The sequence below is a fragment of the Myotis myotis genome, unplaced genomic scaffold, assembly GCF_014108235.1.
Source record: "Myotis myotis isolate mMyoMyo1 unplaced genomic scaffold, mMyoMyo1.p scaffold_m19_p_4, whole genome shotgun sequence".
Lineage (NCBI taxonomy): Eukaryota > Metazoa > Chordata > Mammalia > Chiroptera > Vespertilionidae > Myotis > Myotis myotis.
The window spans coordinates 88,858,303-88,930,391 of NW_023416346.1; the positions used below are offsets into that span (position 1 = coordinate 88,858,303).

The 72,089-nt window shown below is 42.6% G+C and overlaps 1 protein-coding gene across 3 annotated transcripts; it reads left to right on the forward strand.

Moving 5' to 3' along the window:
• The first annotated feature begins 24,072 nt into the window (after positions 1–24,072).
• EDA2R (ectodysplasin A2 receptor) lies at positions 24,073–42,501 on the forward strand. Of its 3 annotated transcripts, XM_036305975.1 has the most exons (6): positions 24,073–24,163; positions 36,179–36,357; positions 36,895–36,980; positions 38,870–39,035; positions 41,911–41,967; positions 42,116–42,501. In XM_036305975.1, exons 1-6 carry the CDS (start codon positions 24,077–24,079, stop codon positions 42,459–42,461), a joined length of 921 nt encoding a protein of 306 aa, XP_036161868.1. In that variant the 5' UTR covers positions 24,073–24,076; the 3' UTR covers positions 42,462–42,501. The 3 variants fall into 3 exon arrangements, with proteins under 3 accessions (XP_036161868.1, XP_036161869.1, XP_036161870.1); XM_036305976.1 differs by lacking the exon at positions 41,911–41,967; XM_036305977.1 differs by lacking the exon at positions 41,911–41,967 and having other exon boundaries at positions 38,870–39,031; positions 42,139–42,501.
• The last annotated feature ends 29,588 nt before the right edge of the window (positions 42,502–72,089 follow it).

Consider the following 72,089-nt stretch of genomic DNA (forward strand, 5'->3'; position numbering starts at 1 on the left):
TTCTGTTGTCTGCACTAATAATATAGCCACCCATCTTTTGTCCTCATTTCTACTATTGCCCCCTAAAGTCTGTTTTTCACAGAGAAACCGAAATTATCCTTTTAACCTGGAATTCACATCATGCCTCTTCTCACACAAATACCCCCCAGTGGCTTCTCATCACACAATAAAATCCAAACTCCTTACTATGACCCATACAAGGCCCTAAATCAGGGGTCCTCAAACTATGGCCCGCTGGCCACATGCAAATACAAATATTGTATTTGTTCCCATTTTGTTTTTTTACTTCAAAATAAGATATGTGCAGTGTGCATAGGAATTTGTTCATAGTTTTTGTTTGTTTGTTTATGTTTTTTTTGTTTGTTTGTTTGTTTGTTTTTTTAACTATAGTCTGGCCCTCCAACGGTCTGAGGGACAGTGAATTGGCCCCCTGTTTAAATAGTTTGAGGACCGCTGCCCTAAATGATCTGTCACCAGCAAATCTCAATTATTTTTTTTTAACATCTTTATTCCTATACTCTCACTTTTCACTTATCCTGGAATACTCTTTCCCCAGACCTTTATGTTGTTTCATTTCCCACATCATTCAAGTCTCTGCTCAGATGGCACTGGCTCAGAGAGGCTTTCCCTGACAATCTTATGTGAAATAGCCCCTCCCCATTATGTATTCCCCTTTTCTATTTTTTTTTTTATTCCTGGTGCTTATCAACACTTGAAATTATGTTATATATTTCTCATTTGTTTATTTTTATACCTATTCACAATAATAATAGGTATCCTTAGATCTACCAGAGATATATGATAGATCTCAAGTTGAGATTAGGCTCCACTATCTTCTCTCCTATCAGGGGAAATATTTGGGGACCCCAAAAACAACTATTTGAAGCCAGTGACGCACATTGAATGTGTCTGAAATAGAGCTCTTTATGATTCTTATAAGCTAGACTCAGAGGAAATAAAGTTACAGGATTACTATTTAACAAAAACTGAAGGGATAAACCCATGTTAACAAAGAATACATGTTTTCCTCATGTGGGACTAGATTCTGTCCTGGGAAAAAATTAATGCTCTGATTGGTAAAGTGCTTCTTAGGCAGCGGTTCTCAACCTATGGGTCGCGACCCTTTTGGCGGTTGAACTACCCTTTCACAGGGGTTGCCTAAGACCATCCTGCATATCAGATTTTTGCATTATGATTCATAACAGTAGCAACATTACAGATATGAAGTAGCAACGAAAATAATTTTATGATTGGGTCACAACATGAGGAACTGTATTTAAAGGGCCAGAAGGTTGAGAACCACTGTTCTTAGGAAACTGTTAATGACATTATCTGCGGCTTTAACTGATGGTGTGAATGAATTGGAATCATAATACCCATCACTCAGACACAGGACCAGAACCTACTCCTTTTCCTTTAGGGTAGTCACAGGGCAGAAAATCGTTTTCATTATAAACCAGTCAAAGCCTGAGGACCTAGAATTTTCAGAACAATTCAAGGGCAGGCGCTATGGAGTGGGTGGGGAACCAGAAAGAATATTGAACAAGAGGACTCTAAGAGCAGTAGGTGGAGAAAGATTAGAGAGGAAGTGAGATCAGAAGATAAGGAATGTCTGCTTGAAGCATGTGTTTGAAGACCTAAATTTAAGTGTTCTCCCCACTGAGTGTAGCAAGGAAACTTGGGCTACAGTGTGTTAAAAAAAACAACAACACACTGTACCTTCTGTGTTTTGTGGAATCCCGTTCATTTATCTTTTTCATTGTCAAATGTATATTTGGCCAAGGGAAAATGGTCAAGGTAGGAGATATTGGGGGTAAATGTTTTTTCTAGAAGAGAAATATTCAGGCCATACTCAGAAGTATTAGTATCTCAGTATCTCTAGCTAAGGAGGGACCTATGGACCTTGAAGCTTCCCTAGTATCATTACCTCAGGATTCCTCTTATTCTCCAGGAAACATCATGGAGTACAAGGGGCTCTTTCATGTGTAAGGTGCAGATAGTAAGTCCTATCTTATAAACTGTTGTAAACTATGAAGGGAAACATTTGACTGATTTATAAATGCTCCGTAAATATTGTTCCTTCCTACTTTCTCTTCAAATAAGAATTCTGATGGTTCTGTCCCTAGCCAATGCACTAGCAATGACCTTCAATTTAGTTTAGTCACAGAAGTGTTGCCAGTGTCATGGCATGGTTCTCTGTTCTTGCACTCTGTTTCCTGAGCAGGATCAAAAGAGGTAAAACAGTGTGTTTGAGAGCACAAAGGTTGGATGAACCCTTGAGGCTGGGTTTGTTGAAAGGCCCTTAATCTTGGCCTTGAAGGATGTTCCCAGCTCATTTGGAAATGAACTGTGTTTAAAAAATAAAAACCAGTGTGGTTGTTCCAGGTGGGAGAGTGTCCCTAGATTAAAGGATTCTTCTTGCCCCAGCTTACATTTCTTTCCCTGAAAGACATTTCAGCATAGGGGCTTTCTTGGCAACTCAAGTTCATCATATTTGAAGTTTTCCTGATATTTGCCATTTTGTTCTTTGCACCCTGGTATACTCATTAGTTTATTCCTTTGGCTGTATACCAGAGACTCCTTCTCAGCCCTGCCACTTGCTACCTGTTTGACATTGAACAATTCAGTCTGTGCCTCCATTTTCTCATCCCTCAATTGTGAATATTAGGGTAGTTACAAGGATTAAATAAGTTACTATATGGAAATGTTGAGAAAAGTGCCTGGCAGATAGCAAGTGCCTTATAAATGTTATCTATTAATTATTAGCTCATTATGTTTGCCAATTAGTACAAGGGAAAGTATAGACATTAATCAAGTAAGAAAATTAATTAAATGATTACAGATAGTAATTGAATGCTAGTAAGGAAATAAACAGGGTACAGTGAAAAGTGGGAGGACTAGATAAGTGAGGCTTATATAAGAAAGTGACTCTGCCACAAAGACTCAAATTCTCCCTTGACACCACATACTGTAACTTCACAATTTTAATTGCACAATCTCTCTTGCTTCCATTATCCCTTTTCATCATCTGTAAGTAATTCCTTTTGTTTATAAACAAATAAAGGGCTGATCATCAGAGATAGGACCTAGAGTATCCTTTGAGCATGTACTGTATTCTACTTGCTTTATTAACATTGTCTCATTCCACATTCACAACATCATGAAAAATATTATTAGCTTCTGTCTGCAGATGAGACATCTGAGTCTCAGAGAAGAGAAATCTTCTGCTGAAGAGCCAATGCATAGTAGATGTTACAGCCAGAGTTGGAATAGAGGCCTCTGGATTCTAGAGTCTATATTCCTTCCAACTGCCTCCATGAACATTTATTTTACTCATCATGTGATGACTATGGACCCAATAAATAATGATAGCAGATACTTATATAACACTTGTCATATGCCATATGTTACATGCATTAATTCATTCAATCCTCAGAGCAACTCTATGTAATAGGTACTACTTTAATCTCCATTTTAGACATGAGGAAGTCAAAGTAAAAAGTTAAAAAAAAATTCCCTAAGGTTCCACAAGGGGCTCAGGGAAGTGGCACAACCAGGATTTGAAATTAGACTCTCTGACTCCTGTGCGCTTAGAATTTATTTAAATTCAATAAACACTTATATGATAGCATCAGACACTGTTTTAAGCTCCTTATACATAGTAACACTATTTTATATACTAATTCATGTAGTCCTCAAAACAGCCTTATGAGTAAGGGATCATTATTGTTCTCATTTTACACATGAGATTACTGAATCACAGAGCAGTTAAGTAACTTGCCCAAGGTCACACAGCTAGTAGGGACAGAACCAGGATTCCAGCTTAGGCAGTTTCCCTCCTTCTAAGACTCAATTCACAGTAGCAGTATAAGAGGCCACAATCTTTCCCCAGATCTAACCATGGTCCATATGTCTAATTCACTTAGGACCTAGTCAAAGTCACCTCAGGGCCTATTCAGCCTGTTTGTCTACCAAAGACTTTGCTGCCCTTGTACTGAGACTCCACCTTAAATTCCTAGCATACAGCTTTTGCCCATGCCAGGTAGGAAGTCTGATCATGGCACATTGCTTGGTCTCCTCTCCTCCTCCTGTCCAAATCCTACCTACCCTTCTAAAAGGAAGAGTGGGTGGTTTTTGTTTTGTTTGTTTTTAAAATTCAGGGCCAGAGCTGGAAGTGTTTTTTTTTTTTTTCCAGGAGTCTGAGAACTTACTTTTCCAATGCTGATGTTCCATGTCAAACTCCAGGCCTGCTAACACTCATATACAGAACTTTAAGGAGTTGAGCTGCATACCACTATAAAATAGCCACAAGAAATGGAATCTGCAAGGTGCCTCCAACCACTTGACCTTCCCTCTGTTTCCACTAGGCTCTATAGACCTGACTCTATGCCCATCTTCCTTCTCACCCCTGCTTCAGTCCTGGAGCTTTTCAGTTTCTGCAATAGGAGTGGTTTGGTCACTATTTACTGCCCCCCCCCCTTTTTGCCCTCCCCACAGTTTCTCTGTCAGGGCTGGCACTTCTTTGTGTAGCCATGCCTACACACTCTAGTAGTCCAATAACTGCCTCCTGGGCCTCACAGAGTAGAGAAGTGGGCGTAAGATGAAAAGGAAAGAGGATGGATTTGGGCTGTTGTTCTCACACGTGGATGTGAACTGAACCAAAGAGGAGCTTTGACTGCAATGGATTTCATCTACTGTGAGTATGGTATGGAGACTGGGAGCTGAGTGGTTGGGGTTTGGTGGAATGTCTGGCCTGCACTGAGGTACAATTGTTCAGGAATTCTGTTGCTAGAGAAAAATCCATCTATCAATTCATTTACAGGGTAAATATGGGGTGTAAATGCATGGCAAGGCAGCTCAGATATGTGGGAAATAGGGGTGGAAATTCAGGATCAGATTAGGTTTACTTTTTTTAAGCACTACAAAATCAGAATGGCTGGGAAGGCATCCTGTGGCCATCTGTCAGTCCATCCATCTGTATCCAGAGAGTGCTGTTTCAGGTGACAGGGACCTGGGCTAGTGCTCTGATGGCCTTGGAAGCAAGTCCCTTCTTGTGTGGGCTTTTACTAGATTCCTATGGCCTCTGGGAAAATGCCTGGCTGTGCCCAACCACCCTACCTATCTGAAGTTGGGAGATAAGGAAGAGAGGGAGGTTGAAAGTTTAGGGGAGGGGGAGGGGTTGGATCAGATATGTGAAGCATCCAGAGGGAAGTTGAGCTGCCAGCCCACCCATGTGGTCCTTGGGCAAGTCAGGGCTTGTGTAAAGAACACACAGACTCTATTTGGTGGCTTTCAGTCTGCCCCTTCATGCAGCCAGCTAGGTTTCACTTGATCCCTCAGTCCTGGAATCTAAGCCCAGGGCAGTGATATTTTGATCCTGTCTTACCCCAAACACTGGCCAAGGCAGAGGCAGCTGTGAGAACTAAGGGACAAGAAGAGGCCTGCCAGAAACCAGGCTGGGAAAGTAAAGATACCAAAGTCTGGATTGAACAGGTGTTGCAATGTTGTGCAGGGTGGCTAAAGCAGGAGAGCGGGGGCCATCTTCTCCTACATAGTTCTCCTGATCCCTCATTCACCCCAACATAACTTTAATTCAACATAACAGATCCATTGAGTACCCACTCTATATCACCATTATGTGAGACAGAGAAATGTTTAAGACATAGGTTGTGCTAACTGAGATCTGACAGTTTCAACATGGGTATAAGAACAAATAAATATAACACAAAATAGGCTTTAAAGGTTCAGTCAAAATGTTTTGAGGTTGTCAAGTAAGGGTTATATCAAGTTGAGGCAGGGGAAATCAGAAATGGCTTTTTAATTGTGTGGGGTTTTCTGGTTTTTGGCTTTTGTTTTTGTTTGTTTGTTTTTGTTTTTTTAATTGTAACACCTCAGGACTCCAGAGCCTGGCTACTTGAACTCAAGTCCCACTGCCACCATTTATAAACTTGTGTGACATTGGGTGAGTAGAATTACTTCCCCCTCTCTGAACTCTGATTTACTGTAGGCTAAAATAGATATAATAATAGAGCTTACTTCATCACATTTTTTGAGGATTAAATTAGTAAGCCCAGTGAGAAATCCATGTAAAATACTTGTACACACTTAGCACAGTGGCTGAACCAAAATAAGCACTCAATAAGTGTTAACTATTATTATTATTTAAGATGAAGCATGAAGCACAGATAGGATTTCAACAGGTGGAGATAGGACAAAAAGCAGTCTAAGCAGATAAAACAGCTAGAACAACTGTTTGGAGGCAGGGAAGCTCGGAGCATGTGAAAAGAACACTGCCTGACTGGATTTTAAAGTACATTTAGGGGAAAAGTGGAAGTCCAAGTTGCCATGGTCCAATTGGGCAAACTGTGGAATATTTTGGGTGCTATACTTCCTGTTTGATTCGACAGACATTGGAAAGGCATTGTAAGTATCTGAGCTAAAGAAAAAATGTCAAATCTGTGTTTCAGGAAAAATAACGTGAGTTAACTGGATTGAAACCGGGAAATTGAGAAGTGGATAAATCAGATGCAGCAAGGGAATAAGTCTTTGCAACTGAAGTGGTGGCAGTGGGAATAGAAAGAAGAGAATGAATTTAACAAGGCATTATAAAACTTGAATCTACCAAACTTAGAAGTTGAGAAATTATATGTGAATAACATAATAGAAAGGATATATGCTTTCTGAACTAGACACAGCTCTGTATAAATCCTGGGTCTTCTGCTTACATGCTGTTTGTGATCCTAAACATATTATTTATCTGTCATTCATGACCGGCATTGCATTTCCATAGGGCATTTAGAAATATGTGTAAGGAGTGTGGTTTTTTGTGTGTTTTTTGTTTTTGTTTTTGTTTTGCAAATACTGAGGTACTACTGCATTTAGTGCCAACCAGTTTGATGCAACAAAGAACTGTTCTTTCCACACACTTATAATACCAGTAGTAAGCCCAGTGAGAAATGCTAAACTTCTCTGATCCTCAGTTTTCTATGCTGAAAGACATGGTTAGTAATACCCATGTTAGCTGTTTTTTTTTAAAATATATTTTTATTGTTTTCAGAGAGGAAAGGAGAGGGAGAGAGAGATAGAAACATCAATCATTGATTGGCTGCCTCCTGCACGCTCCCCACTGGGGATCGACCCCACAACCCGGGCATGTGCCCTTGACCAGAATTGAACCTGGTACCTTTCAGTTCACAGGTCGATGCTCTAGCCACTGAGTCAAACCGGCTAGGGCCCATGTTATAGTTTTGATGGGAGAATTAAAAGAGATAATCCCTGCAAAGTACCTAGAACAATATCTTACACCTAGGCTTTCAAAAATCATGCTTTTGCATCCGTTTTAAAACATCCATGATAGTCTTTGCTTTGTATATTTCCAAAGGGAGTGTACTTACTGATCTATGAAGTAATGCATTCCCTTCATGGAAAGCCTTGACTCTTCAAAAAGTATTCCTTTTGTTAAGTGGAACATAGTCTTCTTGTGGCTTTTACCCAGAAATCCTCATTCACCCTGGGGCCACTCATGACCAGAAATCAGATCTTTCTGCATCCTCTATTCCAAGGTCAAACAGCCCAGCTCTTCCACCATTTCTCAATATGGCATGATGTCAAGTCAAATAAGACTCTGATGTTTTGAGCTATATAAACTGGGGCAATGGTCATGATTTTGAAATGATGGGAAACATTGCAAAAGGAACAGGGTAGGTGAATATGACAAGTTGCTTTGTAATATACTATTTTTTTGTAATATGCTATTTCTTAAGTTACCGCTTATATGCCAGTTGACTTAAATCCATCATCCAAATGACACCTCACCCCAGCTGTTTTTGTCTTAATTTTACCAGTGGCCAAACAGGCCCAGAGAAAATGAAACTTGCTAGAAATTGTTTAGTTTAGTCAGGGTCTGAGCCAAACTGGAAGCCATATTTTTCTTACTCCCAGGCCTGTGTTTTTATGTATGTATGTATGTATTTTATTTCTTATGGCTCATTGGATTTAAGGTGCAGGCTGGGAAATTAGGCTAACTTTGGCAGTGCAGAAGGGATCCTCTAATTACCTAAATTAATTTTTCCTTCTTTGAAGGAACTGATTTAGAGAAGCTCTTTATGGGAGACAAAAGTCCCTGTTCCCTGAGAAGAGTCAAGCACTTCCTCTCTCCCTGAGAACACAAGCCAGGCAAAAAACAAAACAAAACAAAACAAATAAACCATACTTTAGATGTCTCCTTGAGATGCTCCACCTAAATTCCTCCTGCAGAGAAGGAAAGGTCTTTTGTAACCATTCCTCAGAACTGAAGCTTGGTATTAAAAGAGATGCAATTTTTCTCTGCTTTTTCTGGAAGCTAGCCCCATTCATCAGTTCTCCCTTCAGGTTCTTAATATGAGGGTTGTGAATCAGTTTTACCATCAGTCTGTAAAATGGAAGAAATATTATTCTGTGCTCATGTGAGATATTAGGATGGCTAAAGTTTATCTTGGATTAGAATTAGCTGTAATTGTTTTCTGACAAGACTATCATTTCCTAAAGGTAAAGAAGATGTTTTATCCAGCTTGGATTTTTCCTCTTGTCACCACATCCTAATAGAATGACTACAATAAAAGGTTCTTGCCAAGTATTTTTGACTGTCAGATAGCCATTCTTCCTATCCCTGGGTGACTACAATTATGTTATCTCTCAAATGCACCAAAAATACTTCATAATATTCTACAAAAAAAATGAATTGGTAGAATCAAAGAGCAAAACATTTTCATTTTTAGTAGGTTGTTAGTCACCATGTGGATAAGCCAAGGGGAGTGGGCAGCACCATTTCTTTCCATGGGCCACCTCTCTTGACCTAACCCTCCCTTTGGAATTGTTCCTGTTGAGGTTAAAATAAGCCAAGATTAGGCTTTGGAAGTACAGAAAAAAAGAGAGAGAAGCTAGAGCCTTGGTAATATATTCACTGAGTAAAAACCAATCAGTCCTGAATTTGGGCTTACCCTTCTCTTTAATTATGGGAAATAGACAAGCTTCTGGGCCCTGGTTTTGTAAATTTGGATTCTTGTCCCGGCTCTGCCACTAGCCAACTATGTTACCTTGGGAAATTTTTAGCCCTTCTCTAGGCCTCAGTTTTCCCATCTGGATCATCATGGAATATGATTAGATTATTTGTCTTGAAGAATCCTTTTGGGATTCCATGACAACATGTTTCCAATTATCTGATGGTTTGAAGTTTTAACTAGTTCCCGAAGAGAAGAAAAAATAAACCATAATGAAATGTGTTGTCTTGTAAGTCTGATGTGGCTGTTACTGAAAGAGTTCAAGTAGATCTGGGTGGTATTTTTATTTGGCAACAGGAAGTGGAACTAAGATGAGTTTAAACTCCCTTCTAACTCCAAGATTGTAAAATTTTGTATATGTGCGCTTACATATGAGATTGTAGCCTTCATATTATATCAGTTTCATCTTTCAGCCACTACTCTGCTAGGTCTTATACCTTTTTTTTTTTTTAACTTGGGCATCCTAAAAAAAATGCAAGGAATATTTTAGTATCAGTTTCCCATCATGTACAGGCAAGCTTCATGCTATGGACTGATTCTCCAATACAATTGGAAGAATAAATGGCAAATGCCCATCCATTTGTATGTCTGCTTCTTTAGCATATTTCATTTCCTGGCCTATGAGGAAGGGAGAGTGTACTTGATAGAATTTAGACTGCTATGGGAGGAAAAGCACTATTCTTATTGACATCTTCAAAAAGATGCAGCTATTCCAGATTGCTTGGTAAATTGAACAGGGTGGAGAGAAGGTGGGGCAGGACCAAAAAAAAAAATTAACAGAAGTCAGAAATTAGTGTACATGACTGAGTTTTATTCAGTCTTGTGCCCTGAAAAAGAAAAATCATACCATGAACTCAACTTCCAGCTGAGACAACTTAGCCAAAACCATTACTATCTTGGGAAGTCAATTAATATTCACTCCCAGTGCTAACTAATTTTTGATGATACCATAATTTCATAGTATCTTGTCATGATTGGTACATCAACAAGTTAATCAGTTTGGCTAGGGCCAAGCAAAGCAAAGCAAGGGATTCAGGTATTAGCTGAGTGTTCATCTGGCCTGTGTATTGTCTCCAATGTCCTTTGCTCACCAGGTCTGAGTGGGATACTACCAACAATCATAGCAACCTCTTCCATGTGTAGCACAACCCAGAGTTTCCAGAGCACTCTCACATACATTATCTCATTTTCTCTTGAACATCATCCAGGGGAGTTTCTGTTCCTTTGCTCCCACTTAGGAAGACCGTTTCAACAATCATTAAAATGATAGTTTCCCATCATATTCAGCCCAAAGGTTGCTTTCATTGTGATATCACTATAGTCTTGGCTACACAGTATTTTTTCTCCTCCCTTGCACAATTATTCCTCAACCATTGCCAGACATTTACCAAATATTTATATACTTTTTAGCTCTTTGTCCTCCTCAATTTAGAGTCTTTTAAGTTATGTTTATTATTTTAGGTTTGTACTTATTTGATAGGAATGTGTGTGCTCACACATGTTTTGAAGGAGAAAGAATTTAACTCATATGGTTAGCATTTATTTTTGGCTGAATGGAAATGGCCCAGTTCAATTGGTTATTAATTGCATTTGTACAGTGACAACTGCTTTTAATAATTTTTTTTTCTTTTTCTACCCCAATGTTTTTTATCATTATCTATTGCTCTGTATACTCAAATAAAGAACAAGGTAAATAGGTGAAGCTTCTTTAATTTTGCACAGCTTCCTTCATTCTCCTCTGTTGATATATTAATCCTGACATTCCTGGAGCAGATGTTGCTATCACTATCAGTTGAAATTATTTAGTCACTTTGGGACTGAAAAGAGAAGCTTGTTATAAACTCTAATAACCATCTGTGGTTTCTGAATTGTTTCTATTCCATCACATATAATATACTTGAACATCATATGCTTATAAAATAAAATAAAAATAATGCATCCCAAATCCTGATGCTCCTCCACTTCCATGTACCAACAACTGACAATATTGCTCACCCCTTAATTCTTTATTTTTAAATCCAGAACATTCTCTTATATAACCACAATGCAAATGTGACAAAATCAGGAAATTAACATTGATAAAACACTGTTATCCAACAGACAGAGATTATTCGGATTTCACTCATTGTCCTACTTGTCCTCTGTAGGAAGAATTTTTCAAGTTTAGGATCCAAACCAAGATCACCTATTGCATTTCAGCTGTCATGTCCCTTTAGCCTTTCTTCATCTGGATCAGTCTTAGTCTTTCTTTGTCTTTTCAACTTTGAAGAGTGGGGCCAGTTAGTTTGTAGAATGTCCTTCGAGTTGGGGTTGTCTGATACTTCATTAGATTCAGGTTATGCACTAGGTGGCAGGAATACCTCAGAAGTGACACTGTGTTATTCTCATTGATCCTATTGGGTGGCAGTCAATTGTGACATGTTCCCATATTGTTAACTTTGATTGGCCTGGGAATGTCCTCCAAGTCCTCCTCAATTTAGAGTCATTTAAGTTATGTTTATTTTGTCCTCTGTTAGAATGTCCTCTACTGTAAAGTTACTATTTCCCCTTTATAATAAACTAGAGGCCCGGTGCACAAAAATTTGTGCACTGGCGGGGGGCGAGGGGGGGATGTCCCTCAGCCCCACTTGTGCCCTCTCACAGTCTGGGACCACTCGGGAGATAACACCCTGCTGGCTTAGGCCCGCTCCCGGGTGGCAGAGGGCAGGCCCAATCCCTAGGTTCAGCACCTGGTCGGGCTCAGAGCAGGGCCAATTGGGGAGTTGGGGCACTGCCCCCTGTCATGCACAGAGCAGGGAGGATCAGGAGGTTTCCATGCCACCCCCAGTCATGCTCAGGGTAGGGCCGATTGGGGGGTTGGGGCACGACCCCCTGTCACACTCAAGGCAGGGTTGATGTGGAGGTTGCAGCACCACCCCCTGTCACACACAGAGCAGGGCCGATCAGGGGGTTGGGGCGTTGCCCCCTGTCACTCACAGAGCAGGGTCCATCAGGGGGGTTGGGGAGCTCCCCCCTGTCATGCACAGAGCAGGGCCCATCAGGGGGTTGGAGAGCTCCCCCCTGTCATGCACAGAGCAGGGCCAATCAGGGGGTTGGGGAGCTCCCCCGTCACGCACAGAGTAGGACCAATAGGGAAATTGGGGTACCACCCCCTGTCACATACAGAGTGGGGCGGATCAGGAGGTTGGGGCGCCGCCCCCTATCACCCACAGAGCAGGGCTGATCAGGGGTTTGGGGAACTCCCCCCTGTCACACTCAGGGCAGGGCTGATGGGGAGGTTGCGGCTCTACCCCGTCACACACAGAGCAGGGCCCATGGGGGGGTTGGGGTGCCGCACCCTGTCACACACAGAGCAGGGATGATCAGGGGGTTGGGGCGCCTTCCCCTGTCATGAACAGAGCAGGGAAGATAGGGAGGTTATGGCCCTGCCCCCTATCACACACAGAGCTGCAGGGTGATCAGGGGGTTTGGGCGCTGCCCCCTGTCACGCTGCTCCAGGGGCCAGGAGGCCTCGCAGCTCTGCTGATCCCAGTGCTGGGAGGCCTCGTGGCTCTGCTTGACACCGGGGCAGTGAGGCCTCGCGGCTCTGCTGATCCTGGGTTTGGGAGGCCTCACGGCTCTGCTGATCCCAGTGCTGGGAGGCATATTACCCTTTTACTATATAGGATAGAGGCCTGGTGCTCGGGTGGGGGCCGGCTGGTTTGCCTTGAAGGGTGTCCTGGATCAGGGTGGGGGTCCCACTTGGGTGCCTGGACAGCCTGGATGAGGGGATGATGGCTGTTTGCAGCTGGTCACACCCCTTTCAGGGTGGGGGTCACCACTGGGGTGCCTGGCCAGTCTGGGTGAGGGGCTGAGGGCCGTTTTCAGGCTGGCAGGTAACTGAAGCTCCCAACCGCTCCTTTTTTTCTTTTTTTTTTTTATTCTGGGATTTATTTTCCTTCTATGGCTGTCACTGGAGCTGAGAGCCAGTGTTAGCTCTGAGGCTCGGCTTCAGCTCTGAGACCTCGGCTGCTGAAAGCAGGTCTCTGGGTTTGTTTGGATTCTATAATTGAAACACTGTTTCAGCTCCAGCTCCGAGGCCGGTTGGCTGAAAGCAGGTATCTGGAGTTTGTTTAGCTTCTACATTTGCAACAATGTTTCTTAGACTGCAGCTCAGAGGCAGGCAGCGGCAGGCGGGAACCTTGGCTTCCTCCATCACTGGGGAAAGCAAGCCTCCTGTTCACTTCAGCTGCCTGGCTGCCGGCCGCCATCTTGGTTGGCAGTTAATTTGCATATCTTGCTGATTAGCCAATGGGAAGGGTAGCAAAGTTATGGTTAATTACCATGTTTCTCTTTTATTATATAGGATAACTAACCTGTGTGGGAGATTACTTGATGTTATGTGAATACCCTGTTCCATATAATAGTTGATGGCTCTTGTTTGAGTCAAATTACTATGGTGATTGCCAGATAGTGATTTTTAAACTCTATCATTCCTTCTGCATTTATTATTTAACATTTTATGTAAGGACCTTTCCTTCTCCCTTATTTTTTTTTTTACTTCTGTCAATATGGGTCCATGGATTATGATTTTATTCAATGGGTTATAAATTAATATCATTACTTATTTTGATGCTCAAATTGTCCCAGGTTTGGCCAGTGGGAGCTTTTTCAAGCTGGCTTCCATACCTGTCATTCTTTACGCATAATCTTACTTCTGGCACAAGATAGTCTAGGATCACTCTCCCATCCCTAGCCCTGGACTCAGCCATTTTGGTAAGGATCCCTGATTTCTTTTAGTGTGGACTGGTATTAGAACCCAAGATCTGGAAGCTATGTGTGCTCATCATTACTGAGGTGTCCTTGCTCATGTCCTTCAGTGGAAAGATGGGGAAAATAGCCATTTCATACCATTCTTGTCTTTCACAATTTTATATTTTTAGTTCCTTTCTCTCGCCATGAGAAGCCTGGCTTCCAACAAAAATCAATATATTTACTCCTTTGCTCAATTCTACAATACATGTAAGCTTGTTTCAGAATTACTACAACTATGCCATTATTAACAATAAACCTACTAACCTGCTTCTGATGGCAGAGTTGGGCCTGGGACCACACACCACACTGAAGAATACAAACTTTACAAATATGGGGACAGGAAGAATGTGAAATGTTTGATAGATTGGAAACAGGTTATGAGCAAGATAAATCTGGGATAGGAGTGGCCCTGGGCAAGGCCAGTAAAGCAAAGGCTGAGAATAAGTACCAAATGAAAAAGGAACATTTGGATTACAGGCCAAATATCTATAAATGATGATGATGCTATACAGATTAGAAGATTGATTTTCAAGGCCAGGCTGAGCAATTGCTTAATATTTGCCAGTCCTGTGCATGGGGTACTGAGTAGGCTCATAGAAGAAGAATGGGCAGGGTATGGACCAGCTGTTGTATTTCTACCTTCTTTAATCCCACACCTCTTTCACTGCCCAAACAACGCAAATATCTTCCCTTAAGTCCTAAATTCTTAATTTAGCCTTGTCATCCTGTCCAGCCCACCTGTCCTAGATAGAAAGAGCATGTTTCACCTCACAGGCATGTGCAAGTTGAGAAGAGCAGCAGCCTCAAGCTGTGGCAAGAGGCAGCTGCACCAAGAGCAGCTTGAGTACCTTATATCCAGCAAAAACTTGGCCAACAGCGATAATTCAGGGCACAGTGAGCTAATGTGGGGATTATTATTAACTAGAGGCCTGGTGCACAAAATTCATGCATGGAGGGGGCGGGTCCCTCAGCCTGGCCTGCAACCTCTCCAATCTGGGATCCCTCTGACAAACCACTGGCTCTTAACCGCTCACCTACCTGCCTGCCTGATGCCCCTAACTGCTCTCCCTTCCTGGCCTGGTCCCTCTAACTAACTAACTGCTCTCCCCTGTCAGCCTGATCCCCTCAACTGCTCTCCCCTACTGGCCTCATTGCCTTAACTGCCTATCTGCGCTCCCCTCATGACCTGATTCCCCTAACTGCCTATCTGCTCTCCCTTCCTCTCCATGCCCTTCAGACCCCAGCACAGGTGTGCGGAGAGCTCTCCGCCATGGCCCTGCCCCCATCCAGATTGGTTGTTACATGATGGCGTCCCAGCCAATTTGCATATTCCTCTATTATTAGTATAGATGTCAGCCACATTGCTTTTCCTCTTTCCTGTCTACTTACATTCTTACTCTTCTAAGTTATTTTTTGGGTCAATCAGGACAGGTGGATGGGCAGGAGAGCTGCCACATGACAGAGATAGATGAAATAAAGAGACACTAATAATTTTGCCATTTGTCAGCCTCTTTGGTAAATCCAATCAGAATACCCAAGTAACACTTAACTATCATCCATGTTGTAGCATGTATCAAATACTTCATTCCTTTTTCTGGCTGATTAACATTTCATTGTATGGAAAGACCAAATTTTGTTTATCTATTTATTAGTTCATAGACACTGGGTTGTTTCTACTTTTTGGCAATTATGAATAATGTTGCTAGGAATATTAATGTACATTTTTGTGTGGATGTAAATTTTCAATTCTTTTTGAATGTACACCTAAAAGTAAAATTTCTGGGTCACATGGTAACTCTGTTTAACATTTTGAGGAACAGCAAAACCATTTTCCAAACTGTAAACCACATTACATTCTCACCAGCAATATCAGGGTTTCAATTTCTTAGCATTCTTGTTAATACTTAATCACCTTCTGTTTTAATTATAGCCACTTTAGTGGGGTAAAGTGGGATTTTATTGTGATTTTTGTTTTTTGTTATTCTTATTGTTTACTAATGATGTTGAGCATCCTTTCACATGTATTGACAAATTATATATCTTCTTATATTAATGTATATTCAAATACTTTGGCCATTTTAAAATGGGTTATATGCATTTTTTATTGTTGAGTTGTAAAATTTCTCTATATATTCTAAATATAAGTCTGTTATCAAATGTCTATGGTTTACAATTTTTTTCTCCCATTATGTGGGTTTTCTTTTCATTTTCTTGTGAGTGTCCTTTGAAGCACAAAAGTTTTAAACTTGATTAAGTATAATTTATCTATTTTCTTCCTTTGTTTGTGCTTTTGATGTTTTATCTTTAAAAAAAAAAAGCATTGCCTAATCTATGGTCACAAAAATTTACACCTATAGGAAAAAATCTAAACAGTATAAAGATTTTTGTTTTGTTTTTTATTTTTATAAATATTTTAGCCAAGATTTTTGTTTTCTTATAAGAAAACTTATTGGAATTTTATAGTTTCATCTTTTACATTTACAGTTTTGTTCTATTTTGAGTTAATGCTGTGTATGGTGTGATATACGGGTCCAATTTGATTCTTGTGTTTACTTTATGTGGATAGTCAGTTGTCTCAATATCTTTTTTTAAAGCCTATTTTCTCCCATTGTATTGTATTGGCACACTTTTTGAAAATCAATTGAGTGTAATGTAGCAACTTTATTTATGGTAGCCACAAATTGGAAATAGACCAATGTTCATCAATCAAGAATATATATATATATATATATATATATATATATATACACACACATATATATATATACATATACATATATATGTGTATATATATATATATATCTCCTATCTAATAATAGACAAACATGGTAATTGACCATACCTTCACTATGTCTCCCATTGGCTAATCAGCATGATATGCAAATTAACCGTCAACAAATATGGTGGCTAATTTGCATACTGCAGGCAGAGCAGGCCAGCGTGAGCTGCCATTCAGGCCCCCATGTACCGTCTAAGCCCCGCCCCCAGCCGGGACCCCCCTGTGCGGCCCTGGGCGGGTTGGGGCTCAGGCAGGGCATGGAGCGATGGCGATCCATTGCTATGGCCCTGCTTGTGTGTGGCCCCGCCTGTGTGTGGCCCTGGTGCAGGGCTCAGGAAGCGTCATCAGCAAAACGGGACTGGGGATTGGTGAATGGGCGCAAGGCAGACTTCCTGGTCCTTCCCCTCAGCCAGCAGGCTCCTATCAATCTTCAGTTTCTACTGAAAGGAATGTGGTGCCTCCACTGCGCAGCCTCCCAGGACTTAGACTCGCAGGGTCCGGAGTAGAGACTTCAACAAGGACTTCAGAGCCTGCTCAGGGGAATAACTGCCACCTCCCTACTCCACAGCTGCTTCTGTGTCTGCAAGAAACTGCGCATGCTCCTCCCTGTGACATGGGCGGGGCCAGGGCCTGAGTTGAGCCATTCCACAATAGCGATAGCAGCTGGACCAGTGCAGGGATGGATGGAGGGAGGGCTGGGAAGGAGCAAGGGGGAAGCCCTGGTTCCCTGCTCCTCCTCCCACTGGCATGGCCCTTGCTGCTGTTATGATAAAAGGAGTTCTGTTTTTCTAACTCTGTCTGGGTAAAGGAAACAAGTGTCTGTTGACTTCTGGTCTTCTCTCAGAGCTGCCAGTTAATCTCTCTGGATGCATCATATCCAACCTCTAAAGGATCCGAGGAGCAGGATCAACCTTCGTTCCATAGTTGAGGAAACTGACCAATAAACACATGCGACTCATGCCTCAGTGTCAACTCCCGCAGAGCTCTCCGGGTAATGACTCAGATTCTATATCTAAGGGTATATTTTCTTCTGTTTTCATGTTTAATTCAGTCCCAGGAATCAAATAATGCAATAAAGAATAAAATGAGTTCAGAGGGCTCAGCATTGTATTCCCAGGGCCTTTGGTCCCACACAAACTGCAGAACTCAGTTATCCTGAGATGAAAGGAAAGGAAAGAGAAATGTGAAAGGTTTCTCAGCTCAGTCACAGAGACATCCCATAACCACATATTAAGGACATGACATTAACTTAGGTGTGGAAAGGACACAAATGGAATAGAAGATGGAGCCATCTGGAGTGAGCAGGCCAGCAGGGGGGCAGTTGGGGGCAAGCAGGCCAGCAGGGGGGGCAGTTGGGGCGAGCAGACTGGCAGGGGGGATAGTTGGGGTGAGCACAGTGGTACAGGGGGAAGTTGGGGTGATCAGGCTGGCAGGGGGGCATTTGGGGGCGAGTAGGCTGGCGAAGGGGGGAAGTTGGGGGCAAACAGGCTGGCAGGCAGGTGAGTGGTTAGGAGCAAGCAGTCCCAGATTGTGAGAGGGATATCTGACTGCCAGTTTAGGCCCGATCCCTATAAACCGGCAGTAAGACATCCTTCCAAGGGTACCAGATTGGAGAGGGTGCAGGCTGGGCTGAGGGACACTCTCCCCACCCCGAGTGCACAAATTTTTGTGCACTGGGCCACTAGTATATATGTAAAAGGCTAATATGCAAAGTGTCCCTTCAGGAGTTTGACCAGGAGACCGGGAGTTCGATCACTCACTATGATGTGTGCTGACCACCAGGGGGAGGCATGAAATGAAGGAAGACCCCAGCTGGTAGCTGGAAGGAAGGCCCTAATTGACCCTGATTGCTAGCCAGGCCTAGCGACCCTATCCATGAATGAATTTCATGCACTGGGCCTCTAGTATAAATATATTATGAAATATCCATATAATAGGTTACCACACAGCAAAAGTAAGGAACAAATGTTGCTACACATTCAGTGTATAAATATCATAGGCATTACTTTGAGCAAAGAAAGCCAGAAACAAAAGAGTGCTCTTGTACGAATCCAATTTATATGAAGTTTAAGGATAGGTAAAACTAATAATGGTGATAGAAGCCAGAATATAAATTACTGGGGAGAATGTGATGGTATTGATTGGGAAGGGCCATGAGAAGTCCTGCTGAGGTAATGGAAAGGTTCTATATCTTTATCTGGATAATGTTTATATGAGTGTAAAGATATGTTAAAATTTTATACCTCTGTTTATATTGCTGAGTTATCCAGCAGTTTGGAGGATTCAGCCACATCCTCTATGATACTGCAGAAGATTACCTAGCTGCAGTTATGGGGCAGCCCAGAGTAGCTCTTACTTTCTCAAAACATAATTATTCTCTTAAAATAAAAGACAGTATATCTGCCAGAGCACACTGCTGACCACAGGGAAGAATTTGACATAAGGTGTGAGAGATTGTTCCTGGATAATGACATTTAACCATTATTAGACAATTCTACCCATATGCTCAGATTTCTCCAGAACAACCAGCATCTATATGATTTTTCTCTCTTTAATAAAGGTAATTTGTTAAGCTAATAATGACAAACAATTTAATTTTTTGCTTTTGATAAACTGTTTGACAAAAAGAGGGGGGCAGGTAAAGCCCTCTGTTCATTCACTAGGTCATGATATGGGGATTTTGCAATAAGCCTACCTTGCCTATACATGGGTCTTGAAGCCAGGCTTAGAGTGAGTGTGTTAAGATTCATGCCACATGATGTATTAGATGGGTGGGGCTCTGAAAACCAAACAAAAGAGGGTGTCTCAGACACCCAAAGGCCAGAAGCAGCTGCTATGGAGATTTCAGTCGGCTATGTCAGGAGCTTATTTCAAGGGCAGGATTGCTGTTTGGCTTCTGTCAATGTTTTTCTATATTTGTGAGCAAGAAAATACAAGGGAATTGTTTAGACCAGTATGCTGGATGTCTGCCCATGACATTTAATTCTCTTGTCATGAAGGCTAAGAAACCACTGATGATTTTGGTCCTTAATTTGAAAGGTGGTTAGGGAGGGGAGCATGTCTACTGAGGATTTAACTATAGGCCAGTAATCAGAATAACACAGGAGGGGGCACCTTCAGCTTGTGCAAAATAGATTGTGTAGTCCAGAATGGCCCAGTTGATGGTGGGAAAAGGTGCAGGCTTGCCAGACAGGATGACTTATTCCATTGCTATTAGTGACTTTTGAGGGAATGACTGATGAAATGCTCACTATCCTCTTGTCCAACTAGAAGTACACACTTAGGACATTCAGTTCTTTGAGAAACCACTTGAGGTTAACATTGGTATGAGGTTAAGGAGTAAGCAAAAAGACGCTCACCCCATCTTTCTCTTGAGTGGTGCAATCTCACTGTATCAATTACTTGATTCTCCCTCATTACAATTCTTCTTTGTACAGCATATCTCTCTGCATACTTAACTCATTCTTGTTTTGCACAGCTTTTCAAAGCCTTCAGAATGGTTTGATGCACCTTAGCTCTTATAATTCTCCCAAGAGCTATGTAAGTTATGTGAGAAACATTTTGTCCCCCTTTTTCAGATTAATTAACTGGGGCCAGAAAATATTAAGTGACTCATCCAAGGAAATAGCTTGAAAGAAGAAGAGCTAAGTAAGTTGACCAAACATCCAATGTTGCCAGATACTGTCCCAGTTTTAGCACTGAAAGTCCAATGCCACAGGGTAGCCTTTTATGCCTGAGCAAACCTGGATGATTGGGTACACCTATATCTAGGATCAGAACCCATATCTCACAACTGTCTCAGACCAATGCCAATGCTAATGCTACTGCTCTATGCCATCTGTATTCCAAGAATTATTATCTGAATGTTTTCCCTTCTCTACATCTTAGTGCACCAGGACATTTATTCATGCTGGGTCATTTTCCACTTCTACTCTACCTAAAACAGAAGCAATACCAGTTAGGTGTCCTCAAAGGTACTTCACACAATTTTGATAAAAAAGGTTGTCCTTCAGCTTTCTCAGCCACAGCTTTCTCATTGCTCACCTCACATGGATGGTGTGTAATTTGCATCTATCCGATGATTAGTTGCCTTGAGCAATTTCTCATATCTCTTGGCCATCAGTATGTCTTCTTTGGAGAAGTGTCTACATAGGTACTTTGCCCATTTTTAAAAAAATTTCATTGCTTCTTCCTTTTCTTAAGTTCTATGAATTCTTTATATATTTTGGACACTAACCCTTTATCAGATGTGTCATTGGCAAATATGTTCTCCCATACAGTGGGATTCCTTTTTATTTTGTTGATGGTTTCTCTTCCTGTGCAGCTGTTTATTTTGATGTATTCCCATGTTGGGGAGCACACAAGACTTGGTTGGAAAGTTTGTAAGGAGGACATTCTGAGAAAAGGGACTTGTGGGAAGGCCGCCTGCCCTATTTATCAGAATTCTGATGTAAGGGAGACTTAGGGGAGTATCGAAGGCAGCTCCCCTAATTATTCTTTGACCTTTCCAAACAAGTCTGTGTACATGCAGATCCCTGGGTGTTTACTGGAATCCTTATGCTTAATCCCTGGATGCCCTTGCCTAGAGGACAATGTAAACACATGTGTCCTCCCAAGATTACTCACCCTACTGATTGTATCTAAAGATAAAAATTCCAATAAAAGCCTAATGAGGCAGGCAGTCGAGGCTGCTTGGACCTTTGAGCCAGGCAAACCCCTTAGCCCTCTCTTTTACAGTGAAACTGTGTCAGAGTAACCTGTTCATCCGTGGTTCAGGGGCTGCTGGTCAGCCCCAGCATTCCCATTTGTTTATTTTTCCCTTTGTTTCCCTTGCCCTAGGACAGTGATGGCGAACCTTTTGAGCTCGGCGTGTCAGCATTTTGAAAAACCCTAGCTTAACTCTGGTGCGGTGTCGCATATAGAAATTTTTTGATATTTGCAACCATAGTAAACAAAGACTTATATTTTTGATATTTATTTTATATATTTAAATGGCATTTAACAAAGAAAAATCAACCAAAAAAATGAGTTCGCGTGTCACCTCTGACACGCGTGTCATAGGTTCGCCATCACTGCCCTAGGAGATGTATCAGCAAACATATTGCTAGGAGATACGTCTGAGATTTTGCTGCTGAAGGTTTCTTCTAGGATTTTTATGGTTTCACAACCTACATTTAAGTCTTTTATTCATTTTGAGTTTATTCTCTTGTATGGTGTAACTTGATGGTCTAGTTTCATTTTCTTGCATTTACTTGTCCAATTTTCCCAAAACCATTTATTGAAGAGACTGTCTTTTTTTATGTTTTTATTGATTTCAGAGAGGAAGGGAGAGGGAGAGAGAGATAGAAACATCAATGATGAGAGGGAATGAAGAGACTGTCTTTACCCTATTGTATGCTCTTACGTCTTTTGTCAAGTATTAATTGAGCATAATGGCTTGGGTCAATTTCTGGGTGCTCTGTTCTGTTCCATTGATCGTTATGCCTCTTCTTGTGCCAGTATCAGATTGTTCTGATTGTAATGGCTTTGTAGTATAATTTGATATCAGGTATTGTGATCCCTCCAAATTTGCATTCTTTTCTCAAGATTGGTGTGACTTTTGGGGGTCTCTTTTGGTTCCAAATAATTTTTTGGATTATTTGTTCTATATCTGTGAAAGATGCCATTGCCATTTCAAGAGGGATTGAGTTGAATCTATAGATTGCTTTGGGTATTATGGGCATTTTAATTATGTTAATTATTCCAATCCATGAACACAGTGTATTCTTCCATTTGTTTGTATATTTCTCTGTTGCTTTTCTCAGTATCCTGTAGCTTTCTGAGTATAGGCTTTTTACCTCCTTGGTTAAGTTTATTCCAAGATATCCTTTCTGTTGTTGTTGTTGTTGTTGTTGTTGTTGTTGTTGTTGCAATGACAAATGGGTTTTTTGTTTTTTCAGTTTCTCTTTCTGAAAGTTCATTACTGGTGTATAAAAATGCCGTAGATTCCTGGATGTTAATTTTGTATCTTGCTACTTTTCCAAATTCATTTATTAAATCTAGTAATTTTTGGTGGAGTCTTTAGAGTTTTCTATGTACAATATCATGACAAACTGTGAATAATGAGTTTCATTTCCTCCTTTCCAATTTGAATGGATTTTATTTTTTCTTCTTATCTGATTGCTGTGGCTAAGATTTCTAGTACTATGATGAATAAGAGTGGTGAAAGAGGGCATCCCTGTCTTGTTTCTGTTCTTAAGGGAAATGCCTTTAGGTTTTGCCAATTGAGTAATATTAGCTGTAGTTTTGTGGTATATGTCCTTTATTTGTGTGATTGCTCTATATCCACTTTGCTGAGAGTTGTTATAAAAAATGTGTGCTGGATTCTGTCAAATGCTTTTTCTGCTTCTATTGATATGATCATATTATGACTTTTATCTTTCAGTTTGTTTATGTGATGTACCATATTTATTGGTTGGCGAATATTGCGCAGGCTTGCGTCACCAAAATAAATTTTGTTTGGTCATAATGGATAATCTTTTTAATATATTTCGGGTCTGATTTGCTGATAATTTGTTTTAGATTTTGGCATGTATGTTCATCTGGGAAATTTTGCCAGTAATTTTCTTTCATTGTAGTTTTTCTGGTTTTGGAATTAGGATAAAGCTGGCCTCATAAAAAGAACTTGGAAGTCTTACTTTCTCTTGAATTTTTTGCAATATTTTGAAGAGGATAGGTGTTACTACTTCTTTGAATGTTTGTTAAAAAAACCCTTGTTAACCTGTCAGGTCCAAGACTTTTGTATCCTGGGAGGTTTTTTGTTATTGTTGTTTGTTTGTTTGTTGTTGTTTGTTTGGTTTTTTATCACTGCTTCAATTTCATTAGTTGTTATTGATTCATTCAGATGTTCTGATTCTTCCTGAGTCAGTTTTGGAAGATTGTATGCTTCTAGGAATTTATCCTTTTGTACAGTTTGTTCAATTTGTTGGGATATAGTTGTTTGTAATATTTTCTTACAATCCTTTGTATTTATGTGGTGTCAGTTGCTGCTTCACTTCTCTCTTCCCTAATTTTATTTATTTAGGTTCCCTCTCTTTACTTCTTGATGAGTCAATCTCTATGTGGTCTACTCTTTATGTCATTGTTTATAAGGATTCTCCTCAGCTAGTCTTCAGTTGGTTATTCAGGATGGTTTTACTATATTTTAGTTGTAACTACAGTTTGGTCCTCAGAAAATGTCAGTGTAGCTTCCACTTAATCAGCCATCATCTTGGAATCCTGCATTAGCTGTTTTAGTCAGGCTTCCCCCAACTCTATCTCCAAGTCTGAGACAAGTTTAAGAGTACACAGAAATTTTAAAAATAAATAAATAAATAAGATTAAGAGGGCACATGAATCAAGTGACATAGAAGCTACTACTTAACTTACAATCTATTTCTACTAGTTCCCTAGTTTTTTTATGTTCTATTCCCACAGCCCTCCCACCATGGATTGCCAAGAAAATGAATATTGGGACCAATGGGGACGGTGTGTCACTTGCCAACTGTGTGGCCCTGGACAAGAGCTCTCCAAGGTAAGTCCTAGTGGTCAGAATATTTCTTCTGTTACATCTTAGAAACAGTCTGGCAATTGAGAGGGTCCAAAATTGGGAGAGCCCCACACGTGCTTAATACAGTTCAATGGGCAAAATACGGAATCCAAAGATTATAACAATAGCTGTTATAGCTCCAACAAGAAGTCAACCTGCCAAGGTGAGGGTCAGAAGGGGTTGTTTTCTGCTACCTTGTCTTCCAAATCACTGGCTTGATCCTTGGCTCCATCTAACTTACTATTGATTCATTCTAGTGTATCCTTCATCTCAGATCTTGTATTCATTTATGACTGGTTCTTTTTTGTTTTTATGTCTTCTTTTATACTTAGTATCTCTTTGTTTAAGTCCAAGTTTCCTGAGCATCCTTATAACCATTGCTTTGAACTCTGTATCTGGTAAATTGCTAGCCTCTATCTCATTTAATTATTTTTATCTGGGGATTTCTCCTGTTTGTTTATTTGGGACATGTTTCTTTGTTTCCTTTTTTGGCTACCTTTTTCTATTTGTTTCTGTGTATTATGTATATATGCTATGTCTACCAGTCTTCGTGTGGTGGCTTTATGCAAGGTGTCCTGTGGGTACCAGTAGCACAAGCTCCCTTATCACCCAAGCAAGATTATCTAGGAATGTCTCAAGTGTGGGTTATTGTTGGGGTCCAGCCCCAGTAGGTCCAGGGGTTCCCAAAAGTGTGGACGGAGTCAGCAAAGAAGGAATGACATGGAAACAGAGTTCAGTTGATCAGCAGCCTAGCCAGGATCTCTAGCCAGGATCTCCAGCCAAGTTCTGTGTTTTATTGTCTTATTACATCTGTATTTATACCAGTTGATTTTAATCCTATCAATTTCTATTCCAAAGGTTAGGGCATTTCTTATCTCCATTCCAGGGAGTAAAGATTATGTAGCTTAAGCATGATTGTTTGTAGTTAAAGTGATTAACTACCTGTTGAGGAGAAACCAAGATGGCATCATAGGTAAACACTGGAGATTGCTGCCTCGCACAACCACTTCAAAAATACAACTAAAAGACAGAACAGACATCATCCAGAACCACAGGAAGGCTGGATGAGTGGAAATTCTACAACTAGAAGGAAAGAGAAAAGCATACCAAGACTCAGAGGAGGTGCGGAGCGGAAGTAAAATACAAAGGTGCGGAGGTGCATGTGAAGAGGGCTGGCAGCTGAGGACACGATTGTCTTTTTCAATTGGGAGGGAGTCTCAGGCTCTGAGCACCAGTTCTGGGTGAGTCTCTGGGGATCCAGACTCATACGGGAGAAACAGGACTGTCTGGCATCAGTAGGAACTCGAGGGCAGCTTTCTCTCAGAGGCAATCACAGCGATTGCCGAGGCCTCTGAGGGCAGGACTGAGAGCAGTCATACTGCTCGCCCTGCCTGCCCTGTTAATCCCCTGGGACCCCGCCCCGCCCACACCATGCATGGAGGCTTTTGCATATGAAAGGTCCGGCCCTTTGTAATCTGAAAATTACTTAACAACCTGCAGCTGCCCCAAGGCCCCAGGGCAACTTGCATTGCTTTACAGCTGGCTTCTGCTGGGTATCCTCAGGCAGAGGCTAGATTAGCACCTCCTTAGATCCAAGAGCCAGTGTACCCAGTGGTCAGAGTGGGACCATCTAATTACAACTCAGATCCATAAGGGACACACTCAGGGGGCAGACTCAGTGAGCACCAAAGCCACACTGAAGCAAGTCTAGCCTCATAAGGGTGTCTTCAGCACAGAAGTTCTCCCACCGTAGACACAGCTGACTCTCACAGCCAATTGGCCTGGAGGTCAATTCCTCCCAGTGTTACCTACAACAATCAAAGCTTAACTACAACAAGACTGTGCACAAAGCCCACAAGGGGGTGCACTAAGAATGTCCACCTCAGGTAATTGGAGAGGCTGAGCCACTGGGCCCAATAGGACACTTAGCACAGAAAGCCACTCTATCAACACAGCGAAGCATAAAAAATGCCGAGACAAAGGAACGGGACACAAATGACAGAAATGGAGGAAAGCAAACTACAGGATATAGAGTTCAAAACCACATTTATAAGCTTTTTCAAGAATTTTCTAGAAACCACCAATAAACTCAATGAGTCCCTCAAGAAATCTAGTGAGACCCTCGACGTGGTGATAAAGGACCAACTAGAAATTAAGCATACACTGACTGAAATAAAGAATATTATACAGACTCCCAACAGCAGACCAGAGGATCGCAAGAATCAAGTCAAAGATTTGAAATACGAAGAAGCAAAAAACACCCAACCGGAAAAGCAAAATGAAAAAAGAATCCAAAAATATGAAAATAATGTAAGGAGACGTTGGGACAACTTCAAGCATACCAACATCTGAATTATAGGGGTGCCAGAAGAAGAGAGAGAGCAAGATATTCAAAACCTATTTGAAGAAATAATGACAGAAAACTTCCCCTACCTGGTGAAAGAAATAGACTTACAAGTCCAGGAAGCACAGAGAACCCCAAACAAAAGGAATCCAAAGAGGACCACACCAAGACGCATCATAATTAAAATGCCAAGAGCAAAAGACAAAGAGAGAATCTTAAAAGCAGCAAGAGAAAGAAAGTCAGTTACCTACAAGTGAGTACCCATACGACTATCAGCTGATTTCTCAACAGAAACTTTGCAGGCCAGAAGGGAGTTCCAAGAAATCTTCAAAGTGATGAATACCAAGAACCTACAACCAAGATTACTTTATCCAGCAAAGCTATCATTCAGAATTGAAGGTCAGATAAAGAGCTTCACAGATAAGAAAAAGCTAAAGGAGTTCACCACCAAACCAGTATTATATGAAATGCTGAAAGGTATCCTTTAAGAAGAGGAAGAAGAAGAAAAAGGTACAGATACAAATTATGAACAACAAATATGCATCTATCAACAAGTGAATCTAAGAATCAAGTGAATAAATAATCTGATAAACAGAATGAACTGGTGATTATAATAGAATCAGGGACATAGAAAGGGAATAGACTGACTATTCTTGGGGGGAAAAGGGGTGTGGAGGATGCAGGAAGAAACTGGACAAAAATCGTACACCTATGGATGAGGACAGTGGGTGGGGAGTGAGGGCAGAGGGTGGGGTGGGAACTGGGTGGAGGGGAGTTATGGGGGGAAAAAGAGGAACAAATGTAATGATCTGAACAATAAAGAATTAATTAAAAAAATAAAGTGATTAACTACCTGCCTGGCACTTAGTTAAGGGGTTTTATTCCCTCCCTAACTTCAGGGAAAAATCCCTACCTGGGGAAACATTTCTCGGAGAGGTGACCTTGCTTAAAACACATAGCGCCAAGAAAGGGAGCAAACATATTAAGAACAGTATGCCATATACTCCAGGTCCCTTGAAACATATGCTGTGCAGATGTTTTTTCCCTGCAGCAAGGATGGACCGGCTTCCGGCAGGTTATATGATCCCTATTATTGTAGTTGAGTCTTGATTGTTGTTGGCTCCTCTGTGAGTGGAGTCAACCCTCAGGCTGCCTGTCTGTGAGAACTATCCTTGGCCAGAGCATATGAGCTATTGTGCATGTGGTGACCACATGAAGTGCAATTGGCACTAGCAGGGTCTGGTTCCTGCTTAGATCTCCCCTTGGAGGTGCTACTTGTGGAGCTAATTGGGTCCTGCTCTTATGTGATCTGAAACCTGTCACTGGGTGTGTTGTTTCTGGGGCCTCTTAGGAGAGACTGTAATATAGACCAGTGTCAGACACTACTTGTGACTGGCCTTGAGATGTTTGGTGCTACAAAGTGATCCACAGTTTGTTGCAGCCTCTACTGGGCCTGTTTGTACATAGGAGAGGCCAAGGTGCACACCAAGGATGGATTTCACCATCACCAAACCTAGTGGTAAGTTTTAAAAATGTTCAAGGCACCCTCTGTTCCACCTTCACTTGCCTTTGCCTGCCAGCTGCCTTTTAAGTCAGTCAATGAAAAAAATCTCTGGAATTGTGTGAAATTGGTTCTCAGTGACTCACCAGGTAAAAGTGAGTGGTGTTCACCAGACTGATACAGATTCAAACTCAGTTCCAGTTATAGGTTTGAGTCCAACCAGCAAAAGTTCCAGGGTACACCAAGGCCTGCCACCACCCACCAGATGCCTGCGGACCTTTGTGGTGGGCTAGTGTCTCAGGGAGTTGTTAGGGTGAGGCCAGCAGCATTCATCAAGCCTAAACAGAACAATATTTGTATGAAGGGATGGTTCTGCACAGGTGGGGAACACGAGTGGGAAAATGCCCCCATTTTAGAGCCACACAATTCAGTCTGCCTCTGGACCTCCTTGACAACCCTACCTCTCCAGGGTAGGGATGCTGCAGTCAGGAGAGTGGGGCTAGTGGATCTCCCATGGGGAGACTGTTCTGGGAAGGCTTACGGGAAGGGGAGGCAAATGATCTCCATCCCAGTGCCACACAAATCTGTCTCTGATATCCACTGAGTCCTTCTGAACTCTACATCTTGGATCCAAACAGCTAACTGTTTTACAGAGTGTAAGCTCTAGGAGTCCAGAGGGTGGGGCTATTGCATTCCCTGAGGGTGATGCCCAATGTAGGGGAGTGTTCCACCAAAGAAATATGGTGTCTTTGGAATGTGAAAAGAAAGCACAGAGACCCTGGTGGCTGTCCCTTCAGCTCTTCCCAGAGCCATACAACTCAGTCTTTCCTCAGAGGACTCTATTCTGCTCCAAGCCACCCTCTTTCTGCTGAAGCCCAGGGTGAGTGGCTGTGAATGAGATTTTGTGCTGTGGACCTTTAAGAGGATGCCTGGTTTTCTAGCAGACTCCTGTCTCCCTGGTTGACAAAATTTTTGCTGATTTTCACAGCCAGATGTTATGTGGGCTAGTCTTCCTTGTTCTGGTGCTCTGGGCAAGGGAGCCTGTTGCAGAGTTGAGATCCCATGCTCCTAAGGGGGAGCCTTTGCAGCTGAGATATCCCTCCAGAATCTCACCCCCCCCCCCATGAGTGTGGGGCCAACCATTTTCACATCTCCACGCTTCCTACTAGTCTCTATGTGGCTTCTGTAAATCCTTAGTTATAAAACTTCTGTCTGGCTACTCTTCAGTTGGTTTTTCATGTGGCTTTTTCTATATTTTAGTTGTAATTCCACTTTGGTTCTGGGAGGAGATGAATGTAACTTCCACCTTTTTCTCAGCCATCTTTAATCTCCTACAAAATCTATTTAAAATATCACATTGATCTCTTTTTTAACATAGTTTTATTGATTTCAGAGAGGAAGGGAGAGGGAGAGGGAGAGAGAGATAGAAACATCAATGATGAGAGAGAATCATTGATCAGCTGCATCCTGAACGCCCCCTACTGGAAGATCAAGCCCACAATCCGGGCATGTGCCCTTGACTGGAATCGAACCAGTGACCCTTCAGTCCACAGGCCGATGCTCTATCCACCGAGCCCAACAGGCTAGGGCTCACATTGATCTTTATGATAAAAATTATGTCACTCCCCAAAAAATATCTCTTACAAATGTTTCTGTCATGTACATGGCTTTTACCTGTAAAGCTATCTGAACTTCCCCAAGGGAGAAAAATAAGTGTTTCTGTCAAACTGCTTATCAAACTCAAAAAATTGCCCATGATTAAATGTACATTTGTCTAAGCAACGTTCTGGTACCATTCTTTTTTCTTCACCACTAGAAAGCTCAGAGAAAGTGAATGAATTGCAATATTGTGCTCTGGAAAAAGCTTTATATATAAACTAGAGGCCCGGTGCACAAAATTTGTACATGAGGGGAGGGTCCCCTCAGCCCAGCCTGCACCCTCTCCAATCTGGGACCCCTCGGGGGATGTCTGACTTCCAGTTTAGGCCTGATCACAGGGATTGGGCTTAAACCAGCAGTTGGACATCCCTCTCACAATCCTGGACCGCTGGCTCCTAACCGCTCACCTGCCTGTTCGCTCCTAACTGCCCCCCTTCCAGCCTGATTACCCCTAACTGCCTCTGCCTGCCGGCCCGATCGCACCAACTCCCCCCATTCCCGCCGGCCTGGTTGCCCCCAACTGCCTCCCCTGCCAGCCTGGTCACCCCACACAGCCTGCTGCTTGGTCATTTGGTCATCCCTCACTAACCCCCCTGCCAGCCTGGTCACCCCACTCAGACTGTTCAGTCGTCCATTCAGTTGCGATGCTTGCTTAGGCTTTTATATAGATAGACTAGAGGCACAGTGCACAAAAATTTGTGAACTCAGGGGGGTCCCTCAGCCTGGCCTGTGCCTTCTTGCAGTCTGGGACCCCTTGGGGGATGACCACTTGCTGGCTTAGGCCTGCTCCCAGGGGGATTGGATCTAAGCTGGCAGTCAGACATACCTCTGGCAGCGCAGGAGCCCTCAGGGGATGTCCACTTGCCAGTGAGGAGCAGGCCTAAGCTGCAGTCTGACATCCTTAGTGCTGCTGAGGAGGTGGGAGAGGTTCCCACCACCACCGCTGTACTGGCAGCCGTCAGCCTGGCTTGTGGCTGAGCAGAGCTCCCCCTGTGGAAGCACACTGACCACCAGGGGGCAGCTCCTGCATTGAGTGTCTGCCCCCTGGTGGTCAGTGTGTGTCATAGTGACCAGTCATTCCCAGTCATTCTGCTGTTAGGGTTAGTTTGCATATTAGCCTTTTATTATATAGGATAGAGGCCTGGTGCATGGGTGGGGGCCAGCTGGTTTGCCCTGAAGGGTGTCCCAGATCAGGGTGAGGGTCCCCACTGGGGTGCCTGGCCAGCCTGGGTGAGGGGCTGATGGCTGTTTGCAGGCTGGTCACGGCCCCTAGACACCCAAGCTCCCAGTGGAGGCTGGCTGGAAGCAGGTACCTGTGATTTATTTGCCTTCTATAATTGAAACTTTGTTGCCATGAGCGGAGGCCACAGCCAGCTCAGGGCAGGCGGAAAGCTTGGCTTCCTCCATCACCCGGGCAACCAAGCCTCCTGTGTGCTCCAGCTCCATGGCTGCCCATCTTGGTTGGGTTAATTTGCATATAGTTGCTCTGGTGGGTGTGGCTTGAGGCATAACAAAGGTATGGTCAATTAGCATCTTTGTCTTTTATTAGTGTAGATAGCTTATACTTATTTGGCAGTCTATACCTTGTAATGATCTCTCATGTGCATCATCTCATTTGGCTCTCAGACTCACCAAGATGGCATTATCAACCTCATAGGTTTTAGATGAGGAAACTAAGATTCAAAGACAGAGGATAAGTGACGTTCTCAAAGTCAGAATGGTTCAGTAAAAATAAGCCAGATACACCTGGATTTGAGTCCCAGCTTTCCTGTGGGCAAATTAGTTCATCACTGACTCAATTTGGATGTACTAAGTTAAAAGTAACATAAAATTTAACAGCTTGAACCATAGCACATTTATTTATTTAATGAAGTTTGGAGGCAGAGAGCTTTGTGGTTAGTTGGGCAGATCAACAACTTTGTAAAGGTTGTTTTTATCCTTCATCTTGGGCACCTTGCTGTTTTGTCCTCATGCTTGTGGCCTCTTGGTTGCCACAACCCAAAACATCACATATTCACACTACAGTCAAAGTCAGGAAGAAAGTTCAGGGGAAAAGTAGCTTGACTTTTATTAGGGAAGAAGGATTTTCCCTAGAACTCCCAGAGATTTCCACTTATATCTTATGGATCAGAACTGCATGCTTTAAGTATCTTTATACTGCAATTGAAGCTAGTAAATGAGTACCTGACAAATAGAAATGGGATTGCCATGATTGACTAAGACCAATGAAGAACCAATTTTTTGGCTGGTCACCTTGTCACCCAGAATGAAATCAATGTTCTGTTAGTAAGGGAGAAAAAAATGAATAGTGAATATTGAATAAGCAGCTAACAGAATCTGAAAGTGCATTCATATGAATAGTAAACATCAATGCAAATAATTATTTGCAGAAAAATCAAAATTATTTTCTCAGGACATATTTCTAGAAGTATAATTACCAAGCTATGTAATGCATACAGCTTTAAGATTCTTGAAATATATTAGCAGATAACATTTTTTATTTTTTTATTTTAGAGAGAGAGGATGAGAGAGAGGGAGAAAAAGAGAGAGAGAGATTTGTTGTTCCACTTGTTTATGCATTCATACTCTGATGATTGTATGTGGCCTGACCAGGGATTGAACCCACAACCTTGGTGTATTGGGATGACACTCTAACCAACTGAGATACTCAGCCAGGGCCAACACTTCTTATTTTTTACTAATTTTCATTGAAATGACATTTATTTTCAACAGTGCATGGAATTCTTAAATTTCAAATGCTTAATCACACATGAATAATGCATGTTTTTGTCATCTATTAATTTTATGCCTCCCTTTGTAACATTACATTACTAATTTATAAGAACTTTATGAATTTTTTTTTCATTCTTTGCTAGAGAAAAATCAAAACATTGTTGTATTTATTTGTCTATTTGCATTTCCAATTTTATGAATTGTTCCTTATTGATTGCTTTTCTGTTTTACTCATTTTTTATAGTTCATTCTTGACTCATATAAGGCAGCTGAGTAGACAAGCATGTAGCACAATAAAGAGCATTTTAAAAATAATTTATATAAAGTATAAAAATTTAAAAATCAAATTGTTTTGAATTTTGTTTCATTTTATCATCTTTTGACTATTTCATATATTTTCCATTTGACATATTAATTTGATGACATACATTATCATATTACAAAAATTAAAATATCTTACATTCCCAAGAAAACATTATTGATTGTAATTTTGGTTTAAATACCCTATTATGTTTTATAAATTAATATTTTACTTATAATAAATAAATGCTCGTATTGCACTACAAACATCAAAATGTGTATCATAATTGTGTTAGCTTAGTAAAATTAATAAAAAAGATCAATGTTTTTCTGGTTATAAAACCAGTTACTAGCTAAAGAATTTTTGGGGCTTTGATTATTTGGAAGAATTTACTTTACCTCCTAATTAGGAAAGAGGATTCTCAATATAATATTTTATGGTAATTTGTTTCTTTTTATTTTTAAGAAATGATTCATCTATTCATTTAAGTAATTATTATTGAAGACAATCTGTGACTATTTTTACCCAATATGCAAATCTCTACTTTTAATTGGTGTACATAAACCATTTATATTTAAGGTAATTATTGATATGTTAAAACCAATTTCTGCTATTTTGTTATTATCTCTCCCCACCGCCCTTTCCTTCGGTAATCATCATACTGTTGTCTGTGTCTATGAATATTTTTTTTTGCTTAATCTCTTCACCTTTTTTACCCAATACCCAACCCCCTTCCCCTCTGTAAGCTGTCAGTCTGTTCTTTTTATCTATAAGTCTTTTTTTATTTTGTCTGTTTGTTTATTCATTAGATTCCACATATAAGTGAAATCATATGTTATTTGTCTTTCTGTTACTGGCTTATTTTCCTTAGCACAATACTCTTTTAAAAAACTGTTATTTGTTAATATAGTAGTCTATTGCTGAGGTGTTTTTCAAAGTATTTTTGCAGACTGCCATATGTAGTCACTGAAGTCTCTGTTCCTTTAGATTATGTTCAGCTAATATTTTGACATAGATTTCATGAGTGTCAAGAGTTAAAAAATTAAACAACATCAACAACGTAAACACACACACACACACACACACACACACACACACACACAATTCCCAGTTTTTGGAGATTGGCTCTGTGCTGAAGCACTCCTTCAACACTTAGTCAAACTTGCACTTACCCTATGGATTAGTCCAGTGTGTTATTGGAGGGGGTTTCTCTCTTCCAGAGACCAGCGCCGAAAGAGAGAACATGGGGGTTCATGAAATCTTGAATAGAACGCGACGAGGTTTAAGGAACAATGAAAAAACATAAGACTGAGACAGAAATAGAGTGAAAGCTGGGCCTGGGTGTGGCGACTGCCCTCTGATGGAGGGACAGACACAGAGAGCATCAGCACCGCAAGCAGATTTATTTATACTCGAATAACAGGAAGTTACATCACATCTGGGTGACCCTTGAGTTCCTGGCGACATCATGAGATCCACCCCCTTAACACTGGGCGGGAAGGTCAAACTGAGTGGTGTTCCAATCTCTTGATTAGTTCCACCCCCAGGGCATGGCTCTGCCTGCGCTCTGAGTTTCAGCCAACATAATTAAAGATGCTCGAGTGTTTTGCCAGAAGCCCTTAACAGTGTGTAAACTTTGGGTCTTCTCTGGTCTTTTCTACGCATGTGTCTTGCCTTAGGCATGCATGTGCCTTTCTAAATCACCCCATATATATGGGTACTTTCTTAATTTCCTAAAGAATCTTCCCTAGTTTTAGCTCATATGATTAGGCAGTCTATTGTGTGTGTTCACTCATTATTTGTTACCCCAGGCATCTGTGGTTTGTTAGTTTGCTTTTTGACTTTTTTTAAACAAATGCCCACCCTTTATCAGTCTGCATTCTGAATTGAGTGAAATAGAGGTGATCGCCATGTCTCAGTCCTTCAGGTGGCCACCAGACACATTGGAGCAGACATACACAATACTTTGTGAATAAGCTTTGCTGAACTCACTTGGAAACTAGGAATAAATTTCTCACACTAGGAACATAGGCTGATTCCACGTAAAGACTGCCTCCACCTTAGGACTGTTAATACTCTGTGGAGAGGGCTGTGGTAAGGGAAAGTAAAAATGGCACAAAAAATTCCTATCATTTATAAGTTGCCTTTTTCTTGATTCAGCATTTGTTTCATTATATAAACCTTTGACTGTTTCCAAGAGTTATGACAACATTGATTCTGACAGTTTCTGCTTGCTTTTCTATGTTTCTGTGAAGGAATGAAAGCTTGGAGCTGCTGCTTCTTCCATTGTCTTGGCATCCTGTCATTTTTAATATATCGATTTCACCATCTCCCTGTATATCCCTATGTACCAGAAAATCAAAGTATAAAGAAAATGAAGGATATATTAAGTATCAAGCATTTGGGGAGCAGGCCTGGGAGAGACACACGTCATTTTAATCCATTGGCTAAAAACTAGGCACATGGCTTATCTAACTGCAGTGGTGAACAAGCCAGTTTCTGCCAGAACTACCACATAGTTCATATCCATTGATAATTAGAATTGTGTCTTTGAGAAAGAGATATGGCATATCAGGCTGGAACCTTGTTCCTAGGTTAAAATGTCATAGCTAGAAAAACATTTATAGACCATCTATTTGAATTTCCTATGACTCCCCAAAATTGAGAAGGGTCAGCCAGAGTCACAGTGAGTCAATACCAGACCTCAGCCAAAAGCCAGCTGGATTACTCATCTCTCCTCTATACCATTGGCATTCAGACATTTTTTTACCATTGCCAAGAGTAATAAATTTTTCATCACAAGCCAACACATACTTATATAGATTTTATCTGTAAAATTTTACAAAGCAATACTGAGGTAGATAGTGAATACAGCTATTTGTCAAATCTCTTCAGCTCCTTGCTTTCTAGAATATTGTAGAATTTCACTTTATTTTACTTTCATAGTTACTAATAATCAGGTGATATGTGTGGTCAAGGATATGTGAGCAACATGACATGGGAAGAACCATGTTCTCTTTTCCCTGATGCTCCAATCATGGCAGCACAAAGATGAAACCTCTGTCACCCAGGTGACCCAATGAGAATAATGTAAAGCAGAGCCCCCAGGAAACTTCTGGTAGGCAAATAGTGTGAGTGAAAAATAAACTTTTGTGGTGTGTTTCTTTTAAAGACACTGAAATTTGGAGTTTGCTTTTTGCCATAGCATGACATAGCCTATGATGACTGATATAAGTACCTAGCTTTAGTGTATGCTATGCACTGTGGTACTTTATATCATTATTTTATTTTGCCTTATTACAAAATTTTAGTGCTGTTTGTAACCTAGTAAACTGATTTCATGACTTGGTAATGGGTTGCAACTTGCAGTTTGTAAACTCTGTACAATACCCACTTGTCCCATAGCTGATCCTCTATCCAAGTTCCTGTACAGCAATGTTAGTGACTCCCATTTCTCTGCAGGATTGTGGTTATGGAGAGGGTGGAGATGCATACTGCACAGCCTGCCCTCCACGCAGATACAAAAGTAGCTGGGGCCATCATAGATGTCATATTTGCATCACCTGTGCTGTCATCAATCGTGTCCAAAAGGACAATTGCACAGCTACCTCTAATGCTGTCTGTGGGGACTGTCTTCCAAGGTGAGCCTGCTCTATGAAGTGAAGTCGTTCTGGGCCTTCTCCAGCCCTTGGAGTTTTCTCAGAGCCTAGATAAAGTAGTCTAACTGTCCATTTCATGACAAGTGTAAGCGCCCACTAATGCAAAACAGTGTCTTGCCAAGATCCCACTATAAAGTGCCTATCACATGGTCAGCCACAGATGAGTATTTAACAACTTTATTATGCTGGCATGCTTAGCTCAGACCCAACATTCAAGGTAAATCTCACTGTAGACATAAAAGAAATTAGGAAGCAGTTGGTGTGAAAGCAGTGCTCTCCTCTCTTGTGATATTAATTCCCTTTATGGCTATAGGGTGTGGTGAATTGGAGGGAAAAGTGGAGTATCTGGGACTCTGAGTCTGAATAAGACATAGAGACAGATAATTCATGAGGGGTGATGGTGGGTCCTGGCTTTCAGGATCGCAAGACTCTTAAAAGCTGCCTATGGTCTCAGGAAGGACAAATCCAAGGGCATTGATTGTTTGATCACCTTGAAACTCTTTCTTGCTCTGACCACAGGTTCTACCAAAAGACACGCATTGGAGGCCTGCAGGACCGAGAGTGCATCCCATGCACGAAGCAGACCCCCACCTCTGAGGTTCAATGTTTGTATCCAGTTCTCTTCTCTTTTTCCTTCCCCAACCCATTGGGTAGCAGTAAGCCAGGGTAGTAAAGACTTCTACTGCCCCATCATACTTCTTCCTATAGTTTAGATTGACAAGGGAATCAGATTTGAATCCTGGTTTTCCAATGTATTATATTTGTAACCCTCTGCAAATCATTGAAATTTGTTGACCCTCATCTGAAAAAAAATATGTTAGGACAGTCATTTTTCATATTTTATTGGATGGCTATCTATATCTAATGAAATAATGGATTTAGAAAGTAGCTTATAAATTATAACATGTGTATACTTGTGGATGATGATGATATGAGGTTTATAATAGTCCCTAGTGCTTAGGACTAGTAAAGGCTAAATGAAGTACTAGGATCTAGTCTATGCTTATATCACCATCAATTTATCTGTCCATCTGCCTATCATTTTCATATATCTACCATCCATATATCTACTCATGTATTCTTTTTAAATTATTTATGACTTTTTAAATAATAAAATAGTTCAAATATGTAGAAATATTTAAAATGCAGAAAATATAAAATGCTCAGTAACCCAACATCCATAAATCTTGACATTTTGCATTTTTACTTCAGATATTTTTAAAAGAATGAGGACTTCACAGGTTTAATGGAATTCCCTTTTTCATCCTCTCTGAGTTCTATTATCTACTAACTTCCCCAGAGGCAACCACTATCATGAAATTGTATGTATCTTGCTGGTAGGCTATGCTACAGTAACAAACTCCACAATCTGAGTGACTTAATACAACAAAAGTTTGTTTTTCACTATGCAAAGGCCTCCTCCATCTTGTGACTATATCATCTACATCATGTGACTTCCAGGTTAATGAGACATGAAAAGAGATTGAGAAGGCATACTTGCTTTTAATTACTTCAGTCTGCAAGTGACACACATCCATTGGCCAGAAGTACTCTGATGGCCTTAGTATAAGAGTGAATGGGAAATGCAGGGAAGCATGTGAATAATTGGTGAACACTATGATGCTCCAATTTCTCTACCCATGTTTTAATACTTATATTCTTTTGTAACATCTATAATAATAAAAGCATAATATGCAAATTGATTGAACAGTTAAACAGCAGAACAACTGTCTGAACGACCAGCTATGACATGCACTGGTGCCAGGCCAGCCAAGGCAGGTGTGATGCGATTGGTTGGGGTTCCTACCATCGCTCCATAGACGCCCTGCAGAGGGAAGCCCAGGCTACCCAGCCTATGGCACTGAGGTGGGTGGGCAGGGCTTCCCTCCTTGGGGTGATTGATCACGGGGCTCTAGGACTGCAAGAGGGCACAGCCCAGGCTGAGGGACCCCCCTCCCCGAGTGCACAAATTTTGTGCACCAGGCCTCTAGTATATACATATTTATCAACAATATATGCTGTTATTTATATTTTATAATGTTTTATATAAATGACATCAAGTTACACACTTTCTTTCTCTGATTTGTTTTCTCCTCTGGATTATTTATATGAATCCATACATGTATGTTATTTTAAATGCTATATAATATTATATCATAGGATTATATCATGATTTATTTATCTTGTGCCCATGGATGAACACTTTGTTTCCATTTTCCTAGGTTATATAACTAGAGGTGACATAGAAAGACTGTAGGTTATGTACATCTTCAAATATTTGTACTAATTTATACCATATTAGTAGTATATGCTAATATCTCTGCTTTATTCTTTACATTTTTGCCTAATCCACAAAAGAGTAAAACCAGCTTATCAGCCCTAAAAGGGAAAGGCCTTAGGGAGAGATGGATGGCCTGAGGAAGTCCAGGCCCAGTGTTAGGGTGACTGTTGACTGCCTACACTGATTGACTTCCCCTAATTTCTTGTCTCACAGGTGCCTTCCGGTTGAGCTTAGTGAAGGCAAATGTACCCACAGTGCCCCCTCAGGAGGCCACACTTGTACTGGTGAGCAGTGTGCTCATGGTGTTTACTCTGGCATTCCTGGGGCTCTTCTTCCTCTACTGCAAGCAGTTCTTCAACAGACATCGCCAGAATGGTAAGTGTAGCTGCTTGGTATTACATGAATCAAGGTCATGATCACCAGGAACTGGGACTGGGAGGTAGTAGACCTTACATACTGTGCTGGACAACCCCAGAGGTAGACTATCGGCGGCTGGCAGTAGAAAGCACGGGACTTCAGAGATGACTGAGACCAACCCTGAGCATTCACAGGACCTGCTTCATTAAGATACAGAGCTTCATAAAGGAACAAAACAGCATGGGAAAAGCATTAAAATAAATTCTTCAGACCTAGATTCTAAGTCTACATCTGAATCACTGTATAACTATAGTCAGGTCATCTAACTTCTTTAGGCCTCTTTCTCCCTAATCTTTAAAATGACAGGTAGAATTAGATAACTTGGTTTTTTAAGTTATTTTACAATTTTTCATTTCTACTAAGAGGTATAGACTCGGGAACATGTCAGGAATGAAGGGAAGCTGGCTGGATTTGAGATATGACTGTAATAAGAGTGGGTGAAGTCTCAGATAACTGTTATTAGTATAGTTATAACCCAAATGTTGGTAGCTGAGAGCTCAGAGTACAGAGGAGTTGGCAAATCTAGAGGTTTTTGCCCCAGACAATAATGATATCCAAAAAGATCTGGCAGCCCATAGGAGATAGCCATATGAAATTGTAAATGGAAGGTCATATTTAAATCAGTGGTAACATTGTGATGTTTTTTCATTACAACTTCAACCATTAGCCAAAAAATGGAGAAAGAATGTCCAGATCACTGAGGGCAAAGATAGGGGATGTAGGATGATGGCTGGCCAGGACCAGGCAGGGTATTAAAACTCCAGCCAAGGGTACTGAGGCTAAGTACAGTTTATGTGTCATCAAGGGAACTGAAAGCTATGGAGAGATACTAAAACAGGAACACAGGCTACTGAATGTTCTTAATGCTATCTGCAAACTGCTGTTGATTTAGTAAGATTTACAGGATATTGGGGTCCTTAAGACTCCTCTTTAGTCAATTGGATGCAGGGCCCAAAGCAATACAACTTTTACCTCTCTCTATTTGTATGAGAAGATCCCTCTTATATAGACCTACCTTGGTCACTTTGACTCTAGAGCCTGTCATATGATCTTCAAAAAGCCTAACAGATGTGTTTTGCTGTACCCCTGGCTTAAATTGAGATTAATCTAGCATTTATGGGCTTCAGGGACACAAGAGGAACACTGTTGTCGATTTATAACCCTTATTAAACTCTATTTCTCTCTCTTCTACTCATTGGAAATTGTGATTCAGGGTAGACCATCCTGTATTTGACTTTGGAGGTTAGTTTCTCAAATAGGAGCTGTTGCCCAGTCCTTGGGCACAAAACATAGACAATGAAGCATTTGGGCCACAGAGCCCAGAAAGATGAGGCACCACCTGAGATCTGCCTGTCTCCCTTTTCTTGACTCTGAGAGAAGGAATAGGTAACTTTTTTATGCTTTTTCTCTGTCCTCAACATAATGTAGTTCCCTTCTGTGAAGAACTGAGGGCAGGCAGCTCCCTTAGGGTCTCCATATGGAAAAGAGGATTAGACAATTTTTCCATTGGGATGGGTGCTTATCAGGAGTCACTGACTTACAAGCATACTGTGGTTGTATAGGTGAGATTAACATGTGAATTAGATCCAATATAAGGTGCAGCAGAGAGTAGTAGTGACTGTGGCAAACTGAAGAATTCATCTCCTGTCTAAAGGGGAATTTACTACTCAGATCCAGTTATTTGTTACCATGTGGGGATATTCAATATTTCAAGATCTCCTGGATTTTTCAAAAGAGCAAAATATCTGGATTTTTTTAATGAAATATTTTTAAGCTCTGACAATGAGTTCTAATAAAAAGTAAAATCACAACCACAATGTGAAGGTCAAGAAAATACATGTAAGCTCACAGTTTGTAATCTGATGTCAAATCAGACTTAGGTATGAAGGATATATTACTTTTCCATCACTGACATAACAAATTACCACAAATTTGATGGCTTAAAATGATACCCATTTATTATCTCTCTATTTCCATAGATCAGAAGTTTTGCAGGCTCAGTTGAATCTCTGCTTAGAATCTCACAAGACTGAAATAAAGGTGTAGGGAGGACTGTGTTCCTTTCTGGAAGCTCCAGAGGAGACTGCATTTCCTTGATCATTCAGGAAGATGGAAGAATTCCGTTCCTTGAATTTATAAGGCTGAGGTCCCATTTATATGTTGACTGTCAGCTGAGAGTCATTCCAAGTTTCTAGAGGTCACCCACATTCTCTGGCTTATGACCCTGTTCCATTTTCAAAACTAGCAATGACGAGTTGAGTTCTTTGGATGACTCATCTTTCTGATATTCTTTCTGTTTCTTCTGGCTCCCTCTTCTACTTTTAAGGATACATGTGATTATTTTTGGTCCACTTGGGTAATCCAGGGTAATGTCCCTATTTTAAGGCCCATGTCCTTAATGCTATCTTAAGTGCCTTTGCCATATAACATACACACAGGCATAACACCAGAAGGTGAAGATCATGGTGTTGGGTGTCAAAACCCTGCTTCCCACAAAAGTTTACTTTTTCTCTGGATAAATGAGTCTTTTATCAAATATATATTTTTTTATTGTTGACAGTATTGTAGACATCCCCCTTCTCCCCCTCTTTCCCCCTCCACCAAGCCCCTACTCCTCTATCCCTTCACCACACTATTGTCGGTGTCCATGGGCAATGTATATGAATTATTTAGTTTATCTCTTCTTGACCCCCCCCCCTTCCCTCTGAGATATGTCAGTCATTCCATGCCTCTGGATCTATTTTGTTGATCTGTTTATTTTGTTCATTAGATTCCACAAATAAGTGAGATCTTGCAATATTTGTCTTTTTCTGACTGACTTATTTCACTCACTATAGTATTATAATTTACCCTGCTTCACTACCAGGTAGCCTCAATATGATACCCCAATTTAAGTATGTTTCTCAAATGTCACCTCAGACTGGTGTTAGGTGATCTGGTCCCCAGGAAGAGGAAGGAGAGTGCTAGCTCCCAGACCCTTTTTTATCTTGTATTCAGGACCAGGTGCCTTCTGAAAGGAGCTCCTGCCTTTGGGTGACCCAGTGGCTTTCTGCTTCGGGTTACAGGAGGTTCGCTGCAGTTTGAGGCTGACGAGGCAGCGGAGGAGGAATCTCTCTTCCCTATGCCACCTGGCCAAGAGACCAATCCTGAGTCCCCACTGAGTGAAAGCATCTTTGAGACCCAGCCATTTAACCCCATCCTGGATGATGACCGCAGCTCAACTCGTGGCTTCCCCACCCAGGAATCTTTTACCATGGCCTCCTGCGCCTCAGAAAGACACTCCCACTGGGTCCACACTCCCATCGAATGCACAGAGCTGGACCTGCAAAAGTTTTCCAGCTCTGTCTCCTATACTGGAGCTGAGACCTTGGCAAGGGGACACAGCTGAAAGCTCTGGAGAGAGGCTGGAACTCAATGTGCCTCTTGAAGTTCCCAGCCCTTAACTCTCTACTGAGGTGAGCTGAAAAGATGGGGAAGAAAGACCAGAAGTTTGGGACCACCCCAGAAGAATTATCCTCTTGAATACTATTGTTTAGTAGGGCTAGCAGTAGAGGAACAGCAAGCTAGGATCACTGATGGATGTTAGAGCAACAGTGATAATACTAATCATTTGAGCAAATCAGATATCACATTTCTGGGCCTTCAAGGAACTGACTAGGTTGATGTGACACCTATCTCTTTATTCTTGCTTGTTGCAAGGATTCTTAGATCCCACTATCTAATAGTGATTCAGTGATCTCCCTCCATGTAAACAAGAACCATGACACAGTAGAAAAATATACAGGCCTGACATCTGGGAGCCCTATATTTCAAATCTACCTACATCCATTAATAGCTATGTGAACCTGTATAAATCTCTTTACCTCTCTGAGCTGCAGGTCCTTAATCTGTAAAATTTAGATCAGTCACCTCATATCTTCTGTGAGTGTTGAATGAGAAATGCATGTGCAAGTGCCTTTTATAGTATTTGATGCATTAGAGATGTTTAAACTATGTTAGTTTTTCTTTCCTTTCCCCACTCCCAGCCACAATCTACACAGTCATTCATATACACTAAACTCATATTTAAAACATCCCTTTATTGTAAGCAGGTTGGGGTTTGTTAGCCTTATTTTATAGAAGCAGGGACTGAGACACAGAAAGGGAAAGTGATTTGCTCAAAATCAATCATAGAGCAAATCTGTTGCAGAACTAAGCTCAAGCCCTGTTTTGGGGCTACAATACAGAGCTTTTCCAACTCTATCAATGCAACTATTCCATAGACAATGTTGCTTTCTCAAAGGCTTAAGGAGCATGAGGCAGTGTGAGGCAGGATGGTTGGTATATTCCTACTTTTCAACTAACCAGCTACCTTTCACTACCCATTCCACCTAAGATATTGTCCAGGTCCTTCAATTACATGCTCCTCCCTACATCCTACCTGAGAAAATGTGAACGATATGTGGATGAATGCCAAAACTACTATCAAAACAGTCAAGTCCAACCTATCCTTCAAGTCCTCCAATACATGCATGAGTCCCTTTTATAATATTCCACCAAGTTTCTTTGTCATCCTTACTCTCATATTTGCAGTGTCAGTAAGAGTACCACTCACTGCTCAATGTGTATTGCAACTATGATTGGTGGATTTGAACTCAACAGGAAGAAAAGCTTTCTGTCTCCTGTAGTAACAGCCATTGGGTCCTGGTTCTGTTCCTTGGACTGCACAGAACTCATTTGCTTTCTCTGCCTTGTGATAGCCCTGATAAAGTCTGGAGATAGCATCTCCTCTCTGGAAAGTACTACTTTGGGTTCCTCTAAAGTATGTGCAACTTAGAGCTGAACCCAGTTTCAAAAGGAATGGTCTCACCAGTGTAGAATAGACTATCATCTCCCAGGTAGGTGACATATTTCTGTTATTAAAGCTTAAACTATTGGCCTAAACCATGCTAGATAGTTTTTATTTGGGGAGGAAGCTAGCAAGATTGCACCCACAGTTTTCTAACTTGCTCTGCTCCTTCCCTAGGTCTCTTGGGCTCCTGGCAGCCTTGCCCAGTCATTCTCCCTGGACGCTCCTGCCTTATTTCTATACCACAGCAGCAGGGCCTGGAATGTGGTGTCCTCAACAGCTACTACTCTACAGATGGGGTATATCTTATCCCCTCCTACCAGAGAATTGATTCTTCACCATTTTCCCAAGACTGATCTACAGCATTTCTTGCTTAACTATTCTAGCTAGACTGGAGAGCTGGATTCCACAGCCATGGGCCTACCAAACATGTCCCTAGCTCAGCTGGATTATAGAGAAGAGGGAAGGTGTTGAGAAATAATGATGTAGAGTTTTACTGAGTACATCTTTGATCAGGTGGACCTGAAGGAATGGCCTCTCGGTACTCTATTGATACATCTACCTAGCACTTTATGGACAAAAATCAGATCCTTCCCCTTTTAGATCCTCTGCACTGACCCTCTCCCTAACACACACACACACACACACACACACACACACACACACACACACACACACACACCCCTACATGTATCTTGGGAGAGGCCTGGCATTTTGATTCCCCATTCATCTTCTAGATTTCTGTTACTGTGACAGCTTTGGAGTTAGCCCATTTGCCAGAGTCTTCCATCCCATATATAGGTATCTACTCTTCTTTAGTGGGGAGTTAACTCAACTAAGTGTCTTTTTGATCTTTAAAATAGTAGCTCCTTTTATTTTTTCTTATCTTCAACTCTTGCTTCTTTTGTTCCTTCCTGGTGACTGGTCTTTTAAAGGTTAAGGTTGAGTTTCTTGATTCCCTGGGCCAAATTCAGAGCTCAGAGCTTTAATTTGGGGGGTTACAGTGAAGTTCCTGAGATCTAGGGGGGGACACTGAGAACCTAAGCCTCTCAATGAGGCCTGATCGTAGGGTGCCCTGGCTGATGTGGTCAAGTAGTTGGAGTGTCAGCCTGCACACCAAATGGTCATAGGTTCAATTCCCAGTTAAGGGCACATACCTGGGTTTCAGGTTCAATCCCCGGCTCCACTTGAGGCATGTGTGGGAGGCAACCAATGGATGTGTCTCTCTCATAGATATTTCTCTCTTCCCCCTCCCCCTCTCCCTTCTATTTTCTCTAGAAAGCAATGCAAAAAATATCCTCAACTGAGGAATTTTTTAAAAAGACCATTAATGTTTTCTTGGTTTAGAGAAAAACAATCAATTTCAAATCCCTCATCACCAGTTTTACATGCTTCTAAGAATAATGGAACTCTTTTCCTATGACTTATTTCATAGAGAACTTCAGGGCTCAGATGCAGGCACCATGGATTGTTTTTTTTAAGTCAACCTTATGTCCATAATGGGTTATTGGACTGATGCCCACTCCCTCACAGTGGATCATATTTGGAAGGAAAATGTGTTCAATTGAATGAAGCAACCATCTCCGTTGTTTGGGAGCAGCCTATATAGTCCAGAATGCTGGATGTGACTTAATTTGTAAGAAAACATCACTGGAGAGAGGGGATTGTTATCGTGGGATGGGAAGACTGCAATTTACTAGATGTATATGGATGCTGCACTTTACAGTTTGCAATGTACCTTCACAACCATCATCTCATTAGATCTTTACACTGACAATAAGGTGGGCAAGGCAAGGGTTACAATTCCCAGTTTACAGGTGAAAGATGAAAAATGACTGGCCTTAACTACTTAGTGATGTAGGGGTAAATAGCAAAGCTAGGGGGATCTCCGATACCTTGAAATCTTTATTTTTCTAGAAGACAGTGTTTTGGAGTAGGAGTATTTTGGTTTTCTGGCATATCTGTTCCAGAAAACAACTCTCTTTGGAAAGAAGGATGGTGGAGACAAATAAGGTTGTTATGCCTAAATGTGAAGCAGCAGTTCTCAACCTGTGGGTCGCGAACAATGAAAATACATCCTGCATATCAGCTATTTACATTATGATTCATAACAGTAGCAAAATTACAGTTATGAAGTAGCAACGAAAATAATTTCATGGTTGGGGGTCACCACAACATGAGGAACTGTATTAAAGGGTCACAGCATTAGGAAGGTTGAGAACCACTGGAATAAAGTAATGTCTTTTCCCATCATACCAAGCCTATCCTTACCCTTTCCCACCAGCTCTCCCACACATCTTGCAGTCAACCTGGATGTACATTCTCTGCAAGATCTGACCCCAGTGGGAAGCTAAGAGACTTTCTGTTCAGCGCTGACTCACAAGAGGTCAAAAAGAAGGGCTGCAAGGTTAGATAATACTCTTTCTACTTGTCTATCTCTCTTCTTTGCCCCTGGGGTGTGAAAAGAAAAGATAAAGGCTGGAGCCAGTAGGAGCATTCATCCAACTTGACTCCTACCCTCCTACATTCCTCAATTCAATTTAAGAGTCTCCGATCTTGGTTTGAGGAAGACTTGAGACTTTAACTTTATTTGTAAGTACATAGGGGGAAATTATCCGTTCTCTAAAAGTCTCTCCCAGCTGTTATTTAAGCAAATTTTTCAATTATAATACTTGAGTGCTTTATAGTCTGTAAAACTTTATTCAGCCCTGACCGGTTTGGCTCAGTGGATAGAGCATTGGCCTGCGGACTGAAAGGTCCTAGGTTCAATTCCAGTCAAGGGCATGTACCTTGGTTGCAGGCACATCCCCAGTAGGGGGTGTGCAGGAGGCAGCTGATCGATGTTTCTCTTTCATTGATGTTTCTCACTCTCTGTCCCTCTCCCTTCCTCTCTGTAAAAAAATCAATAAAATATATTTTTTAAAAAGTTTATTCATACATTTTGCCTATTTTAAAGAACAGGAAACTGAGGTCCAGATATGAATAGTAACTTATGCAAAGCAGTTCATATTTGGGAGAGGCAGCCTGCCCCACATACCCACCCCTAGAGCAAAGTATGGATTCCATAGCTGATAGTAGACACTAGGAAGGAAGAGTAGAGCACACACTACTCTTGGTATGGCATAGGGATAGGCAGGGGTGTTGGAGGGCACTGGTTATTTTTCTTTACTGCCTAAATAACTCTCAAAACATCACTGAGGAGCACACAAAAATAGGAAAGAGACTTAAGATATTGATTAGATAGTTAATCCCCACTGCCAGGAAAAGCAGCTGACCCATAGTTAAGTGTTGATGAGGAAGTCTTCCATTAAAAGATAGCACATCATGTCACCTGCGGGATGGAAAGGACTATGCTTTCTTTGTTTTTTGTTTTGTTTTGGTTTGGTTTCTGTTTTTTTGTTTTGTTTTTGCTTTTTCTCTCCCTGTATCTCTTACCTTGTATGACCTATAAGGTTTCCTCTGCCTTCTTTCAGGTCCCTCTAGAGCAGCTGTGGGCAAACTACGGCCCGCGGGCCGGATCCGGCCCATTTGAAATGAATAAAACTGTTGAAAAAAAAGACCGTACCCTTTTATGTAATGATGTTTACTTTGAATTTATATTCAAACAAACACTCCATCCATGCTTTTTTTGTGTTCACACAAACACTCCATCCATGCTTTTGTTCCGGCCCTCTGGTCCAGTTTAAGAACCCATTGTGGCCCTCAAGTCAAAAAGTTTGCCCACCCCTGCTCTAGAGTCTAGAGTAGACACACTGTACTCCCTGGGTCAGCTAGAAGGTCTTAAAGAGCAATGGTCCTGCATTGCAGCATAGGGCAGGGCAATCAACTTCCTTGTGGATCTCCTGGACGTCAACCCTTTCTTTGAAGTGCTATAACTCTCTACCCCCAGCAGGGAACAGGGCTGATTTTGCTCTCTTGGAACCTTACAGAACAATTCTGAGCCAAGGTGACCTTCTCACCAGGGCATGATTTCTGCAAACTACCTTTCCGCTGTCCCCCAAAGATACCTTGTAATCCATTTAGGGGCAGTGAGTGGGGTGAAGAAAGGAGCTCCACTTCTTATTTATATTGACATGTTAATTGGATCCCAGTTCTCCACTACCACTTTCTATTTGTTTATTTCTGAAGTGTTTTGGCTTTAGCTCCTACCTATACATCCCAATACCAGGGAAAAATAAACTTTATGGAGGCTGTATTCTTTTTATTATTTGGTTGATTTTCTGAAGCCTGTATAGCTAGTTCCTTTCCCACAAGTTACCCATTGGTTAATTAAGTACATGGGCCATCACAAGGTCCTGGCCCTGGAAAAGGAATGCTCTCTAAGCAAGACCTCTGCTTTAATGATCATATTAAATGCACCTTTGGGGACAGTTTCTCTATAAATGCTGATTAGGGATCCTTGGGGCAACTCATTGATCAGGGTGCTAAAAACACCCTAAGAGAAAGTTGAAATGCCCCATTGTACTTGACTGGGGATTAGAAACAACTGAATTACAAGTCTGCATCAAGCACCCTGGTCTCACATATATATTAGCAAATATGTGTCAGCCAAGGGTTTATTCTCATCTCACTGGTTTTAATTAGTCATGTATACACCTTCTGATAGGGTAAAAACTAGTATCCAAACAGATGATTCAACTTGAGCAGGCCTTAGATGTTCAAATATCACAATGTTCTTGGCAGTGGTTCAAGCCCAAGTCTAATACTGCTGCTCTATGGGAAAAAATAGTGATTGTAACACAGTAATAATAACAATAATATAACGATAAAATGACACAGTCAGCCTTCCCTTTTCACTGCCTGCTCTAGACTTTATAATTTAAAAGTTCTCTTATACACATAGTCCATTTCATACACACAATCCCTGGAATCAAGGTTTACTACATCCCTTTTAAAGAAGAGGAATCCAGCTCAGATTAGATACATGGCTTGTCAGGCCAGAGGTCAGTCTGGCCCAGGTGTCCTGATTCCTAGCACAGAGCTTTCTCCATTGCTCAAGACCTCCCCTAACAACTATGTTAAGATGGTAGAGTTATAATAGTGGAACTGGGGGCATGTAGGGTGCTAGCTCTTCAGCCAGGGACTTGAACCTCCTCAGTGAGGGAAATTGGAAAAACAGGCATGTACAGGCAGGCAAATGGGACATGCTTTATTCCACACAAAAGCAGCCATAGCAAGCTGATCAGTGACAGCTTATATATATGCTCAAACAAGCTCAAACAAAGAAGGCACTTTGCCAAACAATAACTACAGAAAGGTGTGTCTGCGCAGTGTAAGACTTGCGGCAACCTTGCACCAGCATAAAGTATCTAACCTTGAGTGCCCCTGATTAGCTCATGCTTAGAGCGGCCTTGAATCATCTGGTGTATACTTAGACAGGGTCCCACACTCCGCCCCTTACACTGGATGGTTTCTATGGTTACTATGGGGGTGCTAGTCCATATGCTAGCACCTTGGGCACAGAGCCCACAACAGCAATACAAACTACAGCATGATATAAGCAGTACTCCAGCTCTAATAGCAATATTCACCAATACCCAGTGCCATGCTTCTGACAGTCCATCCCACCAAGCTTGGAGGGGGTCATGGGACAGGGCTTGTGTAGCCTGTACTTCCTTGTCTATCTCTTCCAGGGCACTGGTTATATTCTCTTGATTGTTAGGTATATATGTACAGCATTCTACACGTAGGACAGCACAAGTCCCTACCGCCCCCGCCCCCCACCCCGGTGCAGCAGTTAACAAATCTAGTGCCATTCTATTCTGCAGTACCACGCATCTGCGTGGTTTCATCCATCATTAAAGTAAGGGCTTGCGAGGTCTGATTCAAAGTTTTAGCTGTATGCTTGGCTAAAACTATCACTTCTAATTCTACCCTATTTGTTTCTCCTATAGGAAGGAACACAACTAAGGGGCAAAACCATCAGGGAATCTGTTTAACATGATGCCACTGGTGGCAAACTGAGCCCCAGTTATGGGGAATCTTTCCTAAAGTCTTAAGAATTTACCCAGGGATATAGGGCCTTCCCCAGGTATATCGACCTGACCAATTTGTTAGAAGATAAGGCCAGCCATACCTTCCATAAGTATCCTTGCATTATCATATCTACAAGCTTTGTGCCATTATAATGCTTTCCATTCCAGGGTTTCTGGACCTCGACATTAGTAGCTACATTACGGCACAAGTCTGGAGGCAGCCAGCTAATAGTGTGATCCTTACTGCATTGCTGCTGCTCCACACACCTGTCTGCAAGCTCTCTTAATTCTACTTGCTCTCCTAACAGCCACCCCCCAACCATTCCACACTGTATAACCAATAAAGGGGCGGGTATTTCCGTGGTCCTGCTGGATCAGAGTCTCTGTAACTTGGTGCACTGGGTCCCAGGAGGCGTTGCCGAAGTCCTGGTCAGCTAGCCATGTCCAATTGGCAGTAGTAGCAGAGTGGATGTGCCATGGGAATCCTCCGGCTGATCCTGGGGGAATTTCTGTGTACACCCAACAATGGGAGACATTGTGTACTCAAGCATAAGTGTGTGCCCACAACACTATGCTGTTAGCCAAGTTCACCCTGGTCGAAGAGACAAAAGAGAAACTGAGACCATCATATGGAGATCAGGGCCTTCTGGCAAGATACAAGCAACTGTGTCTCCTCTAGATGGCACTGTGGCTAGAATCAGAGGACGACCTGGCTGGTGATACCAAACAAGATCTCCCCCTTCATAGGGGCCCGGCATCACAGGGGAAGCAATGGGAAATCTGGGCACTGGCCAGAGAGCAATAGCATAAGTCCGCTTTAACAATGTTCCTTTCCTGTGCTTACCAGTTTGGACTTGCACAGTTAGAGGACAGGGCTGGATTAAGGGGTGCAACTGTAACTTGTAATCATACCCACTTCCCCAAGGGGATATAAGGGCTACCCAGGGCCCTTCCCCAGTAACAGTCCATGGCCAGGTCCACACTGCCTCTTCCCCTCTGCCAGGTGGGCAGGTGTAGGCAGCAGCAAAGTTCCAGGTGAGTGTACCTTAGGGTGCAACAGTTCATGTGTTGTTTTCACCTGCATGTGCAACATCTGAGGATACTCTGCATCATTAACTCTAAAGGGGAGGCACCTGTCCTCCTGGGCTACTCTTTCAACAATCGGATGGCCGTATCCAAATGTCTAGCCCAGTGATGGCGAACCTTTTGAGCTTGGCATGTCAGCATTTTGAAAAACCCTAACTTAACTCTGGTGCCGTGTCACATATAGATTTTTTTTGATATTTGCAACCATAGTAAAACAAAGACTTATATTTTTGATATTTATTTTATGTATTTAAATGCCATTTAACAAAGAAAAATCAATCAAAAAAATGAGTTCGCGTGTCACCTCTGACACGCTTGTCATAGGTTCGCCATCACTGGTCTAGCCCAACCTTTTAGGCTAGGTGGGTCCACCCCTAGATGGAGCTTGTCTTTCAACAGGCTGTTATACAGTTCAATCATCCCAGCAGCTTGGGGACAATATGGAACGTGAAACTGCCGAGCTATGTCCTGGGCCTTGGCCCAGCTCTGTACCTCTTTCCCTATGAAATGGGTTCCATTATCAGTTGCTATGCTAAGGGGTGGCCCATAAGTGGCCCCCAAGTGTTCCAAGCCCTGGACAACTGTCTGTTGGACAGCTTCCTTTGCAGGGTAAGCAAAGAGGAGGTCAGTGGCAGTATCCACAGCCATCAGGGCATACTTAAAACCCTGGTCTGGAGAGGCCCAATGAAATTCACCTGCTAATAATGCAGGGGGAGGTCCTCCTTTGAGGACATGGCCCTCCTTTTCCTGGAGGCCATCTTGATGGGAGTGTGCCTAAGCACAGCGGGGATAACCTTGCACTGCAGTGAGGGCTTCCCCCATGGATAGGGCCAGGCCCCATTTCTTAGCCACCTGCATCATTGTTTGTGGTCCCACGTGCCCCAATTTCCGATGGAGCCACCAAGCCTGATCATCAGAGGAAGGTACTACCTCCCAGACCCTTGCCAAGGCATGAAGCAGGGGGTCCCTCGGGGGTGAGGACGATGGAGCCCCAACACGCTAGGGCGTCTGCATGCACAACTCCGGAGACCAGGTTCGGTGACACAGATCCGTTTTATTGTGGAACTACAGGGGTATATACAGCATGAGGGGACCAATCAGAGGGAGACACGTTGCTACAGGCGACCAATGGCTGAAAGGCTGGGGTACTGTGCACGTGGTTCTAGGTCACAGGGGTGGGCAAACTTTTTGACTCGAGGGCCACAGTGGGTTCTTAAACTGGACCGGAGGGCCAGAACAAAAGCATGGATGGAGTGTTTGTATGAACTAATATAAATTCAAAGTAAACATCATTACGTAAAAGGGTACGGTCTTTTTTTTCAATAGTTTTATTCATTTCAAATGGGCCGGATCCAGCCCGTGGGCCGTAGTTTGCCCACGGCTGCTCTAGGAGTTCATTCAGGTGGGTGTTGCTACTTCCCGGTGTGCCGAGGAAGCATGTCATGGTGGAGTGTGCTCACACCATTGCATCAGCCGCAGCGCTAAGACATACTTCCTGAGCTCTATGTACATCTCCCCTTCCTTCCTAATTAGCGCCAAAGCAAAGGAGTTGTCACTACTCAGAAGGAGATAGAAGGGTGGCCTTATAGACGGATAAAAGGAGTAGCAGAGGCACGTGCCACTGGAAACTGGGTACTGTCTACTACACCAACTGGCATGAGAACTCCAGGGTGAGGTATCACAGTCCACAGTTCTTATCTGTGCGCCCCTGTGCTATTAGCTGTGATGATAGCACACATTAATAAGAATAACGTTCCTGCCGATGGGTTCCCCTCTGGCGCCATGTGCGCAGCTTGGTCCTGTAGAGCCTTCATGTCACCCCAGGTGATGGGGTGGGTTCGTCGGTGTCTAGGTCGTCTCCACCGTCGGGGCTGGTTCTCTTCTATGGTCAGGTCCTCCATTTCCTCCATGGGGGGCGATGGTGGCAATCTACGGCTCATCGCTGGTGGTGTAGGGTTTGACGTCACGAGCAGGGATCCACGCGGGACTTTTGTCGCCTTCTGGAAAAATACAAGCAAACCCTCTCCCCTGGGTTAAGAGCGGGTCAGGGCCTTTCCAGGCTCCGGTGAGTGGGTCTCTCCACCGGACCAAAAGAAGAGGTGTTTGTATGTCCCGGAGTCCTCCCCAATGTTTATACATAGGGGTTAATCCATGCTCATCAAAATAAAAATAATTGAGGGTAGTTAAGGCTTGGGTTAGCAGTGTATGAGGATTTCTCCCTATCACTCCCCCTTTTTCTTTAATCAGTTGGGCCTTGAGTTCCCTGTGTAGTCTTTCAATAATTGCCTATCCCTGGGGGTTATAGGGGATGCCCATGGTATGCTTGATGTCGTGTGATTTTAAGAAGTCTTGAAATAGAGTGCTGGTGTAGCATGGTCCATTGTCAGTTTTTACCTCTCACGGGAATCCAAGGATGAGAAAGGCAGCCTTGAAGGTGGCAATGCTATGTTTGGCATTTTCCCCCGTTTGGGCCTTTGCGAACGTGGCTCCTGAGCAAGCATCTATGACTGTGTGGACATATTTCAATTTGCCAAATGCTGGGACATGCGTGACATCCGCTTGCCATATGGCCTTGGGCTGTAGTCCTCGGGGATTGGCCCCTCTGGTTTGTAAAGGCCCGAGGGGTAGTAGAGGGCCACAGGATCAGCAAGCACGTATGAGGTGCTTGTGCTGACCTAGGGGCAGATGGGGGAAGAGCTTATGGAGAGAGGAGGCTGACATATGAAATTTGGTGTGTAGGAGTCTGGCCTCTTCTATGGGCTGTAGGGTAAGAACTAGCTTGTCCGCTTCTGCGTTGCCTAGGGAAAGTGGGCCTGGTAGGCCAGTATGAGACCGTAAGTGTTGGATATACCAGGACTGTTTACCGTTCTCTAGGATGTCCTTTAGGAGTTGGAGGCTCTGATCTAGCGGGGTATCTTTAACTCTTAAGGTGGAATACCCTATATTTTTTGCTGTATGCACCGCATAAGCACTATCTGAGAATAAATTGACTGGACTATTTTGACAGTAGAGAAGGGCGTATATTATAGCTCTGAATTCTCCTACTTGTGCTGAGCCTTGATAAGTATATCTAAGATAAGTGGGGTTTGTGGAAGTTTTAGGGGACTTTATTATTGCTGCACAGTAATGCTTCCCCGAGTCAGTGAAGGCTCAGGGTGCCCCAGGGATAGGTTTACTAGAGGGGCGTACCAGACCTAGTGTCTCTAATGGTACCTTTTGGAGGGTTTGGAGGAGCCTATGATTGGGTAGGTGATTATCTACCTGCCCTGGGTAGTTTAGGAGAAGTAACTGTGTTTCTAGATCTGTGGTTAATAGATGAGAGATTTGTTCCTGCGTATAAGGAAGTATGAGAGTGTCAGGTTCTTTTCCATATAGGGTAAGCGAAGCCTGCCTGAGCTTCCATCCTATGAGGGCGTAGGCTGCTGTTGGGGGCATTACTTTAGCAAGCTGGCTGTAGGCCAGGTGTACCCAATAAAGAGGACCCTCCTAAAATAGTACTCCTGTAGGAGTCCCAATGGTGGCCAGTACTATCGCTTGGATTGGCTGGGTCAAGTCGATTCTGTGTAGCTCTAGCTCTCTTAGAGCCTGGTTGACAGCTTTTAAGACCTCTTTGGCCTTAAGGGTTAGAGAGTGGGTACTAAGGGGGTCTGTGTCTCCTTCAAGCAATTGGAAGAGGGGGCCTAGGGCCCTGGTGGAGATTGATAAGCTGTTCCTAACCCAATTAATCTGTCCACATAGTTCCTGTAGAGCATGTAGGGAGATGGTAACAGGAATTGCAAACTGAGGAGCTATGGGTACTATTTGTTCATGCATTTTATATCCTAAAAAGGAGTATGGAGGAATGGTCTGGACCTTTTCGGGAGCTATATGGAGGTTAAGAGCTCGTAGGTTGCTAATAAGTGTTTGGTAGCATGCCTCTGGCCATATAGGGTCCCTATGGGCAATAAGGATATCATCCATGTAATGAGTGATAAAGCATTGTTTGGCTAGAGGTTTGGTTGTCACTCCAACATAAGCCTGGCACATGGTAGGGCTGTTCATGCCCTGGAGGAGTACCTTCCATTGGTATCTATCTGCCGGTAGTTGATGGTTGGTAGAGGGCACTGAAAAGGCAAAGTAGGGCCTGTCCTCCGGGTGCAACCCTTATAGAGAAAAAGCAGTCTTTAATATCTATGATTTTTATATGTGCTTCCCTTGCGATAGGTGAGGGGTGAGGCAGTCCCGGTTGTAGAGGGCCTAGTTTTTTCATGTGTCTATTTACAGCTCTGAGGTCTTGTAGAAATCTCCATTTTACTTTATCCTTCTTTTGTATGACAAAGTCTAGTGTATTGTGAGGGCTGAGAGAGGGTTCAACATGTCCAGCATCTAGTTGTTCCTGTACTAATTGCTTAAAGCCAAGTAATTTCTCATGCAGTAAAGGCCACTATTCTACCCATATGGGGTCGGTGGTGTCCCATGATAAGTTTATCAGTTGTGGCGCTGGTGGGTGAACAGTGGTCCCTAGGATTGGGGGGACGGTGCGGTGTATATGATTGCATTGACCGCCTCAAGGATGTCTCGGCCCCACAAAGTGTGGGGGATGTCAGTCACGAAGAGTGGGCGGAAAGTCCCGGTATTCCTGTCTGAGTCCGCCCAGGAGAGTCCCCTGGCAGCTTGGGCAGCCCTCTTGTAGCCGCTGACTCCCTGAACTAGCGGACCGGAAGTGGTCGGCCATTTGGAACTCCGCTTCTCCTCTTGAATAACCGACACATCTGCCCCAGTATCTGCTAGCCCTTCTATTCTCTCTCCCTCGACCGTTAAGGTAAGGAACACCTTGCTCTGTGTAAGAGGTAGCATCCAATATACCCCTTGGGTTGGCTGCTCTCTTACTGGCGGGGTTGAGAGCTGCTCCTCTTCTCATTTAAAGGGGGCAGTGGATTGCCATCTTTATCCTTATTGGATCTGCAGTTCCTGCACCAGTGTAGTCCCTTTCTACAGCGGGGGCAAACGGAGGGGGTTTTTTTCCCTTCCCCTCCCTGTTTTCTCTTCCTGTTAGGTCAATCCTTCGCAAAATGGCCGATCCCTTTACACTCATAGCATGCTCCTTTCTGTCCTCCCGATTGTCCTCCTAGATTGATATGAGCGTCAGTGCTGCCGCAAGGGTGGCGGCCGACTTACTGCCTACATCTCGACAGGTAAGCACCCAGTCATCTATACTGCCTGCTTTAACCGGAGCGATTGCCTGGCGGCACTCAGTATGAGCCCCCTCCCAGACGAGCTCCCTGGTAAGAGCTTCCGCTGCCTGGGCGTGAGTAACCTTAGGGTCCACAGCTTCCCTGACTCTATGTAAAAATTCTGAAAACCCTTCATTGGAACCCTGTACAAGCTTGGACAGTCGCGTAGGCTTACCCCTCGGATTTATTTGGGCGAAAGCGCGCATAGCACAGAGGCGGACTTGATCAAAATATCTATCTTGCCCCTGGGCCTGGACAGCAGGGGAAGAGAAAACTCCTTCTCCCTGTCTCATCGTGTGGATTATGGGCTTTTCCTGCTACCTCGGCTCGATTGCATTCAGCCTGTTGCTTGCACTGTTCATAAAACAAAGCCTTCCACTGAATCATGTCCCCTGGGGCTAGTATGGTGTGAGAGAGGCATTTCCAATTATGAGGGCAGTTAAGGTTTATACTAAAATTTTCAAGTAGCTGTTGGGTGTACGGGGCTGATAACCCATCCTCCTGTACTGCCTTTCTAATGGCTAGTAGCTCCTTTTGGTTAGGCAGTATCCATGCCTGAGGTTGTGGGGCGGTAGGATTAGTGTTGACAGGGAAAGCCTGAGTTTCTAAGCCCAAAGAGAACCGTGCCATGTCCCTCTGCCTGCATTGGGATTGGTATAGCCCTGTCCAGGGATTATCATTCGTGTCCCCAACAAGGGGGGCCGGAGCAGTCTGCTGCCGGGGATCTGCGCTTGGCTTCCTGCCCTGCACTGTTTTGGCTGAGGTAGTGGCTTCCCCCATTTTAGTTTCATTTTGTTCCGCTTCCTTCTGAGCTCTGTTGGTGGTAGGTACTTCCCAAGGGTCAACCTCTGGGGGACCCTCAGGTGCTGAGGGAGTGGTGGTAGTGACCGAGGGATTGTAAGGTGGCAAGGGAAGCTTAGGGGGAAGCTCGTCCTTCACTGTGGCTGAAAAGGTTGTATGTACTGGGAGTGGCGGTTCAGAGTAGCGCCGGACAGGCAAGCCAGGATAGCTAAGATGTCCGGTGTCAGAGAAGGGGGTAACGATTTTTCCTCGTGGACCTCAGCGGATCAAATCCTTTTCAAGACCTTCTCCCAAGTGGAGGGGTCCCAAATGGGGGCCTCGATTAACCACGGATTGGACTGTAATAGATATTCCCAATGAGTTTGGAGTTCCTTTTCAGAGACCTTAACTCGCCTGCTCTGTAGTAAGCCGTGGATCGAGTGTGCTTGTGGTGCTCTCGCCGAAGGGGGTAGGTTTCCCATTTTACTGTAGACAGTCGCTCACCTGTCCAGCCGTTCCGGGGGCCCCACATTCGGGCGCCAGATTCCCTCGGGAGTGAGGACGACGGAGCCCCAACACGCTAGGGCGTCTGCATGCATGACTCCGGAGACCAGGTTCGGTGACACAGATCCGTTTTATTGTGGAACTACAGGGGTATATATAGCATGAGGGGACCAATCAGAGGGAGACACGTTGCTACAGGCGACCAATGGCTGAAAGGCTGGCGTACTGTGCACGTGGCTCTAGGAGTTCCTTTAGGCGGGTGTTGCTACTTCCTGGTGTGCCGAGGAAGCATGTCATGGTGGAGTATGCTCACACCATTGCATCAGCCGCAGCGCTGAGACATACTTCCCGAGCTCTACGTACAAAGGCATATGCCTCATCATTCCCAGGAGCTAATAGCAGTCGATGGCCACTCAAATGATATATTATTGCTTCTTTGGAAGTACCTACTTCCCATATATCCTTCCACATTTCCTGTCCCCACACGGGACAATGTACTATCAGCCACTGCTGCTTGTGCCATTGTGGCAACCATCAAATGAAGTCTTTAAAGACAGGCCAGATGTCTGTACCAATTGCCTAATGGCCAGGCTCCTTTGTCAAAACCATCCAGACTGCTCTTAGTTCAGCCCATTGGCTACTTTACCCAATATTAGAATCAAACCACAGTTCATCTGTATACAAATGGACAGCCACTGCCATCCATGTAGCAGGATTCCCCCTACATGACCCACCCATGTACCACATGGTTTCTGGGAAGGGTGGTCCCCCCTCATGGAACGGGCTAGGGAGTAGCTTCTCCTCCATAAGAGCCTCCTCCCTTGACAGGGTCTCATATGTCATAGGACCCAACAGGTTTTGCGATTCCTGTGACAGAGGGCCGGTACTCAATGCTGCCTCTGTTCTAAATAGGCACCCCTCTTTGCTAAAGTTGGGGTGTGTACCACTCCCAACATGGGCATGGTCACCTAGGACCTAAGCCAACTAGCTATAGGATAGGCAATCTTTACCCAGCACCTTACTTTGTGCCGTGATTACCTCACAGGCCTGCAAGGCCGCATAAGTGGCTGTCAACTGCTTCTTAGTGAGGGAGTACTGACTCTCAGCCCCCTTCCACAGCTGATACCAGAACCCAATGGGCACCCTTCTCTGCCCATGCTGTTGCCACAGACCACAATCATGTCCAGCTGAAATGGTTGTGTTGGGTCTACAACCTCTAAGATCTGGGCTTGGGCCACCACCCTCTTAGCAGCGAGAAAGGCCTCCTTACCCTCTGGAGTTCAGTCCCACATAGCTCCCTTTCTACACAACTGGTACAAGGGTGACAACAATTGTGTCAGGTGGGGAATGAATAATCTCGAATACCCCAAAAGACATCTGTAACTTTCACTGTTGTAGGATGGGGAAAAGCCTGCATTTTGTCAATGACTACTTCGGGTATCACCTTGGTCTTACCCGACCAGACAACTCCCAAGAATTTGATAGACAAGCCAGGTCCCTGGACCTTGCAGTCATTCACCACCCATCCCCAAGAGTCCAAGGCCTGCTGTAGACTACTGGAAGCTGCATTCAAATCTGCAAGAGAAGTTAGCATGATGTCATCAATATAGTGAAACATTGTCACTGTGGGAGGCTTGCCCCAGGAGGCTAACTCTTGGGCCACCAGACCATGACAGATAGTGGGGCTGTGCACATATCCTTGAGAGAGAACAATGAAAGTCCACTGTAGGCTTTCCACGTAAAGGCAAACTGCTAATGGCTCTCCAAGGCTATATCTATGGAAAAGAAAGCATTAGCCAAATCCACCACATAGTGATATTGCACTAACAACAAACTCAAATAGTCCATCAAGTCCGTTACAGTTGGTACTGCGGAATGTAATGGGGAAGTCACTTTATTCAGTTCTCTGTAACCCACAGTCATTCGCCAGGTGCCCACTGGTTTCTTCACAGGCCATATTGAAGCATTGTAGGGGCTGTGTGTGGGCCGGATGATCTTTGCCTTCTCCAGCTGCAAAATCGTCTGATCTCCTCATGCCCCCCCAGGAGGCTATACTGCCATTACTGCCATACTGCCATACTAGCACCACTGGGAGTTGGGGGGTGCGGGGTGGGGGGAGGGAGGGGGGTGTTAGGCAGAGCCATAGCTACATGATGCGGGTGCCCTCTTGTGGTGGGCTTTACCACATGCACCCACAGGCAAAATTCGCCCTGGGTCATTGCAATAGTTAACCCTTTACCTAGTAAATACATCCATCCCCAAGATGTATTCAGGTATGGGAGAGATATACACAGTGTAGGCCTTTCGGGGGGAGGCGACCAATACCCAGTGTCAAAGTTGCCTGCCATATATGGACAGTCCTGCTCTGTATAGGTCATCGGGAATACATCTGTCCAGATTGCTGTACAACAAGCTGCAGTCAGCACCCATGTCCACCAGTGCCAACACACGTTGCACTGGGGGACCAGTAAATATTTTCAACATGAGGCCTCTGGTCCTCCGGGTATCCCCCTAACTGGGTCTCTTGGCCTTTTTCTCAGTCTAGAAGATTATATTCCTCCTCCCTGGGGGAGTCTAAGTAATCTTGGAGGCCCACCGGTCTCAGGGAACTGCCTTTGATCAGCAGCTTCTGGAAACACTGTCCTACTGATAATTGTTTCCAAAAGCCAGTAGCACATCATTAGGCTGCTGATCTATCTTTTCTTTCTGAACTCCTGCAGCCAGAAAGTCTACCCACATTTGCTTGCGGGATATTTTCACAGGCTCTGCCCCCTCTGCTCTTCCAGATCCCAAGACCACTGTACCTTAGGCTTCTGCACAGTCACAGGTCTTGCTACTCCCTTTTCTCCTCACTTGACCTCCATGTCCTCCAAGCTGGCCATGGCTGTAGTGGCCTCGTGTATACAGTGGTCTACAAAAAGGGTCAGAATAGCTTCCAGTGAGCCAAATGCCACCGGAGGAGTGGCAACAATAATCAAGTCTGTCATATGTGTTGTAAGATGCTCGTCATCAGGGCCACAAGTATTCAAGTTAAATATGGCTTGTCTCATGCCCATTTCCATATCACTTGCACAAAATCTACATATGTAGTCCATTTACTCACAGTCTCAGGCAATTCTCCTGCATCTTGCCAAATGCTTGGAGATGCTGCCATTAACCAGTTCATCAGGGAGTGATCTCCCTGTCCTACTCCCAAACGGTGACTAATTTGCAGTCGCTGCCAGAAGGAGGGGTGGGTTGTTATGGAGGCTAACTTCTCGGGCTGGAGACAGCTGCAGGCTCTCTGCATCATCATTTCAAAGCCTTAAGAGCCACTCTGGAAGTGGCTCCCCAGGCCTCTGCTGGCTCTGCTTTCCTAACTCCCTAAGCTCCAAGAATCTTGCCACCTCCGACTACACCAACAGTTGGGTGCTAGCTCTTCAACCAGGGCCTTGACCCTCCTCAGTAAGGGAAATCAGAAAAACAGGCATGTACAGACAGGCAAATGGGACATGCTTAATTCCATACAAAAGCAGCCATAGCAGTCTGGTCAGTGACAGCTTATATACTAGTACATGTTCAAACAAAGAAGGCATTTTGTCAAACAATAATATCAGTATTTTGCTACAGAAAGGCGCATCTGCGCACTGTGAGGCTTGTGGCTACCTTGCACCAGCATAAAGTATCTAACCTTGAGCACCCCTGATTAGCTCATGCTTAGAGTGGCTATGAATCATCCGGTGTATACTTAGACAGGGTCCCACAGAGCATCATTACAGAAATGCCAGTAGACATGTAGCAAAATCCCCCAATGGAGAGTCCATAAGCATAATCACTGCACAGTTCAATATGACTCCCACTCAAGACAACAAACTTCCTGGCTGGAATACCCAGACCAAAATAGCTTCTTAGCACTTACTTTTGCTGTAGCAATGAAGACACCAGCCTTGTTTGCTGGCACTACCTCAGTTTGCAGTTATGCCAGCCAGGAGCAAGGTCCTTATGTTATGAACATTGTATGCCCATCTCAAACCATACCCAGAATCACTGTGGTTCTAACTTTATTTCTGAAGCTCAAAAACTGGAGTTTGCAATTAGAATATGGGAATCAAGTTTTATTTGCTTTTTAAGGTATCTTAGCTAGAGATGAGGTAAAGCATGCATTTCTCCTTTAAAATTGTTGTTTGGCATGGCAAACGTCACACTTAGGAGGTTGCTCCTGGAGAGTGCTTTAAAAGATTTTCTTTCCATTTGTTTCAGCATCTTGGTTTTATGTGTCTTTTCTACTTAGAAGTTATTGGTCAGTGGAGACACAAAAGACACTTAATAGAAATGTTTTCAACATAGTCCGGAGCCTAGATAATAGTTGAGTTGTCTATATTTGAACTAGCAAAAGAAAGTTGTTTTTGTTTGTGAGAGAGTGGAAGTGTTTCCTGGGGATGAGTTTGTTTCTTTTGGTTTCTTCCTCCCCCCGTCCCCCCCCCCCCCCCGCCCCGCTGGTCTATACACCTTGATTTGAATCTTTGCAGGGATAAGTCTGGGAGAGCAACTTTCCCCTCCAATGTTCTCAGACACAGGCTAGGTAAGAGTGTCAACACTGCAGCACTCTCTCCCCAACATACCACACTACTATACTGGGAAGATAATCTCTCATGCTTCTAAATCCCTTCCAGCCTCACTAACAAAATCTGTGGAATTTTACATAAATCTTAATTACTCTTCCTTTGTAAGTTGACTATTTATAAAGACTTGGTTAATTTTGATCCATATGCATGTGTGGCTACTGATAGACATGCTTTGTTTCTGATGCTCTGGAAATATTTTATATTAGCCAATAAACAGAAATATATCAAAACTAGAGGCCCAGTGCATGAAATTCATGCATGGGGGTGGTGGTGGTAGGGTGGGCGGGGAGGTCCCTCAGCCCGACCTGCACCCTCTCCAATTCGGGAGCCCTCAGGGGATGTGCTACTGACCACTTGGGCCCACTCCCCGTGGTCCTCTGCTCTCTGTGGGGCCTGCCTGCTCCACACCATGGGGATGGGCAAGTAGGCCCTGCTGGGTGCTGCCTATGGGCCCCCCTTGCCTGCTTGCTGGTCACTGTAGTGACCACCCAGCAGGCCCTGCTGGGTGTTGCCAGTGGGTTGCTGCCTCCACTGCCAAGCAGGTCCTGTTTGGTGCTGCCTGCGGGCCCCGCTTGCCTGCTCCCCAGTCGCTGCCACCACCGCCCAGCAGGCCCTACTGGGTGCTGCCTGTGGGTCCTAATTGCCTGCTCCCTGGTCACCGTTGTGACCACCCAACAGGCTCTACTGGGTGTTGTCTGAGGGCCCCACTTACCTGCTCCCTGGTTGCCGCCACCACCACCCAGCAGGCCCTGCTGGGTGCTGCCTGCAGGTCCAATTGCCTGCTCCCCGGTTGCTGTAGTGACCACCCAGCAGGCCCTGCTGGGTGCTGCCTGTGTCCTGATTACCTGCTCTCCCATTTCCGCCGTCACCGCCCAGCAGGCCCTGCTGGGTGCTGCCTGCGCCGCGCTTGCCCAGCTGCTATGGGCGCTGCCATCTTTGTCGTGGAGTGACAGTTAATTTGCATATTACTCTTTTATTAGATAGGATACCATGTTTAATTTTCTACTCTCAAAGAACAAAGGCCCCTCATCTGGCTGGTGTGTCTTTGCTCCATGATTACAGCAAGGAAATGTGTTTCTTGTCAGTGGATAAAGCACAGTAGTGAGATTCACTGAATTGTCACCCAAGAAATCTGGGCTCTACCCAAGCTCTCCTCCTATGTATTTTTTCCTTTGTTTATTTTATTTTTTCCTTTAATGATTAAGGTATTACATATGTGTCCTTATCCCACCATTGCCCCTCCATCCCTCCCCGCTCATGCCCTCACCTGCCTGGTGTCTGTGCCCACTGGGCTATGTTTTTTAATTGTTTATGATATTTTATCTTCTCATCTGAGTTACAGATATAGTAGAAATTTTTCTGTTCTAAACCACTACCTCTTTTTTATTTTGTTTTATATTTTTATTAAATTTATTGGGGTGACATGATCATATAGGTTTCAGGTGTGGGTTTCTATGTTACAAGAGCTGTATATTTCACCATGTGCCCACCTCCAAAGTCAAATCTTTTCCTGTCACCATATCTTAGGATCCCATTCTCTGCCCCACCTGTTTCCCTCTGGCAGCCACCACACTGCTGTTTGTGTTCATGAGATTCAGTTTTACATCCCATATATGAGTGAAATCATATGATTCTTAGCTTTTTCTGTCTGACTTATTTCACTTAGCATAATGTTTTCAAGATCTATCCATGTTGTTGCAAATAGCACTATTCTATCCTTTCTTATGGCTGAGTAGTATCCCATTGTGTATATATGTACTACATCTCCTTTATCCAGTCCTCTATTGCAGGACACTTTGGTTGTTTCCATGTTTTGGCCACCATGAATAAAACTGCAATGAATATAGGGATGTATATATCTTTGCAAATACATGATTTCAATGTTTTCTGGTATATACCCAGGAAAAGAATTGCTGGGTCATATGGTAGCTCTATTCTCAATTTTTTGAGGAATTTCTAGACTGCTTTTCATAGTGGTTGTACCAGTCTATATTCCAACCAGCAGCGAATGAAGGTTCCCCTTTTTCCATAATCTCTCCAACACTTGTTATTGCTTGTCTTGTTGATAATGGCCACTCTAATAGGTGTGGGGTGGTATCTCATTATAGTTTTGATTTGTATTCCCATAATTGGCAATGAGGTTTAACATCTTTTCATCTATCTATAAGTTATTCATATGTTTTCTTTGGAGAGGGGTGTATTTTCTGGTCCTCTGCCCACTTTTCGATTGGGTTGTTTGTTTTGTGCTGAGTTTTATGAGTTTTTTTTTTAATATATTTTGGAAATTAAACCTTTGTTGAAGCTAATGTTTGCAAATATCATCTCCCATCTGGTTGGCTGTCTCTTTTTTTTGTTGTCAGTTCCTTTTGCTGTGCAGAAGCTTTTTAGATATAGTCCCATTCATTTATTTTTGCCTTTACTTCCTTTGCCTTTGGGGCCAAGTTCATAAAAATGTTCTCTATGGCCAAGGTCCATAAGTTTGATACATATATTTTCTTCTATGTAACTTATTATTTACAGTCTTATATTTAGGCCTTTGATCCACTTTGAATTAATTTTTGTACATGGGACAAATTGTTACCCAGTTTCATTCAATTGCATGTGGCTTTCCAGTTATCCCAACACCATTTATTAAAGAGATTCAGTTGTGTATTTCTGGATCTTTTGTTGCAAATTATCTGTCCATATACATGTGGTTTTATATCTGGCTCCCTATTCTGTTCCATTGATATGTGTGTCTGTTTCTCTGCCAATACCATACTATTCTGATTATCGTAGCTCTGTAGTGTAACTTGAGGTTAAGTACTGTGATACCTCCAGCTTCATTCTTTTTTTTAAATCTTTATTGTTGCAAGTGTTACATAGGTCCTCTTTCCTCCCACCCCCAAAAACCTCTTCCAGCCTTCTCCCATCCTTGCCCCTCCCTCAGGATTGCTTTGGCTATTCAGGGCTTTATGTGGTTTCATACAAATCCGATGCTTTTTCATTCTATTTATTTTAAAAAATGACATTGGGATTTTGATGGGGATTGCATTGAATCTGTATATTGTTTTGGGTAATATGGCCATTTTAACTACGTTGATTCTTCCAATCCATGAGCACAGGATATTTTCCCATTTTATTGTGTCTTTTTCAATCTCTTTTAATAATGCTTTGTAATTTTCAGTATATAGGTCTTTCACGTTCTTTAAGTTTATCCATAGGTATTTTATTATTTTGGTTACAATTGCAAAAGGAATTGTTGTGTGTATTTTTTCCTCATTTCATTTTCTGAAGTTGTGTTGTTAGTATACAGGGAGGCAATGGATTATTGAGCCTTGATTTTGTATCCTGCAACTTGACTGTATTTAAACCATTACCTCATAAACAGAGTTCCATGATCCTAAAAGGACTATGCACAGGTCTTCTTGTTTAACCATTTGAGGAACTTCCAAAGTGTTTTCCAATGTGTTTGCACCATTTTACAATCACAGGAGATGTGAAACTGGAACTTAGGGTCCCAGTTGTTCCAAACTCTCAACTATAGTTGGTCAATTTTTAAAATATTAAATGTTTATTAAAATATGTGGGTAGTGACATCTCATTGGGATTTAACTTTCCCTAATGACTATTGATGATAAATATCTTTTCATATATTTGTTTAAAATCTATATAATTTCTTTGGTGAAACATCAGTTTAAACCTTTGGTCTGTTTTCAACTGCTTCTTCATTTTCTTATTTTTGAGTTTTGAGAATACAAACACATGCACAGAGTATATCAGTTCTCCTTTATAAGATACACTAGAGGCCTGGTGCATGAAATTCATGCACTCGGGTTGCGGGGGGGGGGGGGGCAGGGATCCCTCAGCTGGGCCTGCACTCTCTTGTAGTCTGGGACTGCTCGGGGGATGTCCAACTGCCGGCTTCCAATCTGGGACCCCTGGGTTCTTACCACTCGGCTCACTGCTCCTTAGTGCTGTGGCAGAGGGGCTCCTGCCACTGCCACTGCACTTGCCAGCCATGAGCCCAGCTTCTGGCTGAGCGGCTGCTCCCCCATGGGAGTGCACTGACTACCAGGGGGCAGCTCCTGCATTGAGCGTCTTCCCCTGGTGGTCAGTGCACATCATAGTGACTGGTCATTCTGTCATAATGGTCGCTTAGGCTTTCATTATATAGATGATTGAAAAATATATCCCCCAGTCTGTAGCTTGTGGGTTTTTACATTTTTATTATGAGAGAGAGAGAGAGAGAGAGAGAGAGAGAGAGAGAGAGAGAGAGAGAGAATTTGTTTTTTCACTTATTTATGCATTCATTTGTTTGCTTCTTGAATGTGCCCTAACAGGAGATCGAACCCAGAAGATTGGCATATAAGGTGAGACCCTAACCAACTGATCTACCAGGCCAGGGGGCTGGTGTTTTAATTATCTTTTTAAAGAGAATAATTAACTTTATTGCTCAGCTTTATTTTTTTTTAATTTTTATTGTTGAGAGTATTACAAATGTCTTCCCCTTTCTCCCACTTCCTCCCCCTGCCACCACCACCCAGTTCCCGCCCCACCCCTGAACTTCACTCTATTGTCTGTGTTCATGGGCAATGCATATATGTATATAAGTTCTTTGGGTAATCTCTTCCACACCCTCTTTCCCCTTCCCTCTGAGATTTTTCATTCTGTTCCATGTTTCCATGCCACTGGTTCTATTTTATTCATCAGTTTATTTTGTTCATTAGATTCCACATGTAAGTGAGACTATGTGATATTTGTCTTTATCTGAATGGCTTATTTCACTTAGCATAATCATCTCAAGGGCCCTCCATGCTGTCACAATGGGTAATAGATCCTTCTTTTTATAGCTGTATAGTATTCCATGTGGTGCAAATGTACCACTGCTTTTTAGTCCACTCATCTACTGATGGGCACTTGGGCTGTTTTCAAAGCTTAAATCTTGTAACTAATGCTGATATGAACATAGGTGTGCATATATTCTTTCTGATTTGTGTTTCAGGTTACTTAGGACTTATTCTGGAAATGGAATCACTGGGTCAAATGCAGTTCCATTTAAAATTTTTTGATCACTCTCCACATTGTTTTCCATAGTGGTTGCACCAAGCTGCCTTCACACCAGCAGTGTACTAGGGTTCCTTTTTCTCCACATGCTTGCCATGACTTTTTGGTGATTTATTAATGGTAGATATTCTGACAGGTGTGTACATTTACAATTACTCAGCAATCCAAGAAGAAATGAAAGTATATGTCAAGACGTGTACATGAATTTTATAGCAACTATATTTGTAAGTAAAAAAATAGAAACAACAGAAGTGTTCATCAATATGTAAATGGTAAACACATTCTGGCACACTGATGCCAAGAAATAGTGCTCAGCGATAAAAAAAAAAACTATTGATATATGCAACAATTTGGATGAATCAAAAAAAAAAATATGGTGAGGGAAAGAACCAGACTAAAAAATAGCTACCTATTATTTCATTTACATAAAATTCTAAAAATGAAAGATAAACTGTAGAAACAGAAAGAAGAGCAATGGTTGCCTGTGGATAGAGAGAGGACATTTGAGGATGATAGATATGTTCATTATCTTGAATACAGTGATGGCTTCATGATATACATATATCAGAACATCACAAATGTCTGCTATTTTGCTGCTTATAGCTTCTTTTAGGATTTTGATGGTTTCCCACCTTACATTTAAGTCCTTTATCCATTTTGAGTTTATTTTTGTGTATGGTGTACGTTGGTGGACTAGTTTCATTTTTTGCATGTATCTGTCCAATTTTCCCAACACCACTTATTGAAGAGACTGTCTTGTCTCCATTGTATGCTCTTGCCTCCTTTGTCAAATATTAATTGAGCCTAATGGCTTGGTTTGATTTTCTGGGTTCTCTGTTATGTTCCGTTGGTCTATATATCTGTTCTTGTGCCAGTACCAGGCAGTTTTGAGAACAATGGCTTTGTAGTATAGCATGATATCTGGTATTGTGATCCTTCCAACTTTGTTCTTCTTTCTCAGGATTGCTGCAGCTATTCAGGGTCTATTTTTATTCCAGATGAATTATTGGAGAGTTTGTTCCAATAATAAATGAGATTGTTTTGTTTTGTTTCTTTTTTGTGTGACTTCATTATTGGGGTATAGCAGACATTTTTTGTAGCAATATCTTTACTGATATAGCTCCTAGAGCAATGGAAACTAAGGAGAAAATAAACAAATGGGACTATATCATAATAAAAAGATTCTTCACAGCAAAAGAAACCATCAACACCCCAGCTGGTTTGGCTCAGTGGATAGAAGGTCGGCCTGGGGACAGAAGAGTCCAGGATCGATTCTGGTGAAGGGCACATGCCCAGGTTGTGGGCTCGATCTCTAGTAGGGGGTGTGCAGGAGGCAGCCAGTCAATGATTCTCTCTCATTATTGATGTTTCTAGCTCTCTCTCCCTCTCCCTTCCTCTCTGAAATCAATAAAATATATTTTTTAAAAAATAAAAAAAGAAACCAACAACATGAAAGCCCACTGAATGGGAAAACATATTTGCCAATGTTATCTCTGATAAGGGTTTAATCTCCAAAATTTATAGGGAACTCATACAACTTAACAAAAGGAAGATAAACAACCCAATCAAAAAATGGGCAAAGGACCTAAATAGACACTTTTTGAAAGAAGACATAGAGAAGGCCAAGAGGCATATGAAAACATGCTCAGGCATTAATCATCACAGAGATGCAAATCAAAACAACAGTGAGGTACCATCTCACATCTGTCAGAATGGCTATCATCAACAAATCAACAAACAACAAGTGTTGGCGAGAATGTGGAGAAAAAGGAATTCTCGTGCACTGCTGGTGGGAATGCAGACTGATGCAGCCACTGTGGAGAACAGTATGGAGTTTCCTCAAAAAATTAAAAATGGAACTTTCATTTGACCTAGTAATCCCACTTCTATGAATATATCCCAAGAAACTAGAAATATCAATCAGAAAAGATATATGCACCTCTATGTTCATAGCAGCATAATTTATAATAGCTAAGATTTGGAAACAGCTTAAGTGCCCATCAGCAGATGAGTGGATTAGAAAGCTGTGGTACATCTACCCAATGGGATACTATACTGCTGTTAAAAAGAAGGAATTGTTACCATTTGCAACAGCATGGATGGAACTGGAGAGCATTATGCTAAGTGAAATAAGCCAGTCAGAAAAAGATAAATATCACATGATCTCAGTTATTTGTGGAATATAATGAACAACATAAACTGATGAACAAAAATAGAACCAGAGTCATAGTAGCATTGAACAGACTGTCCAACCTATGAGGGAAGGTGGGGGTGAGAGGATAAGAGATCAATCAAAAGACTTTTATGCATGCAGATGAGCATAACCAATGGACACAGACGGGGGAGGGGGGGGGTGAGGGCATGTCCTGAGGGGTGGGGGTGGCTGAGGAGAAGTCAGTGAGGGGAAATGTAGGCTAATGTAATACTTTAAATAATAAATAATTTAAATTATTTTTAGAAATCACATTTTTTCACTTTAAATACTGGTATGGGATGTTTATTGTATGTCAATCATATCACAATAAAGCTGTTTAAAAATATAATAACATTTCCCTACTTTTTAAATCCTCACCTGACGGTATGTTTACTGATTTACTAAGAGAAAGGAAGGGAAGGAAGGAGAAAACAAGACAGAGAGAGAGAGAGAGAGAGAGAGAGAGAGAGAGAGAGAGAGAGAGAGAGATCATTCAGTTGCCTCACAACCAGGGATAAAACCTGCAACCTAGGTATGTGCCCTGACTGGGAATTGAACCCGTAAACATTTTGGTGTATGGGATGATGCTCCAACTGAGCCACTGAGCCAGGACAACCGTTTTTTACTTGTTAGATGCTATATATTTTCACAATTGAAAAATTAAAAAAACACATAGAAGCAAGGCCAAAAAAAAATCTCTACAGTTCCAATGTCTTAGAGACAAGTATTTTTACTTTGGCACACATTCCTACAGATCTTTCTGTACAGATTTCTATATATTTTTGTCGAAAATGAAACTCCTATTTGACCCAGTGAACACACTTCTAGGAATATATTCTAACTCATTAGTCAACAAAGCCAAATATCAACAGTACAACAATTGAAATTTCTTTTGAGAGCCAAATTTTTTAAACTTAAACTATATAGGTAGGTACATTGTTATTAACTTAATTAGGGTACTCCTAAACTGGCCTTTGCTAAAAATGTCCTCAATCTGATTGAGGTACGTTCGCTGAGGTCGACCCCTTCCAACTCTCCCATCCACACTCGTCTTGTATACTTGTTTCAGATAGAGGAGTGTGGACGGGAGATTTGGAAGGGGTCAACTTCAGCGCACTTACCTCAAAACAATGTACCTCCCCTGAGCTGCATATCCCGAGGCCCGCCTGCGCTGCGTCTCCCATAGCCCGACCGACCGATACCCCCCACTTCTTCTAATGCCACTTCTTCAAAATAGACTTGCCCAGGCCGAAAACCGACTTCTGCGCACGGGCCACGAAGTTTCAATCGCACTGTACATGCGCGCCGGCACCAGGTATTTTGTGGAAGAGCCACACTCAAGGGGCCAAAGAGCCGCATGTGGCTTGCGAGCCCTGGTTTGCTGACCACTGTTCCAAGAAATCATAAAGAATATACGAACCCTTGTGTTCATAGCAGCACAATCTACAATAGGTAAGATTTGGAAACAGCCTAAGTGCCCATCAGCCAATGAATGGATTAAAAAATTCTGCCCTAACTGGTTTGGCTCAGCAGATAGAGCGTAGGCCTATGGACTCCGGGGTCCCAGGTTCCTTTCTGGTCAAGAGCATGTACCTTGGTTGCGGGCACATCCCCAGTAGGGGGCATGCAGGAGGCAGCTGATCGATGTTTCTCTCTCATCGATGTTTCTAACTCTCTATCCCTCTCCCCTCCTCTCTGTAAAAAATGAATAAAATATATATATTTTTTAAAAAGTAATTGTGGTACATCTATACAATGGAATACTATGATACTGTAAAAAAAGAACTCTTACCATTTGCAACAGCATAGATGGACTTGGAGAGCAATATGATAAGCAAAATAAGCCAATCAGAGAAGATATGTATCACATGATCTCACTCATATGTGTAATCTAATGAACAACATAAACTGATGAACAAAAATAGACCCAGAGACATAGAAGCATTAAACAGACTGTCAAACCTCAGAGGAAAGGCAGGAGATAGTGGTTGTGGTGGTGGGGGATGAGATCAACTAATGAACTCATATGCGTATGTGCATAACTCATGGACACAGACAATAGGGTGGTGAAGGCCTAGGGTTGGGGGCAGAGGAGGGGTGGGAGAAGTCAATGGGGGAAAAGGAGTACATATATAATACTTTCAACAATAAAGATTCAAAAAATGAAGAATAAATTAATTATTTTTTTAAAGTAAGGGACTGAATTTAAGACTACTCTATCCAGCAAGGCTAGCACTTAAATTTGAAGGTAAAATAAAGAGCTTTGCAGACAAAAAAAGGCTAAATCAGTTTATTACCACCAAACCAGCACTTCAAGAAATGCTAAAGGGACTGTTGTAAGAAGAAGAAATAGAGGAAGGGGGGAAGTGGGAGGTAAAAAATAAAAATGGCAACAAATCGTACCCATCAATAATAACCATAAATGTAAATTACTTAAGTGCTCCAATCAAAAGACATAAGGTATCTGAATGAAATAAAAATACATGACCCATATGTATGTTGTCTACAAGAGACCCACATAACTAATGACTCATGCATGATGAAAGTGAAAATGTTCATGCAAATAGAAATGAAAAAAAGAAAGCTGGGATAGCAATACACCTATCTGACAAAATAGACTTCAAAATGTAGGCCATAACAAGAGACAATGAAGGCCACTTCATAATACTAAAGAGATCGATACAATAAAGGATATAATCCTGGTAAACATATATGTACCTAATATAGCAGCACCCAAACATATAGCAGTACCCAGCTGGCATGGCTCAGTGGTTGAGCATTGACCT

Bases quoted from the DNA above. Each gene is read 5' to 3' on its own strand.
- EDA2R (XM_036305975.1), top strand. From the start codon at position 24,077: ATGGATTGCCAAGAAAATGAATATTGGGACCAATGGGGACGGTGTGTC. The intron at 39,036-41,910 runs GTGTAGCTGCTT...CACTCACTATAG, and splicing joins AGACATCGCCAGAATGGTAA to TATTATAATTTACCCTGCTT. The intron at 41,968-42,115 runs GTATGTTTCTCA...TGGGTGACCCAG, and splicing joins AATATGATACCCCAATTTAA to TGGCTTTCTGCTTCGGGTTA.